The 72,089-nt window shown below is 37.9% G+C and overlaps 1 long non-coding RNA gene across 3 annotated transcripts; it reads right to left on the reverse strand.

Annotated features, from left to right (window-relative positions):
• Positions 1 to 21,472: 21,472 nt before the first annotated feature.
• Positions 21,473 to 40,434, reverse strand: LOC103094869 (uncharacterized). Of its 3 annotated transcripts, XR_008917443.1 has the most exons (8): positions 39,974 to 40,434; positions 37,420 to 37,605; positions 37,008 to 37,095; positions 28,761 to 28,989; positions 24,660 to 24,773; positions 23,865 to 24,017; positions 23,093 to 23,321; positions 21,473 to 22,149 (listed from the first exon to the last, which is right to left on the reverse strand). It is a non-coding gene; the product is annotated as an uncharacterized LOC103094869 (long non-coding RNA). The 3 variants fall into 3 exon arrangements; XR_008917442.1 differs by lacking the exon at positions 37,008 to 37,095 and having other exon boundaries at positions 39,974 to 40,431; XR_008917444.1 differs by lacking the exons at positions 24,660 to 24,773; positions 37,008 to 37,095 and having other exon boundaries at positions 39,974 to 40,430.
• Between the last annotated feature and the right edge of the window lie 31,655 nt (positions 40,435 to 72,089).

The raw sequence follows: 72,089 nt of genomic DNA on the forward strand, positions 1-72,089 counted from the left end.
CAGAATATCATCAGCCAGTTGCTACACCAAAATAACATCAAGGTAATCTATTTTGTTGCCAAATTTACTCTCAACCCACTGCACCCTCTTCCATTTTTCCATGACATATTCTGTAAACCTTAAAATTTCTTAGACTTATAAATGTTGAAAATTTCACCATTGGGAAATTTCATACTTGAAAAATTTGCTATTGATAGTGGGTCTTGGCTATTGGAATGTGAACCCCATTGGCATGGGAGGTTCCTCCTCCTCCCTTCTTAAGAATTACTTTAGGACAGAAACCTTTTGCTGAACAATGGAAAGGGCTTTGACCTATGCTTAAGCATAGAACAGGAGTTTCTTTGAGTCATGATTGATTTTAGAATTAATACAATAGAGATACTTGGAATGACAGAACCAGGTCTTGGAAAATACAATTTCCACCACACTCAGTCCTAACAGGATTTAGGAATGGCTGCAGCATAGATCAAACTTTAATTATTTGAGAATATGACCTTTAACAGACATGTGCAAAGCCACAGACCTCTGGGCGGTCCTGGGTTAAGCTAGAGCCACCATTGGCATAGGGAAGACATGGACAGTGATTGTTCGATGTGAGAACTGAGGGGAGGGAACTTGGATGGTTTGCTGAAAGAGAGAGGGGTCTGAGGACTGAGGGTGGTTGGTTGGAGAGGTTTTGGCTCTGAGAGGTTGTGCTGGCTCTGAAGGAAGCTGCTCTGAAGGAAGCTGGAGGTGGAGGCCCCTGAGATTGTTTCTCCATTTTGGTCACGTGAGTAATAGGGACTGATCTCCTTTCTTTGCCTCAGCTATCTAAGGGCTTGGGCCTTTTGGCCCAGCCTAACAGAAGGGGTATTTAAGCCCTATTCCCTTCTCTCCCCTTTCTTTCTCCCTCTCTCTCTCTCTCTCTAATACCTTTCTTCATCCTGTTTGTAATTAAACTCCATAAAAGGTTGATGGCTGACTTGAGTTTTCATTTAGGAATTACATAGCTGAATTCCTTGGTGACCTTAAATTAATATATATCAGTCTTTTAAAGTGATTTCCTTGTCACAATTCCATGGCCCATCCTTCCTGGAATTATGTATCCTATAAATGTATTTGAAAGCCCAAAGTATTCCTCAGTCAAATCAGTCTGGGTACTTCTTGTCTTTTATACCTTCTAGTAACTGTACATGTGAACATGCATCTGTGCTAGACCACTAAAGTTGGACTAAATGATGATTCTTCTACAGCTTTCCTTGGCCACTTCTTTCTTTCTTTCTTTCTTTCTTTCTTTCTTTCTTTCTTTCTTTCTTTCTTTCTTTCTTTCTTTCTTTCTTTCTTTCTTTCTTTCTTTCTTTCTTTCTTTCTTTCTTTCTTTCTTTCTTTCTTTCTTTCTTTCTTTCTTTCTTTCTTTCTTTCTTTCTTTCTTTCTTTCTTCTTTCCTTCTTTCCTTCTTTCCTTCTTTCCTTCTTTCCTTCTTTCCTTCTTTCTTTCTTTCTTTCTTTCTTTCTTTCTTTCTTTCTTTCTTTCTTTCTTTCTTTCTTTCTTTCTTTCTTTCTTTCTTTCTTTCTTTCTTTCTTTCTTTCTTTCTTTCTTTTTTTCTTTCTTTCTTTCTTTCTTTCTTTCTTCTTCTTTCCCTTTTTTTATTCCTTCTCAATATTCCAACTTTTTTGTTTTTCTTTCTTTTGAAACTTACAGAATTGGCATTGGAATGCCAGGTAGAGAATAAGAACACAACAGATCTTTTCTGAATATATGCTTCATGATGGGTTATCTCAGACCTACTCAGCATTAATTTTCTTGACTTCAGGCCAGAACCACGATCTCTTTGGCATACCAGTTTAGCACCCTGAATTAGAATATACTTGGAACTACGGTACAGTATTTTGTACCACAGAGTGCAACTACACATTGTTTCTGCTCTGAGGGAACAGAATGGCCTAATAATGAGTGACCTCATACTACCAAGAGGTAGCATTCAAAACCATGTTAAGCCAGAAATCAAGTCAAGCCTATTCCACCATTCTTGATTCATTCATTGGAAAATTCATTTGTAAGACTATCTGGTCATAGTGACTTCAGAGACTGTTTTGTATAATTATCTGAAATTATAGAAACATCAAAAAAATGACTCCATATGGAGTAGTGAAGACATGGAAAGAGAAAAAAGAGGTGACAGAAGGAAACCAAGAGTGGTTCCTGGGAGAGTTGTTAGGTAATGAGAAACTGAATGACTTGGAAGATTATAGGATGGAAAAGAACAATCTCTGTAAACTCCTCTCAGTTTTTACTGATTTTCCTACTCAACCCTGAGTTAGGCCTAGAGAAACAAAAATGAAAATATTGGTTTATTTGATCCCTCTCTGGGTTGGTGGACAGTGTTGTAGATCTTGTCAGATAAAATATGTGAATTTTGAGAATTTTGGCATTTGGAGTTTTGTTCAATTTCCTTCTCAGGGAAATATTGGGAACATATAAGAATGATGCAAGAGTAGGGGTAGCTTGAAAGAGTCATTCAAGACATTGGAGTGGGTGATAGTTGGAGAGGTAGAGTAGCAGAGATGCCCGAGGTCTGTTGAGCTTGGCACCACTGATGCCAAGATCATTTACCTTAAGTAACTAGGATGATAGCACCAAAGTTGAAGATAAACCTGACCTTCAGTGGACATCTAACTTAGGCCTAGCCACAAATCCAGGTGACTGAAGAACTATTTTTTTTTTCCTTTTCCCACTGCCTATTCTCAACTTTCATCATTTTGGACAGAGACTTAAAACTAAAATTTACTATTCCCTTTAAGTTATTCTTTACTATTTAAAGGGAAGTCTAATTTCTTAAGCATAGTTATCTCTAGATAAAAGAAACCAATCTCTATTGTGCTCTTGGGTTTTGTACATCTTGAAGCTGCCCCATGTGGCAAGAGTATCAAGCTGGCTTGGTGGTCAGATTGATATTTTAGGATTGAAAATGTAAGACTAGTGGTTGAGCACAAGACTCTTTCTTCTGGTGACCAGTCCAAAGAAGAAGAGCTAAATTCCTTATTGGTACTTCTCTAAATCCAAGGCACATGGAGATCAGGACTAGAGAGGCTGGGCCTGACAACTATTGAAAATCCCATCAGCTGGTGAGATGAAAGGGGAGTTAGCTCTCTTCCATAAACTCCTAGAAATGTAACCCCATTCTTCAATCTCATTGCCTGTGAGTGGGACCAGATGTGGGGAGATGGTTGGAGGGTAGAAGTTCCCATCGAGAAGCAACTGACACTTTTCTTTTTCATTTTCACTATGTGTAATTAACTATATGATCACAGTATGATAGTAGGTCAGAAGGTACAGAGTTGTACCTTTTGAATGTGAGAGGCAGGTTTAATTGATTGACAGAAGAGATTCTCAGAATTGAGTAAAGGCTTCAGCATTATCATGTTCAATTTTCAAATTTTTGTAAGTGACCATATCTGTGGGCTCTCGCATGGTCATTCCACCAGACCTCCAACTTGGTCTCTTGTCTTGGGAAAGGAGAACAACATTGTGCCTTCAGCTCTAGGTATCCTTTCCATATCTCCTTTAGAGGACTTCATCCTGTGAATGGGGATCTTTTATTCCCTTTGTCTATGATGAGGAGAAAATGGCTTATAAAAGCCAGTCAAGGGCATTCTGATATACTTCTTCTGCCTTGGAGGGATTCTACTACCTTGGTGGCTCTTGCTGAGGGAGGACTTCTGCTTTGGTGTCTCTGCATTGGAGGGTCTTCTGTTTTGGAGTGATTTTGGGGCCTTGAACTTCTTTATTGGTGATTGATTTTGTGCTGGTAAGATTCTTCCTGTAGAGGTTACCTTGACTCCTCTTTAGAGATTGGGACCTGAGGGAGCCTTTGTCAGAGTTGAACTGGATTTCTTTGGATTGACAATTATAGGGTATTTAGCTAGTGTAATAAAAGAATATAATATTTGTTGTAATATATGTATATATTGGGCTTTTTAATAAAACTTGTTTTCTATATTAGGCTGGCTTGTCATATGTAATAAATTAAAATCTAAACACATAGTCATCAGACTAAAGCTGGAGCCAAATTACTACACAGATGGTGGAGTGAAGGTCTGAGGCAACTTACTAAATGAAGTTTATTTATTTCTTCTTAGTAGTAGGTAGAGGAATAGAAAGGAGGAAAAGGATTAAGAGATCTCTTATTATAATCCCTAAAAACTAATATTTTTTCTAAATAACCCTCCCCCACCCCAGCTGCTTCTCAAGGAGCATCTTCTTGTCTGATAAATCAGCCCTGCCCTGGACTAGCCCTCTCTGACTAAAATAACCCTCTAACTTACTAAGCCTGTTTCCAAAACAATGAACCTTAAATATGTATAAAATCTTTCACAGTTTGAAAGCAGCTCTATGTCTGCCCAACCTCAGAGATTAGCTGTCAGTTCTCAGACACTTAGGTCTCTACTGCCCCCTGAGGTGCTTCAAGGAAAAGCACTCGGTAAAACCTATTTATTAGGAAGGTTTCGCTTCAATTTCTTAGTTTTCTTATATCTCTTGTTTTTATCTTCAAATACCACCAGTCATCTTTCAGACCCAGAAATCAAAAAGTTGCCACTGTCCTCTCCAAGTGTCAGAAAACATAATGGCCTCTAACTGACTCTTTCCCTGGGGATTATGGGAATTTCCTTTTAGGGATCCACAGAAAAATTATCCTTCCCCTCACTCCAAGGTGTTAAGAGAATTATTAAGTTTCCCCTTTTTCTATTTAAGAGGCAAAGGAGTAATAAGACTTCTTAGTCAGAAACCCCCTGCTGTGCAGGTTGTCAGTTGGTGACAGTTCGAAGGGTGTGGCTGAGTGTGGTTTGTTGGTTGCAGGCAGTTGGAAAGGGTTTTTGGTCTCTGGATCGCCTGGGGAGAGGAGTGTATGTGGCTTTTTCTCTCTGGGACTGTTGGAGACAGAGAACTGAATTAAGACTTTAATAGTCTTATTGATTATTAATAACTTGGGTAGATAAGGTAGATGTGGTTATAGTATTAGAAAGAAAGAGTAGGAGAGTAGGCAAGGGCTTTGGCCCAGCAGAAGATACTGTTGTCTAAGGCATAGATTCAGGGTTTTTTAGAAAAAATTTAGTTAGGATTGGGATCTGGAGTATAGTTACAAGCTATTGTAAGATTACTTTCACTTTCCTCTTTCCAATTTCCTATTTATATTTCCTAATAATAAACTAAGTGTTTTGTATTTAATAAACTGCATACTGGCTTTTGACCAAACTCCTGCTCCCCACAAATTTAACCTTTCACAAAGAGAATGTCTCAAAATCTAAACACCCTTACCTCTGAGCTGAAACTCCTGCCCCTATCAAAGCCAATTAAGCTAATTAAAATTCTTATCCCAATATTCCCCTCAGTGATTCTTTGAGAGATTTGTCTCTTCAATGAATCATTAACCTAGACTTAAACTATTGTCTATATTATATTTTAAAACAGGGAGTGGTAAAGAGAGGAAGAAGGAACGAATATTACTTTGGAAAAAACTTTGCTATAAACATTTTATAAATTATTACCTTTTTACATGTAATAACATTTCCTTGAAATTACCTTTTAGGAAGGTATAAAAATAGAAAAATATTACAAACTCATTACTATACATTTTATATCCTCTCTGAAGTAAGAATTTTTACTTTTAACATTCAATTAAAATGTTAAAATATATATTTTTTATGTTTCATCTATTGATTAAAATTTTAATTCATGTAATATATTTTTATTATAATCATTATGTTTTATTTAACTGTTTATACTTATCATATTTTATCTCCTTATTCACTAATTATTTTATTAATAGTGCCATTTAATATCTATATTTGCCCTATGTTAATACTCAATTTAAAGCAGAAATCCTAACTTTATAATTACCTGTTTCCTTTCTAATACAAACCTTTATGTACACAAATCAGACCTTTTCATTAAATGCAAAGTTAGTTGTCTTTAAAAATCCAGTCTTCAGTCTTTGTAGTCTTCATTGTAGTTGTAGTAGTTGTAGTGTCTGCAAATAGTCTCTAGTCTTAGTTCTTTGTCCTTTCATATAATGTATAGTTGTCCAGTTGTCTTTTTGTCCTTGAAACTTGTCTCAGAGAAAGTAGTTCAGCTGTTGTAGTGATCTTTGTCTTCTTAGTCTTGATTTTCACTTTCAATATGAGGTGTTTCTTCACATGGGAATGACTCCATAATGATTTCTCTTGCTTAATTAGGGTATTTGCAAACCCAATTTTCTGCTCAGTTCTGTTTCTTCCTTTTAGAAATGCTTTCCTTTTATTGTCCTTTTTCCTTCTTCACTAAGTGCCTAGGATGAACTTTTCAAGTTAATGGCTTTTTGTATTAATTTTTAAAATCCTTTGTTTTTTCTCTATTTTTTCTTGCTTTGGTTAATCATTGACATTCTTCTTATAGATGATGATCCTTTTTGTTATTTTTTACAAAATATTGCTTGACTTTAAACTTAATGAGGTGTAATCAATACTTGCTTTGAATTTAGGGTTTGCCTCCGGAGGCTATCAGTGGATCTGATCATTACATTGCTTATTGAATTTTTAAAAATTCTGGTTAATTTCTTGTATTATTTTTTACTGTGTGGTATTCAGGTTTTAGAATGCTGCCTGTTTTGCAGGGGTCTGGTTATTAATCACAAAGTTAAGGCTTGAATTGTTTAAATAGACATCATTTTGGCTAGTTTTATCTAATGAGAATGTTCCAATACTCTACTATTATAACTAGTTACTTGCAAGTATCCCTTTTTCTTCAAAAACTGCATTGCATCATCTTAATTAGTGCTACTATGGATAGGTTTTATGGGTTCTTCTTGTAATGAATCACCTTGGTCAATGTTAGGATTGCCATCAGAGTCTGGTAAGGCTTGTTTGCATTTATTCAAAGAGTTACTTTGAGCTTTGGAAGCTCTATTTCATGCTTAATGAATTTTCTCTGTCTTATCTGTTTTGTTAAAGCAACTTTTTTACATGGCTGGGTATAATGTCTCTTTCTTACCTTTGCTTGGACCTGGCTCTTTGAATCCATTTTCATAGCTAGTCACTTTATTCCTTTGCACTGTGGTGGCCCTAGTAATTTCAGATGTTGTTAAATTGCTATGATTTCTTTTGTTGATAAAAGGGGTCCTCCCCCCAGACTAGTTTCTCTTTCCCAGTTCAAGCCTATAGTTTCTGGTTATATAGTCCTTTAGTATGGCTATTTCTATTATCCTTACTTCTACTAAGAAATTCATGATCTGGGTATGGAAATGTGAATTTTAAGCTGTGTTTCAACAGTTCCTTCTCTCCTAGGAAATCTTCATAATGCATCTTGTGTTCCTTTCTGGGATTCATCTCTCTTAGTATTATTTGCATTTTGACTTTGGATATGTTTTGGATGTGCACTGCTTCAAATATAATTTAATAATTCCTTTGCCTGATCTTGGTTATTATTTTGGTCTCTGTTTCTATCACCATATCTCCCATTGTACTGTAAAGATTAAAATTTAGGGGAGATGGGGAGACTGAGGCAGGTAGAAATTAGTTTCTCTCTGCAAGGAGTATTATATTTTTTAGAGGTTTATTAAAGGTTAAAGATTAAAGAATATACAAGTAAGAAACATGTGCCTAGGCCAGAGGCCTAGACAAAATAACCTCACATCATGCAAGAGACCGCCTGCTCCAAGACGGAAGTCCAAAAAAAGCCCAGAGCCTTCAAAAGCCTTTGCTTAAATATCTTCTCGATCTCGGCCCAGGTGAGATTACAAGGCATTCTGGGGAAGTGGAGCAAAGGCTCATGGGGATTGCAGTCCTGTATTCGAGTTTATTTTTTACATTCCCCCCTTTGATCGTTTGCAAAAAATTAATTTTTTTTCAAAGGATCATGAAAACATAATCAATTTAAAGATTACAATAATTGAGGATAAGAGAAAGAAAAGAATAAAATCAATAATTACTGGACGCATTGACAGAAAGCCAGTTAGGGGGCAGTCCCCTTTGGCATGAAAGTATGCATGCAAATAAATGTTCATTAACCACACCCAAAGTTCATTTTGTGCAGTTCGTGGTCTGGAGGCTTCTTCATGGTGGCTTCTCCAACAGTTCAGTTCTGGATTCAGAGAGGTAGCATCTTCTTTACCTAAAATTCTTCTCAAAAGGAATTTAAACTTTGCAATTTAAATAATTATTTTTTTTTACATTCCCCCATTTTGTGGGTGATTGAAAGATTCAGAATCAGTTAGGGATGCATGGCTGAGGTATGAGGTATATGAATCAATTGACAAGAGATATTAAAAAGACATCAGAAAAATCAAAAGAAAAGAAAAATTTCTGGATGAAAATATAGACTATCAAAGTCTTATGTGTAAAAATTCCAAGTAAAAGAAAAATAAACCTATAACAGGTCCTAATCAGGGCCCAATCAAAATAATCTAAGCAATGATGCATTTACTCAGTCAGTAGCCAGGACTACAGAAAGGTACCACACTATGAGAGGCAGAAAAAGGGACCAGATTATAGGAGCCAAGGTTTCAGGGATACTCGTCTGTCAGTATCTTCAGGGTGAGTGTGGATACAAGGAAAGCCTATGTCTTAACACATGTTAAACATAGTAACCTCGAGTCTTCACACTAGGTTCAAGACCTTTGTATTGGCCTTGAAGTGCATCAATCCATCCTGGATTGGCTTTTCTTTGGCCCTATGAAATGGCTCTTGTGTGTATCTCTTGTCCTAGAATCAGACAGAATCATTAAGCAAAGTCCCATAATTTATTTAAATAATTAGTGGCATCATTTTTATAATCACAAGCCTTATAGGGCATGTATTAGCAAATGTATCTTAAACTTAAAAATCAAAAGGTTAAAGAAAATCTTAATACTGGTGACATGTGCTTCAAATATAAAAAGGAGAGAAAAAATAATAAAAAAACTGAAAAAGTATATTGCACATGCAAGAAAATTATAATAATAAAAGAGCTTTAAAAAATTCAAAAATATAGCTTATAACCATTGACACTCTGTGTCAGTTAAGAAAATATAAAATGCAAGGCTTTCTCACCAAAAAATGAGATCCATTTCCTCTTTGTATCTGGCCATGATCACTGTGAGTAGAAGGCAAATGAATTGAACAAGGTTAACAATTTTTTCATCTTTAAAAATACAGTAGTACAAATACGTAGATATCAAAATCCCCAAAATTCTCAATAGCCCAATTAATTACAATAGCAAACAAACACACTTTCATATTTCACATAAGTTGCTGTATGACATTTTTAAAACCTATGAATTGATGGACATTTGTCACAATTTTTACAAACATAGCAATCCTTCAACCTTGGTATTTAAACATATATATATATATATATTTTAAACAAAGTAAAACTCATCTAGGGTTAAGAACATAATCAAGAAATCTATATATCATTCTGGTGCAAGTAAAGTAGTGAGCTGAAGAGTATAAATAAAGGGGTGCTCCTTTTGGAGGCTTTTTAAGGGTACAAATGCCCTGAAATTAACTGCCCAACTTCCATTCACATGTGGGAAGGTTGGGGTTTATAAAATACATTTCACTTCAGCTACTAGAATGGGCCTTACCTCGTGGTAGGGGCAGGCAAAAATAACCAGATTGTTAAAAAAAATTCCAAAAATCATATTTAAAAAACCCTTAAAATCAAATCATTTGAGGTATTTAGCACATTAAATTTTCCAAAGGTTGTTAATACAATTATAACCAGTTCTGAAGTCCATCTATCCTCAGCAAAGTAGAAAAAAGCTGTTTTTTCATATATGGGCTTATTCACAACAATATTTGTTCAACAGTTATAGGGGAAAAACAACAGAATTTCAAAACTCAGTACATTCAAAATAAATTCAATCAACCTTCAGTTCAAGCAGAATAATATTGAATCCAGTAATATATGAACTTAAAATCACAAAGTTAAACCTTAAACAAAACAATGCAATAGAATACAGAGATTTTTTTATAAACCATTAGAGTCTGAAATGCCTTAGAATATAGCCTTTAGTCTCTTCAAAGTTCCTTGGGGATTTTTGTTTGTTTGTTTGTTTTTAATTATCCATTTAAATGTCTATTGTCCGAAGGTAGAGTAGTAAAGGCTAGGCTATGGGGTTCAAGGGATCCATCCAGGGCCCCATAGCTGGGAAGCATCGGAGGCCAGATTTTAACTAGAGACCTCCGGTCCCTGGGCCTGGCTTCCAGTTCGCTGGGCCACCCACTTTCAAATTCAAAGTTGAATCTTTGGGCTGAGTCTGCTCCCAGACAGGCAGGTAAAATCAATGAAATTGCCAGAAGAGTCAAAAATCCTTTTAAACAGCCCATTGCTATTAAGTTTCTGTTTGAAAAGTCTGTTTCTTCTCTCTAGTCTTTTCTCTCTTTCCCCTCTCTGATCCCCCTGTGGCCAATACCCCCAGCCACGTGGAGGCTTAGCCTAAGGGAAAATTGCCCGGTCTCCTTTCCCTCTCTTCTCTCCCCTCCGCCCACGTGGCCAATACTGTTACCAGCTGGTCGCAATGAGTCCTGAGCGATCTGCTCCAAGGATCTGGGTGGTGAGTCAGCTGGGTCGTAGGCCAGATGGGTGAGAGACAGACCGCCGGGGTGGGTCGGGCCGGGAGCTGGAGCACAGCTCAGGCACCAGGTGAGAGGCCAGGAGCAGAAGCAGGAGCTAGAGAGGGCCGCAGGCAGGAGCTGATCAAGATGGTTTTCTAAAGAGCATCTCAGAGAACCTTGGCTTTAAAAAAAATTCTCTAGGCTAAAAAAATTTTGAGAAGTTCTCATCCAATCTAGTGGTTGCCATCTGTAAAGATTAAAATTTAGGGGAGATGGGGAGACTGAGGCAGGTAGAAATTAGTTTCTCTCTGCAAGGAGTATTATATTTTTTAGAGGTTTATTAAAGGTTAAAGATTAAAGAATATACAAGTAAGAAACATGTGCCTAGGCCAGAGGCCTAGACAAAATAACCTCACATCATGCAAGAGACCGCCTGCTCCAAGATGGAAGTCCAAAAAAAGCCCAGAGCCTTCAAAAGCCTTTGCTTAAATATCTTCTCGATCTCGGCCCAGGTGAGATTACAAGGCATTCTGGGGAAGTGGAGCAAAGGCTCATGGGGATTGCAGTCCTGTATTCGAGTTTATTTTTTACAGTACCCATTTAAAAAATTGCCTCGTGGGTGTATACACACACACACAAACACACACACACACACACACACACACACACACACACACACACACATATATATATATATATATATGTACATATATATATATATATATATATACAACTAGAGCTAAAAAAATTGCCTCGGTTGTAACTATAATAATTATTATTGTATCTCTCCTATCTGCCATAATTATCATTTCTGAACCTGCCTTGGTTGTTATTATTGTTATTGTTGTATCTCTCATATCTCTCACAGTTATCATAATTATTTCTGAACCTGCCTCAGCTCCCATTGTTGTAATTGTCTCTAAAGTTGTTCCTAAAATTATTTTTGCCCCTAAAGTTGGCCCTATTACTCCTGAAATTTCTAAAGATTTGGTTCCAGGTTTTGCCTTGATGCATTAGATGTCTTTGTTTCCCCACACATATAGCAAGGTGGTGTCTGGTTATGGTATTATCTATGATACTTGTTTTCTCTGACAGTAGCTATTGTAACATTTGTCTCTTCTTTCTCCCCTTTTTATATTTTGCTTTTCAATGTTTTGATTTCTTTTCTTAATTCTTTCACTATTTCTGAGTTATCGTCTTCTCATTTTTCCAGATTCCCATCATAAACATACATAGCAATCCTTCTCAATTCATCAATACTCATGCCCATCCAGCCAGGACAATTTGTTTTAAAATAATTTTTAACTACAGTGCATGAGTTTGTTACAAATTGCCTCTCAATTGGCATGCATCCCTTTCTCTAGCTATGTCCAGACCTATGTACCATTCTCCGAATTCAGTTGGCCTATCCATAAATGTTGATGGATTTTCCTCAATGTCTTGCCTCAGCTTTTCAAATTCCATCCATGTCCAAGGCCTGTCAGAGCATTGCCTCATTGCTTTTAATATTGCTTCTCTTGCCTGGCATAATCTTTCAAATTGCAAAGCATCATTCACTTCCCAATTTGGATCTGGGTTCAACCATTGAACCCAGCTTTCATTAGCTACATTAATTACTTTTTACTTTTCCAATTTTGTTAAAAATTCATCCAAAAGATAGTCAAAATATGTTTATGTGGAGTTGTTCTGTTTGACAATTCTTTCTAGTTCCTTAATTACAGCAATTGGTTCCTCCTTGAAGGAAAGAATACTTCTCTTAAATCCATCTATGTCAAGTTGGGTGAATGGCCATGTTGTCTTACATTAAATAACTCATGCTCTTGCATAAATGTTGGTATCTCATGGAGTGGGAAGCATCTATTATCATTATTGTTGTGGTTAGCAGTGGTGTTAGGATTTGTGTTAGAATCAGTAGAATTAGTGGTAGAATTAGGTTGTAGCAATTTGACTAACGTGTCATTCAATTTGTAGAGTGTTTCATTATGCTTTGAAAGTATCTTAGTGATGTGGGCAACAAAGTCTTCTAAATATTGTAGCCTGATTTATGTATAATTATTAGTTACTGGTCTCTTTTTTCCCATTTAATATACCATTAATAACTGTGTATAGGCATTACCCCCTCCAATCCTAGCATCATTATAACAAGTGTCCATATTGGTATCAATTTCAGGATATCTCTTAATGGGAGACCTAGTATGCCAGTAACTATTGCAGGAAGTGGCAGTTGCTGGAAATAATATGGAATATCTGCATAAATCAATTTAGTCATAGTCTGAAACACCAATTTGTCTTGTTTGCCCCTTTCCCCTACTGACTACTTTACAGAGAATTGTAGGTTTTATCCTTTTTTGCTTGCCAAATGTACAAAAATATAATAATTGTTTATATATATATATATATCAGTTTTTTTGAATAAAACTTGTTTCCTATATTTGGCTGGCTGGTCAAATGTAATAAATGATAATCTAAACTCATCATGATCAGAGTAAAGCTAGAGCCAAACTGCTACACAGATGGTGGAGTGAAGATCTGAGGCAGCTTACTTAATTTAAAGTTTATTTATTTCTTCTTAGTAGTATGTAGAGAAATAGGAAGGAGGAAAAAGATTAAGAGATCTCTTATATAATCCCTAATAACTAATATTTTTTCTAAATAACCCTCCCCCACCCCAGCTGCTTCTCAAGGAGCATCTTCTTGTCTGATAAATCAGCCCTGCCCTGGACTAGCCCTCTCTGACTAAAATAACCCTCTAACTTACTAAGCCTGTTTCCAAAACAATGAACCTTAAATATGTATAAAATCTTTCACAGTTTGAAAGCAGCTCTATGTCTGCCCAACCTCAGAGATTAGCTGTCAGTTCTCAGACACTTAGGTCTCTACTGCCCCCTGAGGTGCTTCAAGGAAAAGCACTCGGTAAAACCTATTTATTAGGAAGGTTTCGCTTCAATTTCTTAGTTTTCTTATATCTCTTGTTTTTATCTTCAAATACCACCAGTCATCTTTCAGACCCAGAAATCAAAAAGTTGCCACTGTCCTCTCCAAGTGTCAGAAAATATAATGGCCTCTAACTGACTCTTTCCCTGGGGATTATGGGAATTTCCTTTTAGGGATCCACAGAAAAATTATCCTTCCCCTCACTCCAAGGTGTTAAGAGAATTATTAAGTTTCCCCTTTTTCTATTTAAGAGGCAAAGGAGTAATAAGATTTCTTAGTCAGAAACCCCCTGCTGTGCAGGTTGTCAGTTGGTGACAGTTCGAAGAGTGTGGCTGAGTGTGGTTTGTTAGTTGCAGGCAGTTGGAAAGGGTTTTTGGTCTCTGGATCGCCTGGGGAGAGGAGTGTATGTGGCTTTTTCTCTCTGGGACTGTTGGAGACAGAGAACTGAATTAAGACTTTAATAGTCTTATTGATTATTAATAACTTGGGTAGATAAGGTAGATGTGGTTATAGTATTAGAAAGAAAGAGTAGGAGAGTAGGCAAGGGCTTTGGCCCAGCAGAAGATACTGTTGTCTAAGGCATAGATTCAGGGTTTTTTAGAAAAAATTTAGTTAGGATTGGGATCTGGAGTATAGTTACAAGCTATTGTAAGATTACTTTCACTTTCCTCTTTCCAATTTCCTATTTATATTTCCTAATAATAAACTAAGTGTTTTGTATTTAATAAACTGCATACTGGCTTTTGACCAAACTCCTGCTCCCCACAAATTTAACCTTTCACAAAGAGAATGTCTCAAAATCTAAACACCCTTACCTCTGAGCTGAAACTCCTGCCCCTATCAAAGCCAATTAAGCTAATTAAAATTCTTATCCCAATATTCCCCTCAGTGATTCTTTGAGAGATTTGTCTCTTCAATGAATCATTAACCTAGACTTAAACTATTGTCTATATTATATTTTAAAACAGGGAGTGGTAAAGAGAGGAAGAAGGAACGAATATTACTTTGGAAAAAACTTTGCTATAAACATTTTATAAATTATTACCTTTTTACATGTAATAACATTTCCTTGAAATTACCTTTTAGGAAGGTATAAAAATAGAAAAATATTACAAACTCATTACTATACATTTTATATCCTCTCTGAAGTAAGAATTTTTACTTTTAACATTCAATTAAAATGTTAAAATATATATTTTTTATGTTTCATCTATTGATTAAAATTTTAATTCATGTAATATATTTTTATTATAATCATTATGTTTTATTTAACTGTTTATACTTATCATATTTTATCTCCTTATTCACTAATTATTTTATTAATAGTGCCATTTAATATCTATATTTGCCCTATGTTAATACTCAATTTAAAGCAGAAATCCTAACTTTATAATTACCTGTTTCCTTTCTAATACAAACCTTTATGTACACAAATCAGACCTTTTCATTAAATGCAAAGTTAGTTGTCTTTAAAAATCCAGTCTTCAGTCTTTGTAGTCTTCATTGTAGTTGTAGTAGTTGTAGTGTCTGCAAATAGTCTCTAGTCTTAGTTCTTTGTCCTTTCATATAATGTATAGTTGTCCAGTTGTCTTTTTGTCCTTGAAACTTGTCTCAGAGAAAGTAGTTCAGCTGTTGTAGTGATCTTTGTCTTCTTAGTCTTGATTTTCACTTTCAATATGAGGTGTTTCTTCACATGGGAATGACTCCATAATGATTTCTCTTGCTTAATTAGGGTATTTGCAAACCCAATTTTCTGCTCAGTTCTGTTTCTTCCTTTTAGAAATGCTTTCCTTTTATTGTCCTTTTTCCTTCTTCACTAAGTGCCTAGGATGAACTTTTCAAGTTAATGGCTTTTTGTATTAATTTTTAAAATCCTTTGTTTTTTCTCTATTTTTTCTTGCTTTGGTTAATCATTGACATTCTTCTTATAGATGATGATCCTTTTTGTTATTTTTTACAAAATATTGCTTGACTTTAAACTTAATGAGGTGTAATCAATACTTGCTTTGAATTTAGGGTTTGCCTCCGGAGGCTATCAGTGGATCTGATCATTACATTGCTTATTGAATTTTTAAAAATTCTGGTTAATTTCTTGTATTATTTTTTACTGTGTGGTATTCAGGTTTTAGAATGCTGCCTGTTTTGCAGGGGTCTGGTTATTAATCACAAAGTTAAGGCTTGAATTGTTTAAATAGACATCATTTTGGCTAGTTTTATCTAATGAGAATGTTCCAATACTCTACTATTATAACTAGTTACTTGCAAGTATCCCTTTTTCTTCAAAAACTGCATTGCATCATCTTAATTAGTGCTACTATGGATAGGTTTTATGGGTTCTTCTTGTAATGAATCACCTTGGTCAATGTTAGGATTGCCATCAGAGTCTGGTAAGGCTTGTTTGCATTTATTCAAAGAGTTACTTTGAGCTTTGGAAGCTCTATTTCATGCTTAATGAATTTTCTCTGTCTTATCTGTTTTGTTAAAGCAACTTTTTTACATGGCTGGGTATAATGTCTCTTTCTTACCTTTGCTTGGACCTGGCTCTTTGAATCCATTTTCATAGCTAGTCACTTTATTCCTTTGCACTGTGGTGGCCCTAGTAATTTCAGATGTTGTTAAATTGCTATGATTTCTTTTGTTGATAAAAGGGGTCCTCCCCCCAGACTAGTTTCTCTTTCCCAGTTCAAGCCTATAGTTTCTGGTTATATAGTCCTTTAGTATGGCTATTTCTATTATCCTTACTTCTACTAAGAAATTCATGATCTGGGTATGGAAATGTGAATTTTAAGCTGTGTTTCAACAGTTCCTTCTCTCCTAGGAAATCTTCATAATGCATCTTGTGTTCCTTTCTGGGATTCATCTCTCTTAGTATTATTTGCATTTTGACTTTGGATATGTTTTGGATGTGCACTGCTTCAAATATAATTTAATAATTCCTTTGCCTGATCTTGGTTAATATTTTGGTCTCTGTTTCTATCACCATATCTCCCATTGTACTGTAAAGATTAAAATTTAGGGGAGATGGGGAGACTGAGGCAGGTAGAAATTAGTTTCTCTCTGCAAGGAGTATTATATTTTTTAGAGGTTTATTAAAGGTTAAAGATTAAAGAATATACAAGTAAGAAACATGTGCCTAGGCCAGAGGCCTAGACAAAATAACCTCACATCATGCAAGAGACCACCTGCTCCAAGACGGAAGTCCAAAAAAAGCCCAGAGCCTTCAAAAGCCTTTGCTTAAATATCTTCTCGATCTCGGCCCAGGTGAGATTACAAGGCATTCTGGGGAAGTGGAGCAAAGGCTCATGGGGATTGCAGTCCTGTATTCGAGTTTATTTTTTACAGTACCCATTTAAAAAATTGCCTCGTGGGTGTATACACACACACACAAACACACACACACACACACACACACACACACACACACATATATATATATATATATATATGTACATATATATATATATATATATACAACTAGAGCTAAAAATATTGCCTCGGTTGTAACTATAATAATTATTATTGTATCTCTCCTATCTGCCATAATTATCATTTCTGAACCTGCCTTGGTTGTTATTATTGTTATTGTTGTATCTCTCATATCTCTCACAGTTATCATAATTATTTCTGAACCTGCCTCAGCTCCCATTGTTGTAATTGTCTCTAAAGTTGTTCCTAAAATTATTTTTGCCCCTAAAGTTGGCCCTATTACTCCTGAAATTTCTAAAGATTTGGTTCCAGGTTTTGCCTTGATGCATTAGATGTCTTTGTTTCCCCACACATATAGCAAGGTGGTGTCTGGTTATGGTATTATCTATGATACTTGTTTTCTCTGACAGTAGCTATTGTAACATTTGTCTCTTCTTTCTCCCCTTTTTATATTTTGCTTTTCAATGTTTTGATTTCTTTTCTTAATTCTTTCACTATTTCTGAGTTATCGTCTTCTCATTTTTCCAGATTCCCATCATAAACATACATAGCAATCCTTCTCAATTCATCAATACTCATGCCCATCCAGCCAGGACAATTTGTTTTAAAATAATTTTTAACTACAGTGCATGAGTTTGTTACAAATTGCCTCTCAATTGGCATGCATCCCTTTCTCTAGCTATGTCCAGACCTATGTACCATTCTCCGAATTCAGTTGGCCTATCCATAAATGTTGATGGATTTTCCTCAATGTCTTGCCTCAGCTTTTCAAATTCCATCCATGTCCAAGGCCTGTCAGAGCATTGCCTCATTGCTTTTAATATTGCTTCTCTTGCCTGGCATAATCTTTCAAATTGCAAAGCATCATTCACTTCCCAATTTGGATCTGGGTTCAACCATTGAACCCAGCTTTCATTAGCTACATTAATTACTTTTTACTTTTCCAATTTTGTTAAAAATTCATCCAAAAGATAGTCAAAATATGTTTATGTGGAGTTGTTCTGTTTGACAATTCTTTCTAGTTCCTTAATTACAGCAATTGGTTCCTCCTTGAAGGAAAGAATACTTCTCTTAAATCCATCTATGTCAAGTTGGGTGAATGGCCATGTTGTCTTACATTAAATAACTCATGCTCTTGCATAAATGTTGGTATCTCATGGAGTGGGAAGCATCTATTATCATTATTGTTGTGGTTAGCAGTGGTGTTAGGATTTGTGTTAGAATCAGTAGAATTAGTGGTAGAATTAGGTTGTAGCAATTTGACTAACGTGTCATTCAATTTGTAGAGTGTTTCATTATGCTTTGAAAGTATCTTAGTGATGTGGGCAACAAAGTCTTCTAAATATTGTAGCCTGATTTATGTATAATTATTAGTTACTGGTCTCTTTTTTCCCATTTAATATACCATTAATAACTGTGTATAGGCATTACCCCCTCCAATCCTAGCATCATTATAACAAGTGTCCATATTGGTATCAATTTCAGGATATCTCTTAATGGGAGACCTAGTATGCCAGTAACTATTGCAGGAAGTGGCAGTTGCTGGAAATAATATGGAATATCTGCATAAATCAATTTAGTCATAGTCTGAAACACCAATTTGTCTTGTTTGCCCCTTTCCCCTACTGACTACTTTACAGAGAATTGTAGGTTTTACCCTTTTTTGCTTGCCAAATGTACAAAAATATAATAATTGTTTATATATATATATCAGTTTTTTTGAATAAAACTTGTTTCCTATATTTGGCTGGCTGGTCAAATGTAATAAATGATAATCTAAACTCATCATGATCAGAGTAAAGCTAGAGCCAAACTGCTACACAGATGGTGGAGTGAAGATCTGAGGCAGCTTACTTAATTTAAAGTTTATTTATTTCTTCTTAGTAGTATGTAGAGAAATAGGAAGGAGGAAAAAGATTAAGAGATCTCTTATATAATCCCTAATAACTAATATTTTTTCTAAATAACCCTCCCCCACTCCAACTATTCTTCAAGAAGCCTCTTCTTGTCTGATAAATCAGACCTGCCCTGGACTACCCTCTCTGACTAAAATAACCCTCTAACTTACTAAGCCTATTTCCAAAACAATGAACCTTAAATATGTATAAAATCTTTCACAGTTTGAAAGCAGCTCTATGTCTGCCCAACTTCAGAGGTCCAGCTGTCTGTCAGTTCTCAGACAAATTAGGTCTCTACTGCCTTCTGTGGTGTTTAAGGGAAAATCACTCGGTAAAACCTATTTATTAGGAAGATTTCTCTTCTTCAGTTTCTTAGTTTTCTTATATCTCTTCTTTTTACCTTCAAATACCATCAGCCTTTCATCTTTCAGACCCGGAGATCAAAAAGTTGCCATTGTCCTCTCCAAGTGTCAGAGAAGAATGGTTCCTAACTGACCCTAAACTCCCAATTACTCAACTTCTTCATTCCTCATGACCAGTCACTCCTCTACCCTACTTAAGTCATACAGTTTCAATAAATTGTTTATTTTTGTATAACAAGAATCTCCTTATTGTCCTTGTGCCTGGCCCTGAAGAGAATTTCACTTATGAGCTTCCCTTAATTTATATAAACTGAAGATACTTTGTAAGCACAACAAGCAGAGGATCAAATCACTTCATAATCAATAATCAATTAATTGCTTATTATGTTTAGTTTTTGCATATTTTTACACTCTTCATCTCTCTATCTCTTTCTCTCTTTCTCTGTCTCTCTCTGTCTCTCTGTCTCTCTGTCTCTCTCTCTCTGTCTGTCTCTCTCTCTATCTCCAGTTCTTTTTTTTTTTAATTCTCTGTCTCTTCATTTGGTTGCTTCTTTCTCTTTCCAGTATATATCCTACTCTATTGGAGTCTCTGGCTTTGATGCTCTTTTGCTTTCTGTCTTACCCTGTATTAAGCTGGATGATCCCAAGATGGCTATTCCTTATATGACAGCTCTGTGAGTTCAAGATATCAGGAGCTTGGGTGCCCTCAGTGAAAGGCAATTGGTAGGGGAAAAGTTTCCTGCACTGAAGTGGAATATTTAATCAAACACTAATTTGTCATGCTTTTATGCAGATTCCTTTTCAGGAATAGGTTGGACTCAATGGCCTCTGAAGTACTTTCTAACCTTAGACCTACAGCAGTGAAGATAGTTGGGCCCCAGAAGTCATAGTGCAATAGGTCCCAGTATTTAGAAGAATCGGTCAGATCCCAGCACCCTTCCTCTTCAGTGGAGAAGGAGGTATTTAATGTAAGCATCTTTGAGACATGGTTGGCTAAAGGGATTAAAAGTTCAAGCCACTGACATCACTTTCAGGTTCCTTGAGAACAAAGCACAACAAAAAATCTCTCTGTCTCTTTATCTCCCTGCATCTCTGTCTATCTCATACTTCAGTGGTAGAAAACAATAGACAACTCAGGTAGAAGAGATCTCCTCAGATTAATCAATTCAAGGTATCCTCAATGCCCATCTCCTTGAATATTCTTATCCAGCTGTGGCTAAATAAATCTTTTGGCTAAGTGTTGAATAATCCCATTTTTCCCAATACTAAACATGAACTAGTCTGAGTCTTGCTAAGTGAAGAACATGTCCTTTGCAGGGTTTCCAGCAGTTGAGTACTTATGAGGAATTTCTCCCTGGAGTTTCCTTTTCAGGTATGATTAGACCACAAAATACAATTATAGAATTTTAGATTTAGTACCTCAGAAGCCATTGAGTCCAACCTATACCTGAAAAGGAATCTGCATAACAGCATGACACATAAGTCTTTGAACAAATATTTCTAGTGAGAAGGAACACAGTTCAACCAAGTCATCTAGCTCCACTTTTGGAGAGCTCTAATTGTTAAGAAGTTTTTCTTGATATAAAACCTCAATTGGCTTTAAAAAAAGTAACTTTCATCCATTGCTCCTAGTTCTGTTCCATGGGGCCAAAAAATTGAGAGGTTGTAAAAAAAATAGAATTCATATGTTTACTATGGGTGTTCAGAGAGGGGTAGTATCTCTGGTATGGAGGGCTTGTCATGCCCTCACTGACCCCCACCTGACACCCTGCTCTCACTTGTAGCATGCGGCAGTGGCCACACCCTGGACAACGGCTTCGACAGGCGGGCTAACCTTGTGAGTGTAGCCATCGGGTCGTCGACCCCTGGTGAACCAGGTCTCTGCCCACCCAGCATGTGAAGACTGCTTTGGTGGAACAGATGGAAGAAAGCAATAAGAAGGTTCAACGGCTGAGATGGCAACGCAGCAAAGCACTGTGGAGTGCTTAGGGCGTGTTGGAGCACAAAAGACAACATAGCCATCCAATGCAGCTGAGGAAGTCTCCAGGTGTAACGACTTTCCATGACACTGGACCCAGGCTTCCAACGCCGAGAGAGTGGGACTGTCTCTGTGCATCGACTTTTCCACTTAAATCTCCTTCACGCACAAGTGTCTTTGTGCACACTCATCTATCATAGATGAAAACACACAAAGATAATCGTCATTCTCGGTTACCAAGAGACTACTACCACATAACACTATGAAACAGGCACTCTGCTAAACACTTTACAAATATTATCTCATTAAAACTTCAAAACAACCTTGTAAGTTCAAAGATTTTATTAGCTCAGTTTTGAAGTTGAGGAAATGGAGGCAAACAGAAGTTAAGCAACTTGCCCAGGGTCACTTAGCTAGTAACTCAGGCCCAATTTGAACAAAGGTCATTTTGATTCCAGACCATGTCTCCCAATTCTGAAATTCTGTGGTTTGGGGATGATGGTTATAACTTATATGTAAAATTAAGAACAATTTTAATGGAAGTCATCACATTGAAAACTCATGATATCTGAGCTACTTGGAATGCAAGCTTTCAAAACATAAAGACTTAAAGAAGGAAATTAGAACTGTGTGTGAACAAGAAGTTCAAATAAATCCCATCATTCTGTCCTCTGCCAGAGGTATCATGAACTGGCTTTCAGTGACCCTACAATGTATACACCAATGTTTTTATTCATTTACAAAGAGTAGTTTAATAGCCTGAAGAACCTTCTGTTTATTCTGTAGTCTTGGGTGTTAAATGAAAGACTTAGTTTCTTTGGGCTCACTGTCTCTTCATTGCAAGTCTTAAGTTAAGGTGAGAAAGAATAAAGTCTGTGACTCAGGAGATCCTCATAGATCAGGCAGCAAGGGTTCCATCAGGGTAGGTTTCAGGGATATTTGGTGCTCCATGTTGATGCTGGTTTCATTGTACCCATGGTGACAGGTAAAACAGAATGTGCCTGTGGAAAAAAACATGAGACCTAATATTCCTTGGGATTTATCTTTAGATGTGTTCAGACGTCTTGGCTCTGACAAGGACACCGGAGGAATATTTTCTGGGAAGACTGAAAGGAGTAGCAGGGAGGAAACAGAATCCTAACAAAAAGTTCTAGCAACCGAGGCTAAGTCATTGGGGGAGGAAGGGGTGGGGACATAAGGTGTATATGTTGCTTGAAGGAAGTCTTTTGGGCACAACCACTCCAGGCTCCACTGCTGAGGTAGATTGAAGACAATAGCATGAATCCTGAGCTCAGTAGTTTACTTGAAATAGTGGGGAGAAAAGTGCAGGTCTCTGTTCACTTTGGGAAATTTTTCCAGGAGAGGAGCCTGACTATCATAAAGCACTGTGGATTGGAGGGATGGTGAGGTTGTGAATGAGCTGGTACTAAAAAGGACAAAGGACAGAAAATGGGAAGCAGCAGTGTCCCATTTAACCCCAGGAAAGAATGAAGGAGTGAGGGGCACAGTCTTTATAGTTGTTCTGCTAGTGTCCTGGTACACCTTGGTAGTCCTGCGTACTAGTATAATTCTAAACAGAAAGAAGGAAGAAGAAAATGAGCAATAAGAAGAAATAAGGAGGGTAGAGGGAGACAAAGAAAAAAAATGAAGAGAGGAAGAAGGGATGGAGAGAAAAGGTTTCATGATCTTGCTTTTTTGTTACAGCCCACAGTTTCTTCCCTAAGTTCCTCCAGGCCAAGTCCTAAGCTTCCTCACCTTCTTCCTTGAGCCCTCTCCTTCCTCAGTTATCTCTGTTAGCTTTGCCCTTGTGAACCTTCTCCCATTCCCTCCCAAATTGAGCATCTTTATACCCCAGGGTAAAGACATGGATTACTCAATTACTTCCCCAGGGCCATCTGACCATTCACATTATCTCACCTAGTATACTGGACAAGCCCCAGTTACCTGAATCAGTAGAGAATGAACCACCACTGATAGTAGGCCAAAAACATCCTTAGCATCGGCAGAAAAAAGATAATATTGTCTATATTGCTGATATTCACTGAAAACTGCAGCATCATAAAGAAGGAAAACAAAGCCATACGTATATTCAAAAGTGTTATTAAGATCGTCGTGAAGACTGTTATAACAGTCCAAACAAGCCAGTTCATCCAATCATCCACAAAAAAAAACCCTGAAGAGTTAAAAAAAAAAGATTATCACCTGTTAGAAACTGGTGCAAAGTAGACTATATAGTTTCCCTTCCTACTGTTCTCCTCTAGAATGGTTGGAAATTCTTGTCCATTCCCCTATCCCCAGACATGGCCCACAGGTGGCTTTCTCCACAACCTCTGGATTATCCAACAGACCATATTTTATACAACATGATCCATCCTCAGGGCAAATTCTCAGGAACCTCTCCCCCCTACACACACACACACACACACACACACACACACACACACACACACACACACACATCTCTGCCCAATTCCTCAAGTCATAAATGGACCACTATACAGAAGAAGAGAGATCCATATGCTGCTAGGGGAACCTGGGATGAGGGTTGTCTGTCTTTGAGAAGGAAAAAGATACTGGGGTTCAGGATTGTTCATCAATTCTAGTACCAACAGAATGAGGAGAGGGAGTGGACACCCAGTGAGGGAGAATTTCATGAGGATTGCCCAATAAATCATTAATTACCCTCCCCTTACCCATGCTCCCAGGTTCCAGTTACCTGGGCAACCATGTTTTGTCCAGACGTAACAAATAAAAGCACCCAGATCAATAGAAGAAGTCACTGCCAGTATCCCATTCAGCTGCCAGAAAAAGGCACATTTCTTTATTTTTTCTTTTCTTTTCCTTCTCTTCTCTAAGTGTTGCCATTTATCTGAAAGAAGACACCCAAAGTCAAGGCTATAATGACTCAGCCCCTTAACCACCTGGACTATCAACTATGACTAAAGGACTCAGGCACTCCAAAAGACTCCTAGTAGGAGTTTTCTCTAATTAAATCTGTTTCATAGAAGATGACCACTGTCCCAACTCTCTCAACTGAAGATAAATAAAAGGAACTGAATTAAAGACATGCGAATCTTTGGTGATCCTATCACCCCAAAGACAGCTCATTACTACTTTTTGCACCCATGTTTTCTCATACAAGGGACATTCCAGAAGATAGAGACAACCATCCACTGAGAAAGAAGGAGAAGTAGTGGGAGGATGCAGAGGATGAGAGAAAATACCTCAGCTCTAGTCACAGACTCTCAAGGAAAGAAGAACTCTAATTGTAAATGTGATACATATAGTATTCCTATAACTTTTCTATCTATATTATTTTATAACTAACTTATGGGTAACCCCCCTGAAGATTCCAAATGGTATTTATCATGGAGGCTACAGATGCTATTGTTGGGTTAAACGGATTATGGTTAGGGTGGTAGCAATGAGTGCTCATATTCTTAAACCTTCTCTACTCATACTGGCCCATAAGTTTCAGGAACCATGACTTACTTATATATTCTATACTTACTTCTGATGTCGAAGGCGACATATATAGACAATGTAAATGACATTATCCACACACTAATGGTGTCCCTCAATATATTGGCCACCTGGGGATCCATTGATATCTCCTCTTCCACACCTGAAATATATCATGATAACTGAGAGGCAACTAACGAGCACATTCTGGCCAAGCACAGGAGTAGGCTTCCCATATGGGTATTTTTTGCTTCAACCCTTACCTTCTGTCTTAATTCTAAGGCAGAAAAGTGGCAAGGGCTAGGCAATTAAGGTTAGGCAATTTGCCTAAGGTCACACAGCTAGGAAGTGTCTGAGACCAGATTTGAACCCAGGTCCTCTATCCACTAAGCAATGTGCTCTATCCACTAAGCAATCTAGAAGCCCTTCCATATAGTCTTTGGGAATTCACTCCCCAAATAGAAGGTCAATTATAGGGAAATCTTCCTAGAGGAGAGGGAAATCTTTGGCCCTGCTAAAGAAGGAGGATGGAGATGTGGCTGAGCATTGGGAAAACATTGGTTATTACCACACATTCCAGGCTTCCCAACCACTTGCCCCATCATTGTGTCCCCACTGCTCCCTCTTTCATTCCCTGAACCTAATTATCACCTACAATTTCTTCCTCTTAAACCCCATTAACCTTCTACTGACTATACAGAGGGAGCTACAAAGAAAATGTTAATGTGACATGTATGAAGATATGCTGCTTTTTATATTTTGGGGAGTCAGTTGATCAGTTTGTTAATAAGGATATATCAGATAACTACTGAGTGCCAGGCATTGAGCTAAACAGGGAGTGTTTAAAAAAAGGTAAAAGACAATCTCTGGTCTCAAGGAACTCATAGTCTAATGGGGGAGATAACTTGTAACAGCTTTAGGCAAATAGTTGGCTGCTAAGTGGTGTAGTGAATAGTGCACTGGGCTTGGAATCATCTTTATGAGTTCAAATCTGGGCTGTGTGACCCTGAACAAATCACTTGAACCTCAGTTCCTCTGTTTGTCTCATTTCTTCATTTGTAGAATGAGCTGAAAAAGACAATGGCAAAACACTTCAATATCTTTGCCAAGAAAACACCAAAATGGAAACACTGAGTCAGATAGCACTGAAACAACTGAAAAACAACATTCCCTCTTTCCTTGTTTTCTTTCCTTCCTTCCTATCTCCCTTTCCCAGTGCTTAGGCCAGTGCCTGGCACATATTGGTACTTAATAAATGATTATTCAATTGAATGGTTCTCACTGGATTCTTCACAATAATTCTATGAGGTATAAGATGTTATTAACCCTGCTTTTCATATGAGCAAAATGAGGAGACTGGACCAGAGTCACCCAGATCTTTCTGGCTCCAACTATGAGAAATCTCACTCACCCCCTTCTGAATTCTGTTGTGTTCATAATCTCATTCCCCAACCTATGTTTTATGGCCCACTGCATGTGAAAGGGTTCAAATGGATAATATTGATGCCAGTGATATTTTTCTCATTAAATTATTAGGTAAAAATCATGTATATGATAAATAAATGCAACAGTTTCCTACATCAGATTATCAGTAACTTCCTACATCAAAACCACATCAAGCTCATCTATTCTGTTGCTAAATTTACTCTCAACTTTCTGCACCCTCTTCCATTATTCCATGACATATTCCATGGCCCATCCTTACTAGAATGATGTATCCTATCAATGTACTTGAAAGCCCAAAGCATTCCTCAGTCAAATCAGTCTGGGTACTTCTTGTCTTTTGTACCTTCTACTAACTGTACATGTGAAGACACATCTAGGCTAGGTCACTAGAGTTGAACTAAATGATGCTTCTTTTACATGTCTCCTTTGTTACTTCCTTTTTCTTTTTTGGTTTCCCCTTTTTCTATTACTTCTTCTAAGTCTTCCAACTTCTTTGTTTTATCCCTTCTGTTGAAACCTACAAAATTGGCATTGGAAAAGAAGAAGACAAATCTTGTCTGAACACATGCTTCATGATGGACTATCCCTGACCTACTCAGCATTAATTTTCTTGCCATTACCCGAGAACTATTAACTCCTTTCCCACACCAGAATAGCACCTCAATAGAGCATGCTAGTTTATATTTTTTCAGAGTGCAACTACACCTTGTTTCTGCTCTGATGGAACAGAAGGGCCTAATAATGAATGACCTCATGCTACCAAGAGGTAGTATTCAAAATCATGTCATACCAAAAATCAGGTCAAGTCTATTCCACCATTCTTGATTCATTCAATGACAAATTCATTTGCAGCTTTGTAAGCCTACCAGATGATAGTGACTTCAGAGACTGTTTGGTATAATTGTCTGAAATTGTAGAAACATCAAAAAAGTGACTCCATATGGGGTGTTTGAAGAAATGGAAAGAGAAAAAAGAGGTGAATGAAAGAAACCAAGAGTGGTTCCTGGTAGAGTTGTTAGGTAATGAGAAACTGAATGACTTGGAAGATTACAGGAAGGAAAAAAGGACAATCTCTGTACACTCCGCTCTCAGTTTTTAGTGATTTTCCTACTCAACCCTGAATTAGGCCTAGAGAAACAAAAAAGAAAGTATTGGTGTATCTTATCCCTCTCTGGGTTGGCAGGCAGTGTTGAAGATTTCATGGGATAAAATAGTTGAAAACTTATTTGAGAATTCTGGCATTTGGAGTTTTGTCCATTTTCCTGCTTGGGGAAATATTGGGAACAGATGAGAATGCTGCAACACCAGGGATAGCTTGAATGAGTCTTTCAAGAGTTTTGAGAGGGTGAGAGTTGGACAGGCAGACATTGTCCTGGCAGAGGTGGCAGAGGGTGTTGAGCTCGGCACTAGTGATGTCAAGGTCATTTACCTCAAATAACTGGCATGACAGCACCAAAGTAGAAGATAAGCCTGATCCTCAGTGGACATCCATCTTATGTCTTGTCATGAATCCAGGTGACTGAAGAATTATCTTTTTTTTTTCTTTTCCCACTGCCTATTCTCAACGTTCATCATTTTGGACAGAGACTTCAAATGAAAATTTCCTATTCCCTTTAAGTTGTTCTTTACTGTTTAAAGGCAAGTCTAATCTGTTAAGCATAGTATCTCTAGATAAAAGAAATCAATCTCTATTGTGCTCTTGGGTTTTGTACATCTTGAAACTGCCCCGTGTGGCAAAGGTATCGAGCTGGCTTGGTGATCAGATTGATATTTTGGGATTGGAGCTATTTTGAGCCCAAGACTCTTTCTTCTGACCAGTTTAGAGAAGAAGAACTGGGACTATGATCAGTGCTTCTCTAAATCTGAGGCACATGGAGATCAGGACTAGAGGGGATGGGCCCAACAACTACTGAAAATCCCATCAGCTGGTAAAATGAAAGGAGAGTTAGCTCTCTTCCATAAGCTCCTAGAAATGTAACCCCAGACTTCAATCTCACTGCCTGTGAGTGGGACCAGATCTGGGGAGATGGTTGGAGGGTATAAATTCCCATGGAGAAGCAACTAACATGTTTCTTTTTCATTTTCACTATGTGTAATTAACTATATGATCACAGTATGATGGTTGTTCAAAAGGTACACAATTGTACCTTTTGAATGTGAGATACAGGTTTAATTGATTGACAAGAGATTTTCAGAACTGATTAGGGGCTTTAGCATTATCATGTTCAACTTTCAATTTTTTGTAAGTGACCATATCTGTGAGCTCTCTCCGGGTCATTCCACCAGACCTCCAGCTTGGTCTCTTGGCTTGGGGAAGGAGAATAACATTCTGCCTTCAGCTCTAGGTATCCTTTTCCTATCTCCTTGAGAGGACTTCACCCTGTGAGTGGGGATTTTTTATTCCCTTTGTCTATTTTGTTCATCAATTGGAATTTGAATTACCCCTACTTAACAAAGAGAGTTCACACTTACTTAGTCATTCACACTTAGTTAGTCCTAAAAGACCACAAGCACTGCCCCCCCTCCCCACTGCAGTGCCAGGCAAATTGAGAGACTTTGATTGGTTCCTGAGATGTGATAGACCAGCCCACATTGAAAGTAAGGAGAAAGCAGAGAGACAGAGAGTGAGGTGGAGGAAAGGATTTATAAAAGCCAGCTGAGGGCATTCTGATTTACTTCCACTACCTTGGAGGGATTTTAGTACCTTGGTGGCTCTTATTGAAGGAGGACTTCTGCTTTGGTGTCTCTACTTTGGTGGGTCTTCTGTGTTCGAGGGATTCTTCTGCCTTGGATTTTGGTGTTGGTGATTGATTCTGTGCTGGTAAGACTTTCTGAAGAGACTACAGAGACTCCTGGTTGGAGATGAGGACTTGAATAAGTTTTTGTTGGAGTTGAGCTGGATTTCGTTGGATTGGCAATTATAGGGCATTTAGCTAGTATAATAAAAGAAGATAATACTTGTTTTAAAATATGTTTATATCAGGCTTTTTAATAAGACTCATTTCCTATATTATGTCAAATGTAATAAATGATTATCAAAACACATAGTGATCAGACTAAAACTGGAGGCAAATTACTACACAGATGGTGGAGTGAAGGACTGAGGCAGCTTACTAAATGAAGTGTATTTATTTCTTCTTAGTAGTAGGTAGAGGAATAGAATGGAGGAAAAGGGTTAAGAGATATCTTATATAATCCCTAATAACTAGTATTACTTCTATATAAAACACCGCCCAACTTTTCTACCAGGAGCATCTTCTTGTCTGATAAATCAGACTTGCACTAGACTACACTATCTGAGTAAAGCAACCCTCTAACTTACTTAGCTTATTTCCAAAACAATGAACCTTAAATATATATTAAATTTTTTACAGTTTGAAAGCAGCTCTATGTCTGCCCAACTTAAAAGATTTAGCTGTCTGTCAGTTCTCAGACAAATTAGGTCTCTAATTCCCCCTGTGGCGCTTCAGGGAAAAGCACTCAGTAAAATCTATTTAGTAGAAAGGTTTCTCTTCTTCAGTTTTAGTTTTCTTATATCTCTTCTTTTTATCTTCAAATATCATCAGCCATCTTCCAGACCCAGAGATCAAAAAGTTTCCACTGTCCTCTCCAAGTATCAGAGAAGACTGGCTCCTAACTGACTCCAAACTCCTAATTACTCAACTTTTTCATTCCTCATGACCAGTTACTCTTCTACCCTACTTAAGTTATAGAGAGAAATGATCATACACTGATGTCTGTAAATGTACTGCTTCTATGTTTATTGCTGGGGGCAAGTCACAGCTGACTAAGTTCTTGGAGTTTATTTAAAATTGCAGTCTGTGATTCCCCAATGTAAGGACGATAGACTTAGACCTAGAAGAAAAAGTTAGCCCTGACTTAAAATCTTATAACATCCCAGTTCGGGCTAGACAACCAACAGCAATCCCCCCAGCTGAGGGAAAGAGGAGTGAATGGTCACGAATGAGGGGTCCCCCTCCATGACCCCCAGATTCTCTGCTTTAGCAGAGAAAAGTCCATTTTCAACCTCTTGTCACCTGCCTTTTCAAATAAGGCTTGTGGAGCCAAAAATTTTTCACCTCTCACAGTTTTCAAGGGATAGTACCTTGTGTAAACCTCAAATTTCCTTAGACTTATAAATGTTGGAAATTTCACCATTGGGATATTTCATACTTGGAAAATTTCTTACTGATAGTCTATTGGAATGGGAACTCCATTGGCATGGGAGGTTCCTTCTCTTCCCTTCTTAAGATTACTTTAGGACAGAAAACCTTTTGCTGAACAATGGAAAGGACTTTGACCTATGCTTAAGCATAGAACAGGAATTTCTTTGAGTCTTGATTGATTTTAGAATTGATACAATGGAGATACTTGGAATAAATCTCCACCCTATTCAGTCCTAATAGGATTGAGTAAGGGCTGCAGCCTAGATCAAAATTTAATTATTCCAATCTCTACCATACTCAAGTTAAAAGGATTTAGAAAGGGCTGGAACAAAGGAGTAAAGATTTAATCATTTGAAAAATATGACCTTCAACAGACATGTGCAAAAGCGAGAAACCTCTGGGCGGTCCTGGGTTAAGCTAGAGCCTCCATTGACAGGGAAATTGATGAAGAGTGATTGGTAGATGTGAGGACTGAGGGGAGGCAACTTGGATGGTTTCCTTAAAGATAGGAGGGTCTGGAGACTAAGGGAGGAGGATTGAGTTTTTTGGTCGGTGGTTCCTGGGCTCTGAGGAAGCTTGCTCTGAAGGAAGCTGAAGGTGGGGGCCTCTGAGACTGTTTCTCCATTTTGGACACGTGAGTAATAGGGACTGATCTCCTTTCTTTGCCCCAGCTATCTAAGGGCTTGGGCCTTTATGCCCAGCCTAAACAGAAGGGGTATTTAAGCCCTATTCCCTTCTCTCCCCTTTCTCTCTCTATATATATCTCTAATTCCTTTCTTGCTCCTATTGTAATTAAACTCCAAAAAAGGCTGACGGCTGACTTGAGTTTTTCATTTAGGAATTACATAGCTGATTCCTGGGCGACCTTAAATTAATATATATCAGTCTTTTAAAGTGATTCCCTTGTAACACTTGGAAACAGCAAGATGGGTTTTTTCATTCTTTCTTCTTCCTTTTTGTTTCTTCCTCAAGATCTTGAGTAAACAATTAATTGTTAAAAGCATGCTTCCTTTAGTATATGTTTAATGTTTGTTTTGTGTGACTCCATTCATGTCTCTGTCATAAGTTTTGTGTTTGTGTTTCCTTAATTGGTCATTTACAAAAATTGCTTCAAAGCCTTCTGCTGAAAAGTGGTAATTTATGGTCCATAAATCTTCTCTCATTTTGTTTTGGAAAGGGCCCATCCAGAAAAGAAAGAGAGAAAGAATGATTTGGAACACACAAAGGGAACTTTTATCCCCAAAATTGCCTATTCTCTGAGATTTGATATAAAAGATCTATATAGGTAACCTTGGAAAACTGCTAATTAGTCTGAGAATGTACTTTGATGATTGGAATTTTATGGTGATGAGTGTGTTTCAGTTAGAAGTGATATGTTAGCTAAATTCAATTCTGTTCAAGCCAGTGTCTGTTTATCAACACTAGGACCGATAGGAGATAGTAATTGCAATAAGTTCAGAACTCAAGAGGAATTTTCCTTTTTAAAAGGCAAAAAACCATACTGATTGCTTAGTAAAACATAAGATATTTATGTGTAAAATTCAGTCAGACAACAGTTATAGTGGAGAATTTTTCCTAAGAATTAAATGTTGAATTTCAAAATGAGATGTCCTTTAAAGATAGCAAGAAGTGATTGCATGTTAGCATTGAGATTTTAGAAGTTCAGAACTGGTAATTAGAATATGTGAATTTGCATAATTGTTAAGTATGTGATTTATGGCTTATGTTCGAAGTTTTGAACAATGTTATACTTGATTGGGAATATATGTACTATGAATGAGAAGAAACATATCTATTCAAATCTATTGAAAATAAATTCAAAATTAATATTCAAATATATTACATATCATAATAGATGTACACAAAATATGTATGAATTTGTGCTGTGATGAAAATTAATTTTATGCATATTGTGTATGGGGCAATTGGCAAAGGAAATTTGACCAGTCCAGAAGTCAAATATGATTCATTATTAGGCTATTAACTATAGGTAAAAGGTAGTTGCCTTTCCCCTATTTATAGTAAGAATAATATAAATTAAAAATGAAGGTTTTATTCTGCTTGGAGCAGAAGTTTGAAAGGAAAACTGGAATCTTAAGTAAATGGTAGGGAACTTTAAACAAAGTGAATTTGAAAGTTGATTTTAATTAATATATAGAGAATGATTTAATATCAAGATTTTAAAAATATGTAACTAAAGTGTTAAAAAAGGATTGGAAAAAAAAAAGGAAAGATCTTCTCAGACTACAAGGGCAGTCAAGCAGTTACTGTCTTGGAAATGTTCCAAAAGTAATTTATCCCCTTCCTCAGGTACAGGAAGGAGAACAAAAGTGCTTGCAATTATTTTACATTTATATTAAGGGACCAATAGAAGAAAATATTTAAAACATATAAAAGTTTTTAGAGACCTTATCTAAACTTTAGAAATATAATTTGAAAAACCTGAGAGGTTAGCTGATAGCTGGAATAAATCTTGATCTGATAATAGGACATATTACACCAAAGGCTTAAAGAAGTAACAGGAATCTTGAGAATTTATTTGAGTATGCCTAAATGTTATAATTTCTATATGCTACTATTAAGTAAAAATGTGAGCTTTTCTGGAAGCAGACAGGAATAAAAGTTTTTTAATTGAAACTGCACAATTTGGCTATGTGATACAATAGCAAAAGTTAAAACTATAAATCAAGAATCCTAAAGAAGCTCAGGTTAGGGAACATGCCTTCCTTTTAATAACAATTGATATATTACAGTTAGTTAAACAAAAATAAAAATGTAATGATTTATGAATAATTGGATTAACTATTTAAGATGCTAATGTGAATAGATTAGAATTGAAAGACATGGTTCAAGTGGTTAGGATAAACTTTTGAGAAAATATCTAGATTACTATTTATACATCAACATGTCCGTTTTTTCTGTAAATGCTTTTGTGTGAACCGTAATACATTCATGATATAAATTTAAGATCATATTTTGAAAAGTTAAGTACATTAACCCCTCAAAGGAATTGTTTAGAATTACTAGGATACAAATATTCATAACCTTGCTACATCTTTGTCCCCACAGCTAGACTTAAGTCATCATACACTAGCTGGTAAACAGAAGTAGTTCTTGATTACAAATTATTTCATTGATTTTGGGAAAAGGGATTCCATTATCCACCTACATGTATGGGAATCCACATATAATTTTGAAAACAATAATCCTATGACTTTAAACTAATACTATTAAAGATTTTATTTTAATTTTTGAGTAAACCTGTTACCCCTCCCTCTTCCTACTATAGTAAAGAGAATTCTTAGAGAGAACACTAAAATGTTCTATCATACTAATTTTAAATAGACTTTAAGATAGGATAGGATAGTTTTTTATCACTATAGGGACAAGTATATAAATAAAGCTTCTATGTAGCAAAGTTAGTGAGAATCTTACACCTATTTGAGGTAAATAGTTTAACAATTGCTAGGTTATGTAAACATGCAAGCAACCTGTTTCCAAATTATGACAATGATTAGAATAGGAATATTATTGATAATGGGTAGAGTTTTTGTTACAGAAAATAATAACAATAACAACCACATCCATTATATCTTGCTTTTATTGATTTTACTGCTTAGTCTATGCATGTATATTTTTAAACACAATCTTTTTCCTTCCATTACTGAGATTCTGATTGGCCTACAACTAAATGTTACAAATATAATTTAGTTATTTATAAGGGAAAGATAATCAAAATGTTTAAATAAAAGGTTAAGTCCTCAGGAAATTTTAGATCTCCTGAAGTAAAAGAATTTATTTCACAATATGTTGGTTCCACCAAAATTTTTCTTAATTAACGGACATATCCAAAGCAACATGGAGCACATAAATCACAGAGTCCAGAGAAACAAGATCCATAAAGAAGAAAAGAAAATTCAACTAAAGTTTCATCAATATTACTAATTGCTATTTGGAATAGATATTAAATCCTGCCCATCTGTGTATCATTGGATAACTTTTCTAATCAAATTTTTACTTCTATTCATACTACTGAAGCAATATGCTCTCTGCATCTCCCAAACCTTCAAAATAGATAATGGCCCAACACATACATTCAAAGCTCTTGCTAATTTCAAATTAATCTAAAATTTTAAAAAAGAGTGACAAAAGGTCAATTGGAAAAGTATCATTATTAATCATTGGTAGCCCCAGCCCTCTTCTGGGGGCAAGAATTTGTTTGTGTTTTCCTCCCAGGTACTCCCATATACATTTGGATTCCAGAAGGATTCACCGGTTCCTGCCATGACTCCCATCCCAAAAACAAGCCTGGGAGAATGCGGATACAGAGACTGTGCTAAAATAACAAGATGTTCTACCAACTTGGGAACAAATTGGGACACTTTCAGCCCAAGCAAAACAAAGAATGGATAAGCAACAATTTATGCCTCCTGATTGCACTGCCACCTTAATTCTTGCCATGTTAGCCATTTTATCTGTATCCCCTGGTATTTCTGCCATTGAAAGCCCCTCATCTCCCCTTACTCATTTTTCTTTGTAGAAATTCATAGCTTCTCTCTCCCCTTTCTGTATTGCTGTGCTCTAGTGACAAGAAAAGTTCCAAACCTATTCAAGCTTATGCATTGATTGTACAATATGTTTCCCCCACAACGTATAGAAATTCTTGCTATGTATTTTTAAGAAATTGTCTTAATCCCTCCATTCCTGCTATCATTGTATTTATTGTTAAATAACCACCCTTTATTATGCTTCCTGTTAATATGACTATTGACTGGTACAATGGTTCAGGCATTTATGCTCTACAATTAATTTCCAACACTTTAAACCATCCTAAACCCTTCATCATACCCCTTATTGGATATCACTGAACTCATTGTATCACTAGCAACCTTCCCTACAAGGAGTTCACACTACACAGACAAATCATGACTATCTGTCACTCTGGTGCCTCCCTTTATTCAGTCTCATTCATCACTAATTCATTTTATCTCCGAAGGTGATTTTATCCATATCTTTATTGCTTGTGGATTTGTTCTTGTCTTATTTTTTCTTATTCTTTTTTGCTTTCCAGTCCTCATCCAATACCTAGGGTCCACCGTTTGGAAAGTCCAAATTGAACTGAAGTCTCTTCAGCTCAAAAATTAAAAAAAATGGGGTGTATGCTGGGGCCATCAGTCCATGATGCCTTGACAGAGTGATGCATGGTAGCTTTGGAGGCCACAGAGTGGTCCTTGGCGAGATGTGACTGACTACTCTATTCCCTTTACATGACCTCTTTCATCAATGCCCCTTACCTATGAATTGACATGATTATTATTCCCCCTAGTCTCAAAAGAAATAATGCAAGAGCAAAACACCTGTACCCTAATTCTTCAAAACATCACCAAAAGATCAGACCCTCAAACCCAAATTAAAAAGACAATCGTGGGTTAACTTTTAATTAGGTACATAATTCCCAGCAAAACCACAGCTGCAGGCCAAGTCCAAAACTTTCTCACAAAGCCAGTACACAAATCAATCATAGAGGCCCATACAATTCGTACAGGTACAGTACAGGTACACTAAGCTTCAATATGCCTCAGTAATTCAATTACATAAATCAGTAACTCAAACTCCCTAGTAAGCCACCTGTGACAAAATCACTTATTCTGTCTGCAATCACAATACAAAAATTTAGAATGTTAATCAAGTGATTTCTTAAAAGTTAATGTATCACTTTCCCAATTATCTCTCCTTAATTCTGTATACCTGCATGCCAAGAAAATGGGTATAAAAATAAATCCCAGGCCTGGGAATGTGGAGCAGTTCTTAGATGCAACGCAGTCCCATGGCCATAATGATTAAGCTGCCTTCTGTTTGTTATTTATTTTATTTTATTCATTTTGACAGATTGTTTGCCACCTGTCAGGAACCCTGGAGTTGCAAGTGAGGCTGGACCCTCACAACAGCAGTTTATAAGTTCTGAGATGCCCTTATCTGATCAGATTCCATTGTAATTTCATATCTCCTTCTGCTTTGCAACTCTCCAAATTGTTCTTCATTCACGTGATGGTCCCTAGTCTTTCTCACCCTCAATTGTCTTTTAGGAAATTACCCCAGTACTAGCCACACTCTTCTCCTTTCCCCACTTTGACCTCTTAGTGAATAGGTTTAAGTTGGCAATATCCTCTTCTATTAAATCCCTTACTCTTTATTCTCTTGCAGTCTTAATATATCATGCCTCAGTCTTGGATGACTCCCACTTTTTGCTTCCTTATCTGCTATATACTGATGTTGAATGAAAGTGGAGATAATAATGAAATTGTGCTAATTAGGTGCACTACAAATTTGTGGTATATGACCTCAAATGTGTCCTTACTACTGAAAGGTAATCATTTTACACTTTCGATAAAAGTTCAACCTTCCCTCTCTCCATGTTTGCTTTTCCAAATCTTTTTTATCCCACTTTAAACCTTTCATGAATCATCATTACCCCCACCCTTCTAGCTAAGAACCATGACTCATTTTATTCCTCCAAGTTATTGAAATTATTGAAATTATATGCTGAGGTGAAATCCAGGTTTGCCATATGTTAGCATTATCCAAATGTGAAATGAGGCACTGTAGGTTAGGAAGATGCCAGCAGCGAGAGGAGGAGGAAAGAGAAAGGACACAGGAAAGAACCTGGGGGTAGTTCTGGTTATAAGAGAATGGACTGGGCAATAAGTGAGCATGAGGAGGAAAGGACAGAACCTCAGAACCAAGTTTTCAAGTCTTAGGAAATTAATAAGAGCAAACAGCCTTACTTGGGGTCAATGAGCATCTCAGTGAGGAGGAAGGAAACTAGAAAAGGTGAGAAAGTAGAGCTCTATGGCCTCATGGTCTTCATCACACCTGGAAGGAAACAGAAGAGAAGAGGAAGGACATATGTGATGGTAACACATAGAGTCAGTATTTTTGAGAGGGAAAAGGTGTCATTGAATGTGATAGGAACTGTTTGTTTGTAACTGCTGAACTGTTTGTAATAAGTATATAAAATTACAGTATTTTTGGCAGGGATAAAGATGGGAAGATAGTCATAGGGACAGGGACAGAATCAAAGGGGATCAGTAAATGTAAGAAGAACATAGAAAAGCCAATGTCTTGTGGCAAGAACATAAGATGTGAATGTTTGTGATGGGGTGGTAAGAAATTATTAAATAGGATAGGCATACTTACTGGATTTCTGGGATCAGGCAGCTACCAGTAATAGCATGGAGTAACTTTCTTTGGAGACACAAGAAGGTCCTGAGAAAGAAGCATATAGGCTAGGCTCTCTCTTCCATGCAGATAATTTTCATATTCGTTTAGTCTGAGTCCACACACACTGGAAAAAGGATGCCTATGACTCTTCATACATGATTCCTGCAAAGAGCAAGGGATAGAAGGATGAAGATTGTGAAAAGCAGACCCAAGAGCATCAGCCCCAGGGATAAAAGTAGAGAAGATGCTTTATGAGACTGGAAGAAAAGGAAGCATTCTTAAACCAGTCTCCTGAACATTAACTAATATGAGTTTAGGTAGAAAAAGACACTCTCTGGGGAGAATGCCAAAGATAGCTCTTTCTCTTAGGGAATGGGGGAAGTAGGATGTCAGTACAGCTATCTTTAGTTTTTCCTTTCCTCAGCTTGCAAAGGGCTTGAAGATGTGAATTGGGAGAAAATATGAAATAACAAGACTTTATTGGGGGTAAGGCAGGGAGGTAGAACTCCGTACAATGCTCCCTTAGTTTGTTTTAGGGTTGGGGTGATGACCAGGGTTTCCTTTAATGAGGAGGAGTCTGTGTTCCCTTACAGGCCTATACAGTGAGGCTCATATGCTTACAAATGGGTATAATATACCCTCTTTCTTTCCAGAAGAGGCAACATCAGTGGCCATCCTGTGTGTGTGTGTGTTTGGTGGAGTATGGTTTATTTGGGTGAGATGAATCCTCTAGCCATCCACACTAAGGTGAAAAGAAAGCTTTCCCCAGAGCTGCTTTTTGGTATAACCTGTGCTTGGGTACTGAACCACCCCTTCCCATTTCAGTTTAGACTCTTGAGGTTCCTGCCTCTTCCTCTTATGATCTTTGATCCTGAATGGAGTTAGAAGCCAGAAGAGAGACCTGAGTTCAAAAGATGAAAATCACCCTAGCCCAGAAGAGGAGAAATGGAAGTCCAAGAAAGAGTTCCATGCTTTCAATCTGCTTCCTGTTCTTAAACAACAGCCCAATGTGTCAGTGGGAACTGAGCCATCACATGGACTAATCTGGAAACTGCTAGTTAATATGGGAATGATTATTTCCTAGATCAGTAATGGCAAACCTCTTAGAGATGGAGTGCTGAGATCCACCTCCAACCCCTTCCAGAACAAGTGCTATGCCTGCCCTTCCCCAGAAACCAAGTGCTGTGCCCTGCCCAGCCACCTTACCCTTTACACAAGGTATAATTCATTGGGTTGTTGGGTGGAGTGGTAGGTGAAGTGAGGAATATCCTCAATGAGTGCAGAGAGGGAGAGGGGAGTGGCCTGAGTGCTATGCTCCCCTCCAGTTCTACTACCTCTGAGCAGCCCAACTTACCCTCCAGAAGTCCCATTAGGCTTCTGGGCAGAAGGGCAGGGAATGTGAAAAAAATATCCTCAAGCACAATGGAAAGGGGGAGGGGAGCAGCTCCACTCAAGGCCTTCTGCCTTTCTAGTAACACACTATGGAAGGGGGGGGGGGCTTGTGGTGAAGGTAGCTGTGTACCCCCAAAGAGTGTTCTGCATGCTATCTCTGGCACCCATGCCAAAAGTTCCCCATCATTGCCATAGACCTAATTAATTCCTTCCCCTCTAGTGCTTCTTCCACTGTCATACTACCATTTATTCCTTGCTCTGACCACATTTTGGGGTCCTGGACAGTACCCCTTTCCCCCTATTATTTCAATTGCTTATCCAATGAGTTCCCTCAATCTCCTTGGTCTTGAGGTGACTTCAGTCCCCAATCTCCTTTAGCCTCCTGTTGGTCCAGAGGCCTCTTGTGCATTACAAAGTCAGAAGAATTGCAAGTTCTATTAGGGATCAACTGTTCCTGGACATAGCTCTTATTTGGAAGTATCTGAATTTTACTCTTTGGCCTTGCATCTCATGAAGAGAAGAGTTTCATAGTTGTTTTTTCTCTAATAATAGTAGTCAATTTTGAATTTGAATTAGGAATTTGTAAAGCATTTTATAGAAAATATCTCAAATGGATCTCATAACAATTCTGAGAGAGGCATTATAGAATTCATCATCCCAATTTTAAAGATGAGGAAACAAGTATCAGAAATTTTAAAAGATTTTCCAATAGTCACAGAATTATTGTCACAAGGTGGATATGAGCCTAGTATTATTTGATTCTAACACTTTATCTAATTCTTCATCTGTGCTCTGATAACCAGGATCCCCCCATGAATTCACACAGATTCAACCCTCTCCCACCAGCCTCCATAGATCTCTTAGAAATTCCTCTCTAAAGCCTCTCTCACTCATGTTTTTCTGATCCATTTCCTCTGGGAAGGTATGGGGTAGGGAGTGAGAGAGAGGGGAATCCTAATATTGTGGAGTCTCAAGGATGGATGGAACTTTGGAAATTATCAAGTCCAACATTCCCCCACCCCACCACTATATTCCACTCCACATTCATCCAATCTACATATTCAATCAAAGAGAAAATAGCCAAAAGACAAAAGGTGGCTTGCAGAAGATCACACAAAACATCCATGATAGTGCTTACCGTGGCACCCAGAGGACATCTCCTAGAGAGGGTCCATTGCTCTGTGTTCTACCTAAAGTGAAAGTTAAGAAATGTGGAGAAAGTCAGGGCAGTGACTTTGCAATAGCAGGTGCCCACATTGTAGGGGTGGAGCAGGCAACAAGAAGGATGTTCCCAAGTAGGTGGAGCTCTGGAACAGTATTTGTGTCTAAAGAGATGAAAGGCATCTTGAAATACAGGCTGGTGTATCAACAGTCCTGTTATAAGAAAATCCAAAAATTTTAGTGAAGGGAGAATTGGAGCTCAGGAAAGAGGAGAGAGATTACAAAAGGCAGCATTAGGGACAATATCTGAGGGGGATTTAGACTGCTTTTCTCTGATGCTATGGGTTATTTTCTTGCTGTATAAATTCCCTGTGGCTCCCTATTTTCTGTTTATGTCCCTTACGAAGTGGTCTCTGGCATGTGACTGGCCATAATGAGGTAGGGCTGAGAAAATGAGCAGCATGGGGATCTGGTCATGTGATCACCTGTGGGGATGGGAGTGGGGAACAGAAAAGATGAGCTGATCATCTGAAGAATTCAATTTCAAGATAATATGCATTATGTGGCTTCTATAAGAAAGAAAGAAAGAAAGAAAGAAAGAAAGAAAGAAAGAAAGAAAGAAAGAAAGAAAGAAAGAAAGAAAGAAAGAAAGAAAGAAAGAAAGAAAGAAAGAGAGAGAGAGAAAGAGAGAGAGAGAGAGAGAGAGAGAGAGAGAGAGAAAGAAACAAAGAAACAAAGAGAGACAGAAAGATAAAGGAAGGAAGGAAGGAAGGAAGGAAGGAAGGAAGATAGATACTGCATTACAATACAGGTTAGAATATAATATGTGCATAGGGGAGATCAAAGAGTGGGATAAAGGAATGTGGAAAGGAGCATGTCTTCTAATTCATAGGATCAAGAATGTCTTCTTGGAAAGAGTGATAACTAAGTCAGTACTTAAAGGAAGAAAAGAATTGAAAAATGATTATTCTGAGACTAAAATAATGCAAATTTTATTTTGACTGAGTATCATCAAATGATAGGGTAATCAAGGACTGTGTTAACTTTAATGTGCCATATAAGAAGTGACATTATGGACAGATAAAGGTCTATCTTTAGACTATATGTTAAATGCTTTCTGCAGGCATTTGGTTCATTTACACTCTCAGTACTAGGAGTTAGAATACTCAGACAGATAGAGACAGACAGACAGACAGACAGACAGACAGATAGGTAGATAGATAGATAGATAGATAGATAGATAGATAGATAGATAGATAGATAGATAGATAGATAGATAGATAGATACTGCACTAGAAGACAAGTTAGAATATGACAAGTGTATAGGATAGGTCAAACAGTGGAATGAGAAATTATGGACTGTGATAGAAGAATAATCCAGGGACTTTGAATGACAGAGATTGGAAGAAATGCAAAGGTTTCCATCAACAGTGAGGGATGGGTGAGAAGGCTTAGAATCCTGAGGGAAGAGGAGATTCCAGGGAAGAGGCAGTTGATCTCTCTCTGAATTGAAACAGCAAAGGAGAACATCCTAGTAGAAACTGGATCCTGAGCAAAAGTTCTCTTCTTCCTTTAACCTGTTGATGATCCTCTCCAAACCCCAACAAATAGTGGCAGAAACCTGAAGGAAAGAAGAAGCAGTCCTAAAGAATAAGATCCTTACACAACCCTCTTTATATCCTGGATTTGAACATTACTCTGTTGTGACAAAAACCAGGGTCTACCAATCTGAGACTCTTTAAGGCTTAGGCTACCAAGCCTAAGTATCTCAACCTTTGGGGGGGGGAGATCTAGATAGATAGGGATCTCCTCACTCTCTGTCCTCTAGACCCCAACCTGTCAGCCATCTTTCAGTTTTACTCCTTGTCCTTAATACCTTAGAATAAAAGTTGCTATCTGTCTTTCAACTGACTCCAGTGTGATTGAAGTGAATAGTTACAGCTGAGAGGGAGAGAGACCTGATTTTTCTCTCTTCCTCAAGGGAAGAAGTGCATCTTCAACAATAGTTAATGGATGGGAGTAAAAGGCAGGTTTAGTGAGGAAATATAACTGGAAAGGACTAAAGGGGGGAATAACTGATCTCACACTCCTTCTACCTCCTGGGGCACATAACATCAACTTCTATTCCTTGTCTTTACCTCGAGGGAAGGAAGACTCCATTCTCTCTCTCTCTTCCATACCAACAAAACAACCCTCTAATACAGTACAGAGAGAATCTCTTGTACTCCATGGTATCAGGAAAAATTTCTTGGAAGCAGTAGCAAATAAGCTGCATCTTAAATTTTTTTTCATTATTTTATTGTCATGGAAAATACAATTCCATATTGGTCTTTGTTGTTAAGAGCAAACTCATACGTAACCAAACCCCCAAATAAAGCCAAATATACATTGATTTGAAAGATGACTCCAATAGTTGTTCCTCAGAAGGTGATTCTTCATCATCAGTCTTTCTGGATCATCCCAGATCATTGCATCACTGAGAATAGCCAGGTTTTCACAGATAATCATCATCCAATATTGTTGTTATTATGCTCAATGTTCTTCCAGTTCTGCTTATTTCACTCTTTATCAGTTCCTGTAGATCTTTCCAACTTTTTCTCTAATCCTCTTGCTTATAACTTCTTATAGTACAATAGTATTCTGTTACCAAAATGTACCACAATTTGTTTAGCCATGCCCTAATTGATGGACATCCTCTCAATTTCCAATTCTTTGCCACAACAAAAAGGACAAAAGCTGGATCTTAAAGGAAGTTAATCATTGAAAAATGATCATCCTCAGACTACAATAATACAAATTATACTTCTACTGAGCATCATCAAATGAAATTGTAATCAAGGACTTTTTAAAACTGACATGTTATCTAAAGGTGATGCAGTGTATAGATAAAATGCTGGAACTAGAGTCAGAAAGACATCAATTTAAGTTGGAAAGGAATTGGAAAGGAAAGTTGGAATATTAAAGATCAAAGCATAAACAGAAAATTAGGTGTCTTTCACAATTATAGGGGATAACAAAAGAGAGAGAGAGAGAGAGAGAGAGAGAGAGAGAGAGAGAGAGAGAGATTGATGCCATTGATCACCAAAGAAAAAATAATTTCTATTGCATGAAATTTAAGAGATCTTGCATGAACAAAATCAATAGCAATAGGATTGGACAAGAAGTGATCAGGCCAGCAGGGTGGCTCAGTGGATTGAGAATCAGGCCAAAGACAAGAGGTCCTAGGTTCAAATCTGGCTTCAGACACCTCCTAGATGTGTGACCCTGAGCAAGTCACTCTTCTGCCTTGGAACCAATACACAGTATTGACTCCAAGATGGAAGGTAAGTGTTTATAAAAAAAATAAATTTTAAAAAAATTTAAAAAATTTAAAAAAGAAGACAAGTGATCATCTAGGAAAAACTTACAAGAAACATCTCTCTGTTAAGGATATGGCATCCAATATGTTTATAGGGAATTCACATAAATATAGGAGACAAATATCCATTCCCTAATGGATAAAGAATCTGAGCAAAAGGAAAGTAATTGATTAGCCACCATGTGAACATTTTCTCCAAATCAAATTCATCCCAGTGAAATGACAAAAATGACAAAAGTTAGGAATATCCCATATTGTAGTAATTATGGTAAGCAAGCACACTGATTATGGATCAGTGAATTGATTTAACAATTATGGATAACATTAAGAAAAATAACTTGCTATAAAAATGGAAATTCCCTTTGCTTATATTGACTTTTGGATACTTCTAGCTGGTTATTATTATAGTAGTTCAAAATCAATGGATCCAAACTTGAACTCATCATCCCCACTGCCTAGATCTTCTTAGTCAAATCACACAGGGAGTTAGGGGATGAGATGTCTGGTGAGTCTTCCTGGAAGAGTGACCCAGAGTTAACATCTAACCATTATGGTCATAGACTTAGAATTTTAAGAGAAGGAGACCTGGGAGAGGGAGCATCTAATCCAATCTGTATTTTTACAGGAATCTCTTTGTGTTCTATAAAAATTCTCCCACTGCCTCTTTCTTTGGGTAATTGTATTCCCCTGGGAAATGAAAAGTAAAGCAAACTAGTATATGAGGTCCAGTGAAGAAAAGAGTGATTAGAGAGTTTCTTAGAAGAGAGGCAACTTATGTTTCAGTTTTAGAAATAAATAGGAATAAATGTGCATAAGAAGTGAGGGAGAATATTCCAAGGATAGGGAGCATAATGGGAAAAGACACAGAGGGAGAAGAGCACAGGGCTTATATAAGACCCAGAGATTTATTATTAGAAAGGAAAAACAATGGTTCCCAACATCTGAGGGATTCCAGAATTTAGAGTGGGGTCTATTTCTATTCATGATTCACCAGCATCATGTAGAAAGCAAAAAGTACCATGGAATAATAGAATTAGGAGAGATATCACCTAATACCACCTATTCTTAAAAAAAAAAAAACCCGTCTACATACTGAGCAAGTGGATAGACAGCCTCTGCTTGAAGTAATGGAAGGGAAATCTTTTCTCTTTCAAATAAGTCCATTTAACTTTTGGATATCTCTAATTATGAGATTAAAAGAGTAAAGGATTGGTGGAAATGCATAGCAGACCATTCAAATATCAAGGAAAGATATCTGAACTTGGTAAGATTCTTGAGCAATAGAATGACAACTAGATAGATGCTTTAAGGAGAATAGTCTAGTGTGTGCATAGAGGATGGATGGTGAGGCTAGATCAGGCAAGGAATAGAGAGAGTAAGTCCTGGTAGGAGACTTTTTCAGTGGTTCATGGGATAGAAATGACAACTTGTGAAGTTTGGGCTTCTCTGACTGCCCAGTTCACCTAACGTGGAGAGTACTGCATCCCATGCCATGGGGTCACAGGTAGCTCCTTTTATTGGCTGTGTGAATCTTAAAAACCAGTGAGACTAAGTCTATTGCTCTTTTCTTCCATGCGTTTTCTGCTGCTCTCTTTCCAACAATTTTCTTCTACATACAGAAGATAAAGAACTCAATTCACCTTCGGCAAGTATGTCATGAAGTGAAGCAATGAAAGGGGAAGGACTTATTTCCCTTGTTCCCTCTCCTTTACCCTAATTTCCAGAAATCAGCTTGGGCGTGCTCATTTATGTTCTATGTCCTTTGTCCTCTTCATTTCAGGTGTGGGAGGTGATCTCCATAGCACTAGGAATTCAGACCATGGCAACCTTGGAGCCAGGATTCCTGGTGGTTTAGTGCAGTAAGCTAGCATTACATGAAACTCTGATTAGGGTGCCTGGGACTCACCTAGGGGGAGTGTGGATTTGGTAAAGAAGATGGTAACCAAGATGGCTATAAACCTAATCCCATTCCCCTCTATAGGGATTGAAGAATAAAAGGAGGAGAAGGAGGATTATGGCTCCCCTTTTTGGTATAATTAAAGTTGAATGTTTGTGATTAAGCCTTTTGAATAAAATATTTCTGCTTAAAAGACAATCTGACTTAGTGGCTTAGTGGAATGGTGATGTAGGTGGACTCTCTACAATTATAGGAGCAACATTGATGGAATCTGGAGCCATGTGCAGAGAGCCAAGTGCCCCCAAATTCCCTTTAAAGGAACTGGAGAGCCTTGGGGAAGGAGTAAAATCTAATCCACCTAGCCATTGTGGCAGTGGGAGTCAGGGTAGTAAAGGAGGGGATGGGAGAGTTGTGAGAACTGTGAGTTATTGAGAAGATTCAACAGGACATGGCAAGGAGTAGCTGGGTAACAATAGATAGAGAGCCAGACCTGGAGTCAGGAGGATCTGGGTTTAAATCTGGCCTCAGCCACTTCCTAGTTGTGTGATCCTGAACAAGTTACTTCACCCAAATTGCTAGTCCTCACCATTGTTTTCTCTTAGAATTAATACTTAAGCAGAAGATATGGGTTAAAAATGTGGGACTTGACATCTTATTGTATATAGTGGGTGAGGCAAAATAAAGAATCAGGTCTAGAGAAGGAGTATGACAATGGAGCAGAATTTGTTTACAATATGATCTTTTACATACTAAAACTACCCAACATTTTTATATTGCATTAAGGTTTGCAAAGAATCTTACATGCATTATCTCATTTGCTTCTGAAAACAACCCTGATTTCTATTCTAATACTGACTTGGATAAGTGGGTTTTCTTTAACGATTGTTATGTTTGTTCATTGTGGAACTGCTATTTGCAGGGAAAGGGGCTAAGCCTTGGTAATGGAGCAAGGAGTCCCCTTGCCCCCATCCAGTGGTGAAGCAGAGATCAGAAGTTAGTTTGAACTTAAAACTCCCATCTTCCAGCCTTATTTAAAAAGGGTAAATAGACAGCATTGTCTTCTAGTGATCCCACTCCAAGTAGAGCAGTGTGGTGGCCCCCTCTGCTTCTCCTCCTGACAGACAGTAAAGTCTCCCTTAAAGAAGGGTGAGAGAGATGGGGGGAGAGAGTCCTATTCTGCTTCCCTTTGAGCCACACAAGAACATCTCTATAATACATGTGGGGGTACAGCCCTGGCAATATGTACGGGGCCTTGCCCCACATACCATTCTGCCACTGGGAGATTAGAGTAATCTGCTTGTGGCCATTTAGCAAGAAGATACTTAGTGTGTGAGTCTATAAAAACTTTCCCTGGAAGATAATTTTGTTAAACTATGCCAAGTTCACAAGTTCTGTGGGGTCTCTCTGCTTCATAATGTAAACCTCTTCCAAGTTCTCCTGGGCATTCACTCAACTCAGTTTACTTTCAAAGTATACAAACATCATTCAATTTTGGGGTATTTAAATTTTCCCTTTATTTAAAAATGGGCAAATACCTAAGAATTCAATGTACTGGGAGTAAGAGTCTTTGTATTTCTAATGGTCATCTTCAAGTGTGAGAGACGGTCCCTTGAGAGACTGTCCCTTTCAAGAGTAAGGGAATCCTATTTGTATGTGAATGGGGGAACCAGTTTGATTTTGGAATTTAAAAAAATGACAATGCAACTGAATGAGCATCCTTTGGGTATATAAAGTTCATGGATGGTTAATGAAAAATGCAAACTAAGGCATATTGCTGGAACTTTGGATTATTTAATATGTTAAAATTGTATCTTCTTAAATCTGGCCTCAGCCACTTCCTAGCTGTGTGACCCTAGGCAAGTCACTTGACCCCCATTGCCTAGCCCTTACCACTCTTCTGCCTTGGAGCCAATACACAGTATTGACTCCAAGACAGAAGGTAAGGGTTTTAAAAAAAAAAAATTGTATCTTCTTCTGGTCCTCCTGACCACTGTCCTCCCTTATAGTTATTATAGTAAGTAAAACTTTCAAGTAGCTAGTATAAAGTAACAATGTAGGAAGTAAGATTTCAAAGGGGCACTTAGAAGTTACTTATAGATGATTTTATAAATGAAGAGAGCACATAGTTACTTGCAAACTGTCTCAAATTAGTGGATCCCCTGGGAACAGTCTCATGAACTAACTAAGGCCACATTCTGAGACATTTACTAAATTAGGGGAAGCTAGCTAAACCTTATTGTTAAGAGCCCCTGAGTCCCAGTAACTGCCAGTGGTCTGTAAGCTTCAGATAAGGTCCCAATATGCATAGTAAACTCAGTAGAACACCAGAAAACATTATGCTAATGAACTAACCCTAAGGGATTCCTGACAATTTTGAGATGCTGTGGATATACTAATCAACTAACTTTAAAGTGTCCTCCATGAAATTTATAAAAATGAGATTTCCCAAATGTTGTCCTCCACTCCCAGCACTCCTCACTGCTAGAGTGTTTCCAATTCCCATCTAAGGTTTTTAAAAGGACTTTGTGTTCCTTTCTGTCTATCTCTCTCCATCACCCCAAATTCTATCCCTATTCACCTATCTATCCCCATGACTTATCCTTTTGCCTCTGTACTCTCTGTGCCTTTTTAAAAGTAAGATTGAAGCATTACTCCCTGCTTGCTACCATCATGGTTTTCCCCAGCAAGTATCCAAAGAATCAGGTGTGCCTGCCCATTCTTGACCCAGAGAAACCTCCCTGTATTTCAGTTCCCTTTGTCATGAACTAAGAGCACCAGGACTAACAATACTCTGAGTCACAATAAAGCAGTTAATAATTCCATAAATTTATTAGTAATTCATTTGTCAACAGTACCGAAGGAACTCTTTGAGACTTGACTTTCTGCTTGTTCTTGTTCTGCTTTTTAAAATTTGGCAAGTGAAAGACCAATCCACACTGACTGTTGTTTTTCTTTGATGCAAGCTATTGATGAAGAAAGTTACAAAGACAATATTAAATTCTACCCAGGTACTTCAAGAAATTTCAGGATTTGGTATATGGACAAATGTTTCAATTATCCTACAATCAGTTTATTGGGAACATGCAGAGAGTCCAACATTGGAAATATTTCAGTTCACACTGCTGAAGTGTGAAGTAAGAACTATACCTCTCCCTTCCTCCTTCTCTCTCTTTTTCTCTCCTCTTTTCCCCTTCCTTTCTCTGCCTTTGTCTCTCTACATCTCTCTTCATTTCTCTTTGTACTCTCTCTCTCTCTCTGTTTTTTTCTAACTCTGTCTCTTCATTTGGTTCCTTCTTTCTCTTTCCAGCATATATCCTACTCTAGAGGAATCTCTGGCTTTGATTCTCTTTTGCTTTCTCTCTTTCCCTGTATTTAGCTGGATGGTTCTGTAATGGAGGGGGAGAAATGGAGTCACTTAGTTAGTCACTACTTAATTCAGGACTAGAGTGTGATAGACATAGAATGGAGCGAAAAGGTGGAGAGGATGGATTGACTGTTTCTCCCCTCTCTTTCCATAGTAAAAACCACACTATTTCAGAGCCACAAACTCTATTTCTTCAGAGACTGGATAGAAATATATCCAGAACTTGAACTGCTTCTCTTTCCCTGAGGAGAAGGTGAAGCTTTCCTCCCCAAGCTTCAGGTCTCTCTTCTGAGATATTATAAATAAAATAAATTATTTCATCTAATAAAATTGCTATTTATTCTTGAGGAATACACACAAAGTAGGGTGAGTAAGATTGTGGGATAAGGTAATGGTAAAGTGGGAGTAGGAAGTCCCTAATCATTAACAACTGAACCCCTTCCTCCCAAATCCTGAAGGGTCAGACTGACTGCCCGAGCCCCCCTTGGGTCAGTTGTGAGAGCTGTCCTGACTTCTAACTGTCCTCGTTATTATATGAATTTATGATACAAAGGACTGCTTTAGAGGGATGGAGAGGAAATCTAACTGGGATGGATATAACTTTATGACAAATTCCTATCCACTTCTGTTGTCTTCCACTGGATTCAGGGGATCTGAATTCACAGAAGGATGATCAAAACTCAGAGGTTCTCTCAGACCAACCTCTCTGGAGGGCTCCCCAAAGAAAAATGAGTTGACTGCTTGGATTCTCTCAGCTCTGCAGGTCCTTCTCTAGAGTTTTCTGTCCTTCTTGCCCTTCCCCACTTGATTTTGTTCTTCTGGCAGACTGAGTCTGGGTTTCCTCTCCTACAATCCCAAGATTCTTGGATATTCCTTGTATGGCAGTCTTGCAAGTAAGTTCAAGATATCAGGAGTTTGGGTGCCCTCAGTGAGAGACAACTGGTAGGGAGAAAGAGTTTCCTGCACTGAAGTGGAATATTTAATCAAAGACTTATTTGTCATGCTTTTATGCAGATTCCTTTTCAGGTATAGGCTGGACTCAATGACCTCTGAGGTACTTCCTAACCTTAGACCTACAGCAGTGAAGATAGTTGTGCCCCAGCAGTCGTAGTGCAATAGGTCCTAGTATTTGGAAGAATAGATCAGATCCCAGCACCCTTCCTCTTCAGTGGAGGTGAAGGTACTGTAAGCATCTTTGAGACATGGTTGGCTAAAGGAATAAAAGTTCAAGCTACTGACATCACTTTCATGTTCCTAGAGAACAAAGCACAACAAAAGATCTCTCTGTCTCTTTATCTCCCTGCATCTCTGCCTATCTTTCTCTTCCTTCAGTGGTAGAAAACAATGGACAACTCAGGTAGAAGAGATCTCAGATGAATCAATCCAAGGTATTCTCAATGCCCATCTGCTTAATGCCCATCTGCTTATTCTTCTCCAGCTATAGCTAAATAAATCTTTTGACTAAGTGTTGAATAATCCCATTTTGTTCTTATGTTAAACATAAACTAATCTAGGTCTGGCTAAGCTCAAAACATGTCTTGTTCGACCCGGTTCTGGTTTCCCCAATCAGGAGGCACACTGGATAATGTAAAAGCAAGAGGTACTGCTTTACTGAAAGCTCTAGCTTGGGTCCCATGGCCTCCAAGGCAGATGGAACCCTGAGGGAACAGGAGGGGAGGATTATATTGGTTGGGTCTGAGTTGCAAAAGAGGATATCTTATCAGTACAGTTGGGAGACACAGGTTAGGGTTAGGCCCCTGTGGTCAAGTGTAGCCTTGTGGTGCCTAGTTTGGTTTATCTTCTCAGAACAGTTGGGAGGCTCTGGGTAGGGTTGGTTCATGAATCAAAAAGTCCTGGAGGTTGGGGGGGGACTTAGTCCTTGATCTTCAGGCCTTACACTTTGGAGGGTTTCCAGCAGAGGCTTGATGAGTACTTATTAAATATTTAACCCTGGAGTTTCCTTTTTCAGATATGGATTAGGCCACAAAACACAATTATAGAATTTTAGAGTGAGAAAATACCTCAGAGGCCATTGAGTCCAGCCTATACCTGAAAAGGAATCTGCATAACAGCATAACATAGAAGTCTTTGATCAAATATTTCAAGTAAGAGGGAACATAGTTCAACCCAGTAATTCCCACTCCACTCTTGGAGAGCTCTAATAGTTAGGAAGTTTTTCTTGATATCAAACTTTAATTGGGTCTTTTTTTTTTAATAACATTCTCCCATTGCTCCTAGTTCTGTTCTGGGGCCAAAAAAATGAGATGTAAAAAAAAAAGAATTTATATAGTGTTTATTATGAACCAGGCACTCTGCTAAACACTTCACAAATATTATCTCCTGAAATCTTCAAAACAACCTTGTAAGGTGTTTAAGGGATTTTCTTAATCTCTCTATCTCCTTAAGAGGCTACAGAGAGGATTTCTAAGTAGATAAGAACTGACAGAAGTCAGTAAGCCAGAGCTGAAAATTCTGTTTCCAGGGAGACCAGGACAGAGGAGAGGAAGTGGGCTGCCCTCTGAGAGGAAGTTAGGGGGGGACAGTTGGTCAGTGAGTAGATAAGGAAGCCACTGCTGGCAGTTGAGGGTCTTTTGCTTCTGGGATCTCTAGAGAGCAGGAGGTCTGTCTCTGAGGCAAGGATCTGCTGGCAGTTGGCTACTGATAGCTGGGCTGCCATAGAAAACTGATTGAAGGAGTGAGTGAGTGGTGCCTGTCTATTATTTTGGGGAGATCAGTAGTTAGTGAATAATCTATAGACAGGCTAGAGCAGGCCAGGTATGCCAGGCAAAAGAACCTGTCCTGAGAAGACAGAGATAGTTTTAGGAAATTTTAGGTAGTATTAGGGATTTTAGGTATATTTTTATAGGGTATAAGTTTAATAATCTCTCTCCTCTTTTCTATATTTCTATCTGTACTTCTTTCTATAATTAACAAAGCTTCTGTTAAACTGCTCTCCTCCCTTTGATTCCTTAATTTAACCCTTACAAAAGTGGATGATTTTATTATCTCAGTTTTGAGGTTGAGGAAATAGAGGCAAATAGAAATTAAGTGACTTGCCCAGGGTAGCACAGCTAATAAGTATCTCAAAGCCAATTTGAACACAGGTCATCTTGATTCCAGACCAAGCCTTCCAATTCTGAAATTCTGTGGTGATGATGATGATGGTTGTAATTATATGTAAAATTAGGAACAATTTTTAATGGATGCCATCACAGAGAAAAATCATGATATCTGAAGTACTTGGAATGGAAGCTTTTAAAACATATATGCCTAGAGGAAGAATTAGAACTGTGTGAGAACAAAAAGTTCCTATAATTCCCATTATTCGGTCTTCTGCCAGAGGTGTCCTGAACTGGCTACAGATGGTGAACTTATACAGCAACACTTTTATTCATTTACAAAGAGAAGGGTAATATTCATTTACAAAGAGAAGGGTAATAGCCTGAAGAACCTTCTGTTAATTCTGTAGTCTCAGGTATTAAATGAAAGACCTAGTTCCTTTGTGCTCACTCTCTCTTCATTGCAAGTATTAAGTAAAGGTGGAAAAGAATAAAGTCTGTGACTCAGTAGATCCTAATAGATCAGGCAGGAAGGGTTCCATCAGAACAGGCTCCAGGGATATTTGGTGCTCCATGTCAATGCTGGTCTCATTGTACCCATGGTTAAAGGAAAAACAGACTCTCCCTGTGGAAAAACATGAGAACTAATTTACTTAGGATACATCCCAAGATCTGTCCAGACATCTTGGTTCTGACAAGGCCACTGGAGGAATATTTTCTGGGAAGGCTGAAAGGAGCAGCAGAGAGGAAATAGAATCCCAACAAAGAGTTCTAGCAACTGAGGCTAAGTCACTGGGGGTGGAAGGGGTGGGGACATAAGGCATATGTTGCTTGAAGGTGGGCTTTAGGGCACAGCCACTCCAGGCTCTATTGCTGAGGTAGATTGAAGACAATAGCATGAATCCTGACATTCTAGAATGTCCCTTGTATGAGAAAACATGGGTGCAAAGAAGTAGTAATGGGCTGTCTTTGGGCATGAATCCTGAGGTTAGTAGTTTGCTTGAAGTAAAGGGGAGAAAAGTGCAGCCTTCTGTTCACTTTGGGAAACTTTCCTAGGAGAGGAGTCTGACTATCATGAAGTATTATGGTTTGGAGGGATGGTGAGGTTGTGGACCAGCTTGTACTAAAAAGGACAAAGGACAGGAAATGGGAAGCAGCACTGTTCCCTCCAACCCAGGGAGAGGATGAAGGAAATGAGGGGCACTCTCCTTATAGTTGTCCTGGTATAACTTGGTGTGCTAGTTCTAACTCTAGACAGAAAGAAGGAAGAAGAAAAATGAGCAATAAGAAGCAATAAGGAGGGTAGAGGGAAATAGAAAGGATGAAGAGAGGGAGTGTAATAATTAAAATAGTGGAAGACTTAAATTGTAGTAGATAAAAGAGTGGATGTCTTAAATTGTGGCTGTGGAAGATATGTTTTCAAGACAGTGTCTTGTTTTAAATCAAATATAAGGTGGTCGCCAGGGAAAGATTCCCAATTATGAAATATACCCAAGTCAACTGGGTTTTATAGATATTTTAATTAATAAAAATGTGGAATTAAAGAAAAGGAGAGAAAGAGAGAAAAAAAAAGAATAGAGAAAAGGATAGACTGGCCCAGGGCAGCAGCCCTGACCAACTTAGGCCTAAGCCCTAAAAGAAAGATCAGTCAGTCCTTAATCACTCACCACAAGATCTGTCCAAGCAAGGATTCTAGTGACACCAGGCCAGCTTCATCACAGCTGACTCCACCAGCTCAATCCTGAATCTGAATGTGAATCTGAATGTGAATCAGAGTGTTCTTTCAGATCTATCTGAGCTCCTATTTAAAGGGAATTTTCTCTTATGTCACCTCCCCTAAATTCTTACATCTACCAATCACAGTAGACATTTTTCAAAGGACAGACCATTCTTAATTTACACCTAAGAAGTCTAAACTTTTGAGTAATTCACACCTGAGTAGACTAGAATCTCTGAGTAAGTTCTCACCTCTTTGCTCCTTGTAAGTTCACAAGTTGCCTGACCTTTATAGGTACTTAGCACCTTTTTGTATTAGTTCTAAAAATAGGCACAGCTTAAGAACTTTTTGCCTTATTATAAGTTGGGTTTAAATACTTTTCATTGTTCAGCAAAGAGTTTACAACTTTATCTTCCCCTAAAGTATGCTTAAGTAGGGGTTTAGTAGAGGTCTCCACATTCCTGATCTAAGTTCCATCATTGTTTAAAGTGGGGAATGGTCTTAACCCAACCTTATGAAGTAGGGTTTAAGAATTTTTAAGGTTCACAGGAGAAGGGATGAAGCAAAAAGGTATCATGATCTTCCTTTTGTCATAGTCCACATTTTCTTCCATGGGTTCCTCCAGGTCAAGTCCCAAGCCTCCTAGCCTTTTTTTCTTTCCCCAGGGTTCCCACTAACTTCATCTCTGTTAGCTTTGCCCTTGTGAACCCTCCTCCATTCCCTCCCAAATTGAGCATTTTTATGCCTCAGGGTAAAGACATGCATCATCCTCAATAACTTCCCCAGGACCATCTGGCCATTCTCATTATGCCACCCTGTTTACTAGACAAGGCCCAGTTACCTGAATCATTGTGGAAGGAACCACCACTGATACAAGCCTAAAATGATCCTTAGAACAGGCAAATAAAAGGTAATATTGTTTATATTGCTGATATTCACTGAAAACTACAGCAGCATAAAAAGGACAAAAAAGTCTACATCTATTTTCATAAGTATTATTATTGAGGCCTCCATGGAGATAAGAACCCCAGTCCAAACAAGCCAGTTTATCCAATCGTCCTTGATAAACCCTGCAGAATAAACAAAGATCATCACATCTTAGAAATTGGTCCAAGATAGACTATATAGTTTCCCTTTCTAGTGTCCTCCTCCAGGATGATTGGAAATACTTGTCCCTTCTCCTACTCCCAGTCATAGCCCATAGTTGACTTTCTCCATCACCTCTGAATTATCCAACACTCCACATTTTATACCACCTGATCCATCGTCAGGGTAAATTCTCAGGAACCCCCCACCCCCACCACACACACACACACACACACACACACACACACACACACACACACACACATCCCTGCCCAATTCCTCAAGACATAAATGGACCACTATACAAAAGAAGAGAGATCCATATGCTGCTAGGGGAATCTGGGATGAAGGTTGTCTGTCTTTGAGAAGGAAAAAGACATATTTGTTGACAGGATTGTTCAGGGGTTGTCATACCAACAGAATGAGAATTTCATGAGGATTGCCCTATAAATCATTAATTACCCTCCCCTCATCCCTGTTCCCAGGTCCCAGTTACCTGGGCAACCCTGCTTTGTCCAGAGGTAACAAATACAAAAACCTATTTCAATGGAAGAAGTCACTGCCAGCATCCCATTCAGCTGCCAGGAAAAAACACATTTCTTTTTTTTTCTTCTTCTTTTGCTTCCTTTTTCTTCTCTATGAGTTGCCAAGTATCTGAAAGAAGACACCCAAAGTCAAGGCTATAATGACTCAGACTCTCCCTTAGTCTCCTGAACTATCAATTCTGACTAAAGAATTTAGGAACTCCCAAAATACTGGTAATAGTAGTTTTCTCTAGATCTGTTTCATAGAAGATGACCACTGTCCCAACTCTCTCAATTGAAAATAAAAAGAACTGAAGTAAAGAAGATATGAATCTTTTGTGATCCCATCACCCCAAAAGACAGCTTGTACCCATGTTATCCCATACAAGGGACATTCCAGAAGATAGAGACCACCATCCACAGGGATAGAAGGAGAGGCAGTGGCAGGATCCAGAGGCTGAGAGAAAATACCTCAGCTCTAATCACAGAATCTAAAGGAAAGAGAATTCTAATTATAAATTTGATACATCTAGTATTCTTAAAACTTTTATGTCTACCTAATTTTATATCTTATGGGTACCCCCATCCAAAGAAGATCCCAAATAGTATTTAACATGGGGACTACTGATGCTATTGTTGGGTTAAATGGATTATGGTTAAGATGGTAGCAATGAGTGCTCATATTCTTATTATACCTTCTCTACTCAAACTGGCCCATTCATCTCGGGAACCATGACTTACTTATATACACTATACTTACTTCTGATGTAAATGATTATCCACATTCCAATGGTGTTCCTCATCATATTGGCCACCTGGGGATCTATTGATATCCCCTCTTCCACACCTGAAATACCTGATAACTCAGAGGCAACTAACCTGCACATTCTGGCCAAACATAGGAGTAGGCTGCCCATATGGGTATTTTTTTGCTTTAACCCTTACTTTCTGTTTTAATTCTAAGGCTGAAAAGTTGCAAGGGCTAGACAATTAAGGTTAGGCAATTTGCCTCAGGTCACACAGCTAGGAAATGTCTGAGACCAGATTTGAATCCAGGTCCCAGGAATGTGCGCTATTCACTGAGCTATCTAGAAGTCCCTCCATATAGGTTTTTGGGAATTCACTCCCCAAATAAAAGGTCAATTATAAGGATATCTTCCCAGAGGAGAGGGAAATCTTTGGCCCTGCTAAAGAAGGAGGATGGAGATCTGGCTGAGCATTGGGAGAACAGTGGTTATTACCACACATTCCAGGCTTCCCAACCACTTGCCCCATCCCTGGGTCCCTACTGCTCCCTTTTTCATTCCCTGAATCCAATCATCACCCACAATTGCCTCTTCTTAATCCCCATAAACTGTCTACTGACTATACAGAGGCAGCTACAAAGAAGATATTAATGTGATAGGTATGAAGATATGCTTCTTTCTATATTTTAGGGAGCCAACTGATCAGATAGTTAATAAACATTTATCAGATAATTACTGAGTGCCAGGAACTGTGATAAATGGGGAGGGTAAAAAAAAAAAGCAAAGGACAATCTCTGGTCTCAAGGAGCTCATAGTCTAATGGGGGAGATAACTTGTACCAGCATGAATAGTGCTCTGGGCTTGGAATCAGGAAGGCTCTTCTTTATGAAAACAGTTCCTCTGTTTGCCTCATTTCTTCATTTGTAAAATGAGCTGATAAAGACAATGGCAAAACACTTCAATATCTTTGCCAAGAAAACACCAAAATGGAGACACTGAGTCAGATAGGACTGAATAACAACATTCCCTACTTCCTCATTTTCTTTCCTTCCTTCCTATCTTCCTTACCCAGTGCTTAGGCCAGTGCCTGGCACATATTGGCACTTAATAAATGATTATTGAATTGAATGATTCTCACTTGATTCTTCACAATAATTCTATGAGGTATAAAATATTATTAACCCTGTTTTCATATGAGCAAAATGAAGGGACTGGACCAGAGTCACACAGATCTTTCTGGCACCAAGTATGAGAAACCCCACTCACTCCCTTCTGAATTCTGTTGTGTTCACAATCTCATTCCCCAAACTATGTTTTATGGCTCACTGCATGAGGAAGGGTTCAAATATATAATATTGATGCCAGTGATATTTTTCTCATTAAAATATTAGCTATAGAATCATGTATATGAGAAATAAATGCAGCAGTTTTCCACATCAGAATATCATCAGCCAGTTGCTACACCAAAATAACATCAAGGTAATCTATTTTGTTAACAAAATTTACTCTCAACCTCCTGCACCCTCTTCCATTTTTCCTTGACATATTCCATGGCCCATCCTTACTAGAATTATGTATCCTATAAAGGTACTTGAAAGCCCAAAGTATTCCTCAGTCAAATCAGTCTGGGTACTTCTTGTCTTTTATACCTTCTAGTAACTGTACATATGAACATGTGTAAACCTCAAATTTCCTTAGACTTATAAATGTTGGAAATTTCACCATTGGGATATTTCATACTTGGAAAATTTCTTACTGATAGTCTATTGGAATGGGAACCCCATTGGCATGGGAGGTTCTTTCTCTTCCCTTCTTAAGATTACTTTAGGACAGAAACCCTTTTCTGAACAATGGAAAGGACTTTGACCTATGCTTAAGCATAGAACAGGAATTTCTTTGAGTCTTGATTGATTTTAGAATTGATACAATGGAGATACTTGGAATAAATCTCCACCCTATTCAGTCCTAATAGGATTGAGTAAGGGCTGCAGCCTAGATCAAAATTTAATTATTCCAATCTCTACCCTACTCAAGTTAACAGGATTTAGAAAGGGCTGTAGCAAAGGAGTAAAGATTTAATCATTTGAAAATATGACCTTCAACAGACATGTGCAAAAGCCAGAAACCTCTGGGCGGTCCTGGGTTAAGCTAGAGCCTCCATTGACAAGTAAATTGATGAAGAGTGATTGGTAGATGGGAGAACTGAGGGGATGAACTTGGATGGTTTTCCTTAAATATAGGGGGTCTGAAGACTCTGGGAGGTGGTTGAGGTTTTGGTCGGTGTGGTTCCTGGGCTCTGAGAAGGTTTGCTCTGAAGGAAGCTGAAGGTGGGGGCCTCTGAGACTGTTTCTCCATTTTGGACACGTGAGTAATAGGGACTGATCTCTTTTCTTTGCCCCAGCTATCTAAGGGCTTGGGCCTTTTGGCCCAGCCTAAACAGAAGGGGTATTTAAGCCCTATTAGCTTCTCTCCTTTTTTCTCTCTCTCTATCTCTAATTCCTTTCTTACTCCTATTGTAATTAAACTCCAAAAAAGGCTGACGGCTGACTTGAGTTTTTCAATTAGGAATTACATAGCTGATTCCTTGGTGACCTTAAATTAATATATATCAGTCTCTTAAAGTGATTCCCTTGTTACACATGGATCTGTGCTAGACCACTAGAGTTGGACTAAATGATGATTCTTCTACAGTTCTCATTTGCTACTTTCTCCTTTCTTTCTTTGTTCCCCCTTTTTCTATTCCTCAATCATCCAACTCTTTTGTTTTTCCCCTTCTATTAAAACTTACGGAATTGGCATTGGAGTGCCATGTAGAGAAGAAGAACACAACAGATCTTGTCTGAATATATGCTTCATAATTGGTTATCTCAGATGTACTCAGCATTAATTTTCTTGACTTCAGGTCAGAACTATGATCTTTTTCCCACACCAGTTCAGCACCATGGATTAGAATATACTTGGAACTATGGTACAGTATTTTGTACCACAGAGTGCAACTATACATTGTTTCTGCTCTGAGGGAACAGAATGGCTTAATAATGAGTGTCCTCATGCTACCAAGAGGTAGTATGCAAAATCATATCATACCAGAAATCAGGTCAAGACTATTTCACCATTCTTGATTCATTCTTTGGAAAATTCATTTGTAAGACCATCAGATCATAGTGACGTCAGAGACTCTTTTGTATAATTATCTGAAATTATAGAAACATCAAAAAAGTGACTCCATATGGGGTAGTGAAGAGACAGAAAGAGAAAAGAGGTGAAGGAAAGAAATTGAGAGTAGTTCCTGGAAGAGTTTTTAGGTAATGAGAAACTAAATGACTTAGAAGATTATTGGAAGGAAAAAGGACAATCTCTGTAGACTCCTCTATCAGTTTTTAGTGATTTTCCTACTCAACCCTGAATTAGGCCTAGAGAAACTAAAAAGAATGTATTGGTTTATTTGATCCCTCTCTGAGTTAGTGGACAGTATTGTAGATCTTGTGGGATAAAATTGTGAATTTTGAGAATTCTGGCATTTGGAGTTTTGTTCAATTACCTTCTCAGGGAAATATTGGGAAGAGATAAGAATGATGCAACAGTAGGGATAGCTTGAATGAGTCTTTCAAGAGATTTGAGAGTGTGATAGTTGGAGAGGCAGGCATTGTTCTAGCAGAGGTGGCAGAAGGATGTTGAGCTTGGCACCACTGATGCTTGAAAAGTAAAGAGAAAATGTCTCTTTTACTGAGATGAGAAGGGCGTACAGCTTACAGCAGTATCACACAATGAGCCCTAGTGCAAGCTAATAGCAAATCTCAATCATTTCTCCAATGCCTGAGGTTCTGAACCTGAGCCCAAGAGAGTAGCAAGACCATGAAATCCAGACTAAGCCAACAGCAGAGCATCCCTGTGCGTACCCATCAATGTTTCAAGCTCTGGAGCAATCCTCCAATCTGGAGCTCTTGGGCAAACCTGTAGTAAACCTGCTATGGATAAAGTGCTAGACCTGTAATTGGAAAATATGAATTCAAATTTGAAATCAATTTGGAAAAAAACCTGGGCTTTGAATAATCACTGCATATATCCTAATAAATATGAAATAGTTACATGAATTAAATGTGAAAGATCCTATCACTAAAAAAAAGAGCAAATTACTTATATTGTATAGTTATAACTAAGAGACAAAGTGTAGGGAAGCAAACTATTCAGTGGTATATTCACATATACAGACACATATGTTTAATACATTGCTGGGGGCCATCAGTCCATGATGTCTTGACAGAGTCAAATGTGGTAGCTGGGGAGACCACAGAGCGGTCCTTGGAGAGATGTGATTGCCCACTCTATCCCCCTTTACATGACCTCTTTCATCAATGCCCATTACCTATGAATTGATATGATTATTATTCCCCTAGGCCCAAAATAAATAATGCAAGAGCAAAACAACTATACCCTAATTCTCTAAAACTACCAAGAGATCAGACCCTTAAACCCAATCCCAAAAACAACATCATGGGTTAACTTTAACTTAGGTACATAATTGTCAGCACAAAGATAGCTATAGGCCAAGCACAAGAACTTACCCAGTCACAGAAACCTATTCTCATGAAGCCAGCACACAAATCAATCATAGAGGCCCACACAATAAGTACAAGTACATCAAGCTTCAGTATGCCTCAGTGACTCGATTACACAAATCAGTAACTCAGAAACTCCCTAAGTAAGCCACCAGTCTAAATTTGAATTGTGTTCCCAGTACCCCTCAACTTCAATGATATGATTGTTGAATTATCTTTTAAGAACAGCTGATTAATTATTCCATTTTATTAAAGGCAATAAGTAATTTTCCTTGATTGTTTGTAAGCTCAAAACTTCTCACAGGGTAATGAGAAAATTAAGCTGACTGTGACAAAATCTTTTATCTTGTGTGTAACCTTAATTTGTCTTTAATCACAATGCGAAATATAGAATGTTAATCAAGTGATTTGTTAAAAGTTAATGCATCACTTTTCCAAATATCTCTCTTTGATTATGTGTGTCTGAATGCAAAGAAAATGGGTATGAAAATAAAATGCAAGCTTGGGATGGCAGAGCAGCTTTCAGATACAAAGCAATCCAATGGCAGGATTGATTAAGCTGTCTTCCATTTGTTATTTTTGTTGACTAATCTTTTGTCACCTGTTGGGAAACCCTGGAGTCGCAAGCAAGGGTGGACTTTGCCCGTGGCAATTGCACTATGAACAATCTGCATAAAAATTAATTTTCTTCACACCACAATTTCATACATATTTTGTGTACACCTATTATGACATTATAACAATTTATATTTGAATAGATAAAAGTTTCTTCTTATTCATGTCACATATATTTCCACTCAAGTATAACATTGTTTAAAACTCACAGGGGGTGGAGTCAAGATGGAGGCATAGAAGCAGCAAAAGTTCAGACCTCTGAAAACCCTTCCTTACCGATCACAAACAGAATGCTCCTAGGGGACTGAAATTCAAATTTAACAACAGGACAGAGGCAGGGAACCCTCCTTCTGGACTCAAATCAAAAGGTATGCCCTCCCCCCCCCCAAAAGCCAGAATATGAGAACACTCGGGTCTAAGGGGAAGGCAGAAGGAAGGTCCCAGGACCCCTCCCCCCAACCCAGAGCAAAAGCCTCCAAACACCAAGAAAAGCAAGAAGAAGGGGGTGACTTTGGACACATTTTATGGAACAAAAATACAAAATACAGAGAAGATAGAAGAGGAAACACAAACAAATGCTCCAAACTTTCCAAAGGAAATGGAAATGCTCCACAAACTCTTGAAAAATTTAAATCAGAAATTATCAAAAAGATGAAAGCCTTCTGGCAGGAAAAATGGGAAACAATGCAAAAGGAACTCAGCAATATGAGAGACCAAAATATGCAAACGCAGAAACAGCTCAAGGGCTCAAAAACCAGGTCAGACCAAACTGAAAAGGAAAACCAGTCTTTAAAGGTCAGAATCAGGCAACGTGAAGACAATAATCTTGCAAAAGAGCAAGAATTAATGAAGCAAAGTCAAAAGACTAAGGAATTAGAAGATAACATAAAATATCTCACTGACAACGTGACAGACCTGGAAAACAGAGTAAGAAGAGATAATCTGAGAATCATTAATCTACCAGAAAAGCCAGAAATAAACAGTAATCTTGATATCATAATACATAATATCATCAAAGAAAACTGCCTGGAGATTCTAGAACAAGGGGACAAAATATGCATTGAAAGAGTTCACAGAACACTTTCTACACTAAATCCCCAAAATACAACTCCCAGGAATGTAATTGCCAAATTCCAAACCTTCTAAGCAGAAGAAAAATATCCTACAAGAAGCCAGAAAAAGACAATTTAGATATAAAGGAATACCAATCAGGGTCACACAGGACCTAGCAATCTCCACTCTGAATGACCATAAGGCATGGAACATGATATTCAGAAAAGCAAGAGAGCTGGGTCTTTAACCAAGAATCAGCTATCCATCAAAACTGACTATATACTTCCAGGGAAAATTATGTGAATTCAACAAAATACAAGATTTCCAAGTATTTGTAAAGAAAAGACCAGAGCTCTGTGGAAATTTTTACATCCAAACACAAAGAATAAGAGAAACTTGAAAAGGTAAATATGAAGGAAAGGGAAAAGGAGAAAATGTATCTTTTTCTTTTATTCAAATTCTCTTCTATATGGACTATATTTATATCAAATTATATGTATATTAATATGTGGGGAAAATGTAATGTGTAACTCTCAAAAATTGTATGCATCATTAGAGTAGTAAGAAGAATCACGCATAGGTAAAGTTTGGAACATCAAGACGATATTGAGAAAGGGATGGGTGAAGAAAGAAAAAGGGAGGGGGAAATCATTTATGGTACTAAGATATACTCCAAGAAATAGAAAAAAAAACTAAATAGAATAATCGTTCTCACACAAAGATACACATGGGAAATGGAGGAGAAGAATGCTCCTATAAGAAGGAGAGGAAGATAGTTTTTACTTAAACCTTACTCTCAGTGAAATCAACTCTGAGAGCTTAGAACATCTAGATCCATTTGGATCTTAAATTCTATTTTATCCAACAGGGTAAGGGAGAAGGGAAAACCAAGGGGGTTAGGGGGAGAGGGAACACAAACAGGGAAGGAAGGAGAGGGGGAGGGGAAGGGAACAAAAAAAGAGGGATGAGAAAGGGAAACACATGAAGTGAGGGATCTAGGGGGACTGATTTAAAGTAAATCACTGGCTTAAAAGGTTATAGTTAAAGAAGAAAGGTCAGAATTAGGGGAGGATATCAAAATGCCAGGGAATCCACAAGTGACAAGAATAACTTTAAACGTGAATGGGATGAACAAACCCATAAAACATAGATGAAGAACAGAATGGATTAGAATCCAAAATCCTACCATATGTTGTCTTCAAGAAACACACATGAGGTGGGTAGACACCCACAAGGTCAGAATTAAAGGATGGAGTAAGACATTCTGGGCCTCAACTGACAGAAAGAAGGCAGGAGTAGTAATCATGATATCTGATAAAGCCAAAGCAAAAATAGACCTGATCGAAAGGGATAGGGAAGGTAATTATATTTTGATAAAAGGGACTTTAGACAATGAGGAAATATCATTAATCAACATGTATGCACCAAATAATATAGCACCCAAATTTCTAATGGAGAAACTAGGAGAATTGAATGAAGAAATAGACAGTAAAACCATATTAGTGGGAGACTTAAACCAACCACTATCAAATTTAGATAAATCAAACCAAAAAATAAACAAGAAAGAGGTAAAAGAAGTGAATGAAATCTTAGAAAATTTAGAATTAATAGACATATGGAGAAAAATTAATATGGACAAAAAGGAATACACCTTCTTTTCAACACCACATGGAACATACACAAAGATTAACCATAGACTAGGTCCCAGAAACATGGCATACAAATGCCGAAAAGCAGAAATAATAAATTCAGCCTTTTCAGATCACAAGGCAATAAAAATAATGATCAGTAAGGATACATGGAGAGTGAAATAAAAAATTAATTGGAAATTAAATAATATTATACTCCAGAATTGGTTAGTTAGAGAAGAAATCATAGAAACAATTAACAATTTCATCAAGGAAAATGACAATGGTGAGACATCCTTTGAAACCTTACAGGATGCAGCCAAAGCAGTACTCAGAGGAAAATTCATATCCCTGAATACATATATTAACATATTAGGGAGGACAGAAATCAGTAAATTGGAAATGCAAATAAAAAAACTTGAAAGCAAACAAATTAAACCCCCCAGAAGAAAACCATACTAGAAATACTAAAAACTAAGGGAAAAATTAATAAAATCAAAAGTGATAGAACTATTGAACTAATAAATAAGACTAGAAGCTGGTACTTTGAGAAAACGAACAAAATAGACAAAGTAATGGTCAATCTAATTTAAAAAAGGAAAGAAGAAAAGCAAATTAACAGCATCACAGATGAAAAGGGGGACCTCACCTCCAATGAAGAGGAAATTAAGGCAATCATTAAAAACTACTTTGCCCAATTATATGCCAATAAATATACCAATCTAGGTGATATGGATGAATATTTACGAAAATATAAATTACCTAGACTAAGAGAGGAAGAAATAGAATTCTTAAATAATCCCATATCAGAAAAAGAAATCCAACAGGCCATCAAAGAACTCCCTAAGAAAAAATCCCCAGGGCCTGATGGATTCACAAGTGAATTCTATCAAACATTCAAAGAACAGCTAATCCCAATAGTATACAAACTATTTGACATAATAAGTAAAGAGGGAGTTCTACCAAATTCCTTTTATGACACAAACATGGTACTGATTCCAAAGCCAGGCAGGTCAAAAATGGAGAAAAAAAAAAAACTATAGACCAATCTCCCTAATGAATAAAGATGCAAAAATCTTAAATATTGTTACAAGGGAATCACTTTAAAAGACTGATATATATTAATTAAGGTCGCCAAGGTATCAGCTATGTAATTCCTAAATGAAAAACTCAAGTCAGCCTTCAGCCTTTTTTGGAGTTTAATTACAATAGGAGCAAGAAAGGAATTAGAGATAGAGAGAGAGAAAAAGGGAGAGAAGGGAATAGGGCTTAAATACCCCTTCTGTTTAGGCTGGGCCAAAAGGCCCCAAGCCCTTAGATAGCTGGGGCAAAGAAAAGAGATCAGTCCCTATTACTCACGTGTCCAAAATGGAGAAACAGTCTCAGAGGCCCCCACCTTCAGCTTCCTTCAGAGCAAGCCTTCTTAGAGTCCACCGCAATCACCCCGACCAAAACTCCTCAACCTCCTTTCCTGGAGTCTCCAGACCCCCTATCTTTAAGGAAACCATCCAAGTTCCTCCCCTCAGTTCTCCCATCTACCAATCACTCTTCATCAATTTCCCTGTGCCAATGGAGGCTCTAGCTTAACCCAGGACCGCCCAGAGGTTTCTGGCTTTTGCACATGTCTGTTGAAGGTCATATTTTCAAATGATTAAATCTTTACTCCTTTGCTACAGCCCTTTCTAAATCCTGTTAACTTGAGTAGGGTAGAGATTGGAATAATTAAATTTTGATCTAGGCTGCAGCCCTTACTCAATCCTATTAAGACTGAATAGGGTGGAGATTTATTCCAAGTATCTCCATTGTATCAATTCTAAAATCAATCAAGACTCAAAGAAATTCCTGTTCTATGCTTAAGCATAGGTCAAAGTCCTTTCCATTGTTCAGCAAAGGGTTTCTGTCCTAAAGTAATCTTAAGAAGGGAAGAGAAGGAAACTCTCATGCCAATGGGGTTCCCATTCCAATAGACTATCAGTAAGAAATTTTCCAAGTATGAAATATCCCAATGGTGAAATTTCCAACATTTATAAGTCTAAGGAAATTTGAGGTTTACAATATGATACTAACCAAAAGACTCCAGCAAGTCATCACAAGGGTCATTCACTATGATCAAGTAGGATTTATACCAGGAATGCAGGGCTGGTTCGATATCAGAAAAACCATCCACATAATCGACCATATTTCAATAGATGCAGAAAAAGCCTTTGATAAAACATAACATCCATTCCTATTGAAAACACTAGAAAGCATAGGAATAGGAGGGTCATTCCTAAAAATAATAAACAGTATATATCTAAAACCATCAGCCAATATCATCTGCAATGGGGATAAACTAAATGCATTCCCAATAAGATCAGGAGTGAAACAAGGATGCCCATTATCACCTCTACTATTTGACATTGTACTAGAAACACTAGCAGTAGCAACTAGAGAAGAAAAAGAAATTGAAGGCATCAAAATAGGCAATGAGGAGACCAAGTTATCACTCTTTGCAGATGATATGATGGTCTACTTAAAGAATCCTAGACAATCAACCAAAAAACTAATCTAAATAATCAACAACTTTAGCAAAGTTACAGGATACAACATAAACCCACATAAGTCATCAGTATTCCTATATATTTCCAACACATCTCAGCAGCAAGAATTAGAAAGAGAAATCCCATTCAAAATCACCTTAGACATAATGAAATACTTAGGAACCTATCTCCTGAGACAAACAGGAACTATATGAACAAAACTACAAAACACTCTCTAAACAATTTAAACTGGACTTGAGTAATTGGAAAAACATTAACTGCTCATGGGTAAGATGAGCCAATATAATAAAAATGAACATCCTACCCAAACTGATCTATCTATTTAGTGCCATACCCATTGAACTTCCAAAAATTCTTTTAAGTGAATTAGAATAAAAAAATCAAAGTTCATTTGGAAGGAGAAAGGAGCAAGGATATCCAGGGAAATAATGAAAAAAATAGAAAGGAAGGGGGCCTTGCAGTCCCAGATCTCAAATTATACTATAAAGCAGTTGTCATCAAAAAAAAAAATTGGTACTGGCTAAGAGTCAGAAAGGAGGATAAGTGGAATAGACTTGGGGTAAATGACCTCAGCAAAACAGACTATGACAAACCCAAAGACCTCAGATTTTGGGACAAAAATCCACTATTTGACAAAAACTGCTGGGAAAACTGGAAGACAGTGTGGGAGAGACTAGGTCTGGATCAACACCTCACATCCTACACCAAGATAAACTCAGAATGGTTGAATGACCTGAACATAAAGAAGGAAACTATAAGTAAATTAGGTGAACATAGAATAGTATACATGTCAGACCTTTGGGAAGGGAAAGACTTTAAAACCAAGCAAGACATAGAAAAAGTCACAAAATGTAAAATAAATAATTTTGATTACATCAAATTAAAAAGGTTTTATACAAACAAAACCAATGTAACCAAAATTAGAAGAGAAGCAACAAATTGGGAAACAATCTTCATAACAAAAACCTCTGACAAAGGTCTAATTACTCAAATTTATACAGAGCTAAAAGAGTTGTACAAAAAAACCAAGCCATTCTGCAAATGATAACTGGTCTAGGGACATGAATAGGCAGTTTTCAGCCAAAGAAATCAATACCATTAATAAGCACATGAAAAAGTGTTCTAAATTTCTTATAATCAGAGAGATGCAAATCAAAACAACTCTGAGGTATCACCTTATATCCAGCAGACTGGCTAACATGTCAGTGAAGGAAAGTAATGAAAGCTGGAGGGGATGTGGCAAAGTTGGGACATTAATTCATTGCTGGTGCAGTTGTGAAATGATCCAACCATTCCGGAGGTCAATTTGGAACTCTGTCCAAAGGGTGATAAAAGAATGTCTGCCCTTTGATCCAGCCATAGCACTGCTGGGTTTGTACCCCAAAGAGACAATAAGTAAAAAGACCTGTACAAGAATTTTCATAGCTGCACTCTGTGGTGGCCAAAAATTAGAAAATGAGGGGATGCCCTTCAATTGGGGAATGGCTGAACAAATTGTGGTATATGTTGGTGATGGAATACTATTGTGCTCAAAGGAATAATAAAGTGGAGGAATTCCATGGAGACTGGAATGACCTCCAGGAAGTGATGCAGAGTAAAAGGAGCAGTACCAGAAGAACATTGTACACAGAGACTGATACCCTGTGGTACAATCGAACGTAATGGACTTCTCCATTAGTGTCAATGCAGTGATCCTGATCAATCTGCAGGGACCAAGGAGAAAAAAAAAACACTACCCACAAGAGGAGGACAAATGGTGGGAATAAAAACAGGGAGGAAAGACAACAGCTTGACTTCAGGGGTGGAGGGGTATGAAGAAGGAGAGACTCTGAATGAACACCCTACTATGGAAACCAATAGCATGGAAATGGGTTGAGGAAGCATGTGATACCCAGAGGAATTGCGCATTGCCAATGGGAGGGGTGGGGAAGGAGGGGAGGAAAAAAAAAAGTGATCTTTGTTTCTAATGAATAAGGTTGGAAAATGACCAAATAAAATAAAGGCTTAAAAAAAAAAAGACTTTGGGGGAAAAAACAAAAAAAAAAACTTCCAACCTTAGCCATACATCACATACTTAACAATTATGCATTTTCACTTATGCTAATTGCCAGTTCTGAACTTCCAAGATCTCAATGCTAACATGTAATCACTTGTTGCTGTCTTTGAATGACACTCATTTTCAAATCCAACATTTAATTCTTAGAAAAAGTTCTCCACTATAACTGTTGTCTGACTGATTTTTTCACATACACATCTGAGATTTTAATAAGCATCCAGTATGGTTTTGCCTTTTAAAAAGGAAAAATTCCTCTTGGTGTCAAGCTGTCTATTAATTACCTTCCACCAGTTCTGAGCTTACTGCAATCACTATCCTTTATCTGTCCTAGTGTTGATAAACAGACCTCTGGCTTGAACAGAATTGAATTTAGCTAATGTATCACTTCTAACTGAAACACACTCATCACCATAAAATTCCACTCATCAAAGTACATTCTCAGACTAATTAGCAATTTTCCAAGTTGCCTATATAGATCTTTAATATCAAATCTAAGAGAATAGCCAATTTTGGGGATAAAAGTTCCCTTTGTGTGTTCCAAATCTTTCTTTCTCTCTTTTTTTTTTCTGGATGGGCCCTTTCCAAAACAAAAGAAGAGAAGATTTATGGAACATAAATTATTTCTTTTTGGTGGAGGACTTTGAAGCATTTTTGTAAATGGCCAATTAAGGAAATAAGGACACAAAACTTATGATACAGACACACATCGAGTCACATAACAAACATTAAACATGTATAACTTCCACTTTTTGCTTCCTTGTCTGCTACATACTGATGTTGAATGAAGGTGGAGAAAATCATGAAATTGTGCTAATTAGATGCACTATAAATTTATGATGTATAACCTCAAATGTGTCCTTACTACTAAAAGGCAATCCTTTTACACTTCCACAAAAGCTCAAATTTCCCACTCTCCACAGTCCCTCTTCCAAATCTTTTTATCCCACTTTAAACATTCCATGACTCACCATTACCCCACCCTTCTAGCTAAGAAACTTGACTCATATTATTCCTTATTCCTCCAACTAATTAAGATTATTGAGGTTATGTGCTGAAATGCAGTCCAGGTTTGCCATATGTTAGCATTATCCAAATAGGAAATGAGGGACTGTAGGTTGGGCAATGTTCAGGGAAGATGCCAGAAGGGAGAGGAAGAGGAAAGAGGAAGGACACAGGAAAGAACCTGGAGATTAAAAGTTAATAAAATCTCTATAAGAAAAATGCTATATTTAATATATTATTTAATATATTTTATATATTTATTAGATCACTAGAAATCAAGGGAAAAAAAGATACAAAATAAAAACCACGTGCCATGGCTGATCAGCCAGTTCAAACACCTGCTATTACTACCACCAAGCTCGGGATCAGAAATAAAGAGGTGGGACCTTCCATGTCCCCACCTAATATCCCCAACAGAAAGTACATAATGACTGGAGGTCAGTGGGCTCCTGGGGAATGTAGTTCTTTTTTAGGGTAACAGATTTTCAATTATACAGGAGGTAAGTCTGGTTATAAGAGAATGGATTAGGCAATAAGTGAGCATGAGGAGGAAAGGACAGAACCTCAGGACCAAGTTTTCAAGTCTTAGTCAATTAACAAGAGCAAACAGCCTTACTTGAGGTCAATGTAGGCATCTCAATGAGGAGGAAGGAAACTAGAAAAGGTGAGAAAATAGAGCTCTATGGCCTGATGGTCTTCATCACACCTGAGAGGAAAAAGAAGAGAGGAGGAAGGATATATGTGATGGTAACACAGAGAGTCAGTGTTTGTGAGGGGGGAAAGGTATCATTGAATGTGATAGGAACTGTTTGTAGCTGTTGAACTGTTTGTAACAAGGATATAAAAATATAGTATTTTTGGCAGGGATAAAGATGGGAATATAGTCATAGGGACAGTGATAGAATCAGAGGGGATCAGTAAATGTAAGAAGAACATAGAAAAGCCAATGTCTTGTGACAAGAACATGAGTTGTTAATATTTGTGATGGGGTGGTGAGAAATCATTAAATAGGAGAGGTAAAAGCAATGGATTCCTGGGATCAGGTGGCTACCAGTAATGGCATGAGGTAACTTTCTTTGGAGATAAAAGAAGGTCCTGAGAAAGAAGCATATAGACTAGACTCTCTCTTCCATGCAGATAATTTTCATATTAGTTTGGACCAAGAGTAGCTACACACACTGGAAAAGGATGCCTATGACTCTTCATACATGGTTCCTGCAAAGAGCAAGGGATAGAAGGATGAAGATTGTGAAAGGCAGACCCAAGAGCATCAGCCCCAGGGATAAAAATGGAGAAGATGCTTTATGAGACTTGAAGAAAAGGAAGCATTCTTAAACCAGTCTCTTGAACATTGAATAATATGAGTTTAGGTAGAAGAAGACAGTCTCTGGGGAGAATGTCAAAGATATCTCTTTCTTTTGGGAAATGGGGGAAGTGAAATGTCAGTATAGCTATCTTTAGTTTTTACTTTTCCTCAGCTTGCCAAGGGCTTGGAGATGTGAATTGGGAGAAAATATGAAATGACAAGACATTTTTGTGGGTAGGGCAGGGGCCTGGTAGAACTCTGTATAATGGTCTCTTTGTTTTAGGGTTGGGGTGATGACCAAGGTTTCCTTTAAGGAGGAGGAGTCTGTGTTCCCTTACAGGGCTATAGAGTGAGGCTCATATGCTTACAAATGGGTATAATATACCCTCTTTCTTTCCAGAAGAGGCAACCTCAGTGGCAATCTCTTGTATGTGTGTGTGTGTGTGTGTGTGTGTGTGTGTGTGTTTCCATCTTTGCTTGAAGGGAGTATGCTTCATATGGGGGAGATGGATCCTCTAGCCTCCCACTCTAAGGTGAAAAGAAAGCTTTCCCCAGAGCTGATTTTTGGTATAACCTGTGCTTGGGTACTGAACCACCCCTTCCATTTCAGATTAGACTCTTGAGGTCCCTGCCTCTCCCACTTTATGATCTTTGATCCTGAATGGAGGTAGAAACCAGAAGAGAGACCTGAATTCAAAGGTGAAAATCACCTTAGCCCAGATTTGGAGAAATGGAAGCCCAAGAAAGAGTTCCATGCTTTCACTCTGCTTCCCGTTCTTAAACAACAACCCCATATATCAATGGGAACTCCGCCTTCACATGGACTAGTCTGGCAACTGCTAGTTAATATGGGAATGATTATTTCCAAGACCACTAATGACAAACCTCTTAGACATGGAATACTGAGTCCCACCTCCAACCCCCTCTAGAACAAGTGCTGTGCCTGCCCTTCCCCAGAAACCATGTGCTGTGCCCTGCCCTGCCACCTTACCCTTTACACAGGAAAGGGAGAAAATGCTCCCTTTGGGCAGTTGGGTGAAGAGGTAGGTGAAGTGAGGAATGTCGTGAATGAGTGAAACGAGGGGGAGGGGAGTGACCTGAGTGCTCTGCTCCCCTCCAGTTCTACTGCCTCTTAACTGCCCAGCTTACCCTGCTGCAGGAGGGCAGGGGATGTGAAAAAATATCCTCAGGCACAATGGAAAGGGAGAGGGGAGCAGTTCCCCTCAAAGCCTTCTATCTTTCTAATAACAAACAGTGGAAGGGAGGGGGGGCTTGTGGCGAGGGCAGTTGTGTGCCCACAAAGAATGCTATGCATGCCATATCTGGCACCCATATCAAAGGTTCCCCATCACTTCCATAGATCTAATTAATTCCTTTCCTTCTAGTGCTTCTTCCACTGTCATACTACCATTTATTCCTTACTCTGAACACATTTTCCGGTCCTGGATAGTACTCCTCTCCCCCTATTATTTCATTTCCTTATCCAATGAGTTCCCTCAATCTCCTTGGTCTTGAGGTGACTTCAATCCCAATGTCCTTTAGCCTCCTGTTGGTCAAGAGGACTCTTGTGGAATCATAAGAAT

The sequence above is a fragment of the Monodelphis domestica genome, chromosome 3 (assembly GCF_027887165.1).
Source record: "Monodelphis domestica isolate mMonDom1 chromosome 3, mMonDom1.pri, whole genome shotgun sequence".
Taxonomy (NCBI): Eukaryota; Metazoa; Chordata; class Mammalia; order Didelphimorphia; family Didelphidae; genus Monodelphis; species Monodelphis domestica.